Below are 70,421 nucleotides of genomic sequence, written 5' to 3' on the forward strand. Positions count from 1 at the left end.
GACCAGCACAGTGCCATGCCTGTGGAGCCCAGAGCCCCATAGGCTGTGAACAGAAGGGAGCCAGAGTTTAGGGTTCCTGGCCCTCACTCTGTTCCCAGGCTTTCCAGGAAAGATGGGGCAGAGGGCTCTGGGGGCTGCTTTTCCTTTATCTTCTTCAGCCATGAGGGTGAGGAGCCCTCCCCCAGGGCAAGGCCAGAGGGCAGGTTGGGGACCCACACATTTCTCCCTTCAGATGCCCCACACGCTCCTACCCTCTCCCCAGTCTTCTTCCCTGTCCACTGCTTTCTGCCTCTTCCCTCCCCCAGCTCTGGCATGAAATTGGTCACCAAGACCCTTCAGGCTGCTTCCTTAATATCTCTCAGATCTGTCTTCTCCCCTCTACCCCTCCACTGCCATCCTTGTCACAGCTGGGACCATGGTGACGGCCTCCAACTGACCAGTCTGCCTGCCACCAGGCTGGCCCACCCTACAGCCAGCATGAAATGCAAACTAGGTCTTGTCCCTTCCTGCTAAAATTCTCCAGTGGCCCCCCCATGGCCCCCAGGACCCCCTGATTGGACCTGCTGGACCCCAGGGGGTCTAGTAACTCAGTAAGGCCATACTCTGGAACCAGCCTGCTCAGGATTGAATCCTGAGGCCACTCCTTGTTAACTGTGCCTTGGTTTCCCCATCTGTAAAATGGGGATGGTGCTGACAACTGGGCAGTGTTCCGAGTGGTTTGCACATAATCCTATTGATCCATTTAATTCTTCTAACAACTCTGTGGGGTCAGTCACTGTCATTATACCTGCTCTACTGCACCCACAATAGCCACAATAAGAGCAGAAGAATGGGAGTACCTAGTTCATACAGTTGTGGATTAAGTGAGTCAATGCATATGAAAATCTAGAAGAGCTTGAACACAGCCGGTGCTCAGTACATTCTAGCTGTTAGTTCTGACCCAGACCCCCACCAACGCCTTCCCCGTAACCTCCAGTCCCACAGAAGCATAGGCACCTGCCAGTCCCCTTGGCCCAACCACCTCCACCCCCTCCTCCCCTTTCTTCTCTGGGTCGGTCACCTGGCACAGAAGGGGGGCTTTATACATATTTAAGAATGAATGAAGGAGGGTTTGGGGAGGAGGCCTGGCTGAAAGGATTATTCAATGCTCACGCGCCCCCTGGTGGTAATCCTGGGCATTTCAGGCCTGGGCCGAGCCTTTCAAATGGGAGGGCAGAAGACAGTCTCCCGGCCTGGGAAGGTGGGAGGGGGACCCCTGAGGACAGACTCTGCCACCCAGGGGGTTGATGCCAGGGCTTAGGCCCCAGTGTCTATGGGGCTGCAGCGACTTTCAGCCCCCCAGACAGCTCGACCTTTCTTCCCTTCTCTCTGAGAGCTCTATGTATGTGTGTGTGTGTGTGTGTGTGTGTGTGTGTACTTGTCAGTGTGAGCTGGACTCTGTGCCCAAGACTTCGACTGTGTCTGCACAGAACAGATGGCGGCAGCAGGCTCTGTCTTGGGAAGATGTATGTGTGGGGGGGCGTGTGTGATGGAGCCCACATTCATATATGTGTCCCTGCTCGTGTGTGGCTATCACCAGAACCTGTCTGGGTTGAGAACACTGGGCCTCGGCCTGCCAGTGAGCTGAGGGTAGGCTGCAGCATCGCTGGAACCCTCTGGATCTTAGTGCACTCCATGGTGTCCAGGTGCCCACATTCTAGAAGGACCAATACCCAAGTCCAGAGCCTGCCTGCATTCATGGGCAGGTATCAGGACCCCGGCCTGTGTGCATACCTTGGAGGGCCCGCTGGTTTACCTCCCCTTTCTCTCACATGTATGTATACATGTATGTATGTATGTATGTACATATGCATGTATTCACTGTGCTGTGTAACTGACCCGTCGTAGTTCCACCTGCTTCTGCTGAGCACCTGCTGTGTGTGCTCTTGGGGTGGGAAGGAGTTGTCCAGCCTCCCCCATGAGCGTCTCCTGAGTATACTCATGTCTCTCTTAGTTCTCTGCCAGATGATCTTCCCGTGCATAGGCAGACTTGCATAAGAGCAAGGCATTTGGAGTCAGACATGTCTGAGCTCCAATTCAGTCTTCACCTAGCTGTGTGATTTTAGACAAGGGATTTAACTTCACTGAGCCTCAGTTTCCCCATCTGCTCAGTGAGGAAAATAATAATGTCTGTTTCCTAGGTGGTTGTGAGAAGTAAAGGAAACGAAGGAAGGAAAGCCCAGGGCATGGTGACAGACACACAGAAGGCCTGTGGTAAATGGTGGTGATTACTGGTACTGGTGTGTTTTTGGCTTCTAGCTGGGCCTCTGCGCTCTGCTTCCTGTCCCCATGTCTCTGCATCCTGTGACCCACGACACAAGGCAGAGTGTTAGGCCAGGCCCTGCAGATAATCCTCCCCCGGTGTTCAGAATGGCTGCAAGCAATTCCCTACCATCTGGCTAGGAATACTTCACAACACGTGGATCACACACATTGCTGGTTTCATACAGATACCAATACACATACAGGGGACCTGATTTTTCCGAACCCCAAATTGGAACACCTAGTCTTGACCATGCAGACGTATTTACAGGGCTGAAGGGGCAGGATGCTTGAAGCCAGTCCTTGCAGACTCCCCAGCTTCTGGCCTTGGCACATTTGGCCACCTGGGGGAGCCCTCTGTCCCCTTCGGTCGGTCAGAGGGAGTGGAGGGGGATGTGAGAAGGGAGGGGTGCCTGCTGCTCTGGGGACCAAGGAAAGGCAAGGAGTGGAGGGGGCATTGCGTGCCCTAGGAAGCATCCTGTCTAGGAGCCAGGCCAGGAGTTAACCCATCTGTGGCCAGCCGGCACCCCTATGCCCCAGGGGCCTCCAGGCTCTGGATAGAGATGCCCAGAGTAGGGTGGGCTGGGGCGACTCGACCTCCTTGGGAGCAGTGGCAGCAGAGGGGAAAACACAGTATTCCGTGCACATGACTGAACCCCTCGAAATGTCCCCACCCCATGCCCAGGAAGAGCAATGCATGGACTGGCTGAGCGTGCCTGGGGCTTCTAAGATCACTGGCATTCCCAGGTCACCCTCGCTGCCCAAAGCCCGTGGCTACCTGGCCCACTGCTGTCACTGGTGGCCCAGTGCCACGGGCCACCAGGCAGAGCCCAGAACCGGTGCCCCCTCCCGCTGCTCCGAGCAGCAGGCGCTCTGCGCCGGTCCGTGCTAAGGGAGGGCACGTACTTCTGAATCCTCACAGGATCCAAGAGGTCCCTTCCATGCTGTCCCCCCACTTTACAGCTGAGGAGACCGAGGCACCGAGGGTGAAGGGACGTGGTCAAGGCCGCCCAGCTGGCAGGCAGCGAGGCCTCTTTGAACCAGGGTGTCTGGTGCCAGTGCCCTCGTTCCGCCCCATCCCGCTGTCTGCCACTCGCAGAGGGAGAACTCCAGCAGTGTGACCCAGACAGACAGAGGGAGCTTCCAGGGGGACAGGAACTGCGGAAGAGGTGGACGCTCTGGGGGAGCAGGGAAGAGGAGGACAGAGCGGACCTGGCGCAGCAGAGACGAGCTCTGAGCGGTTGCAGGGCAGCCAGGGACTGAGGAATGAGGAAGGGAGGAAGGGAGGAGGAAGCGGAGCCGGGCGTGGACATCTCTCTCTAGAGGGTGGCCGTGAGGAAAGGGGGCCGACAGGGAGGCGAGCTCGGGGCGCTCATGTTAACACGGAGGGTCTTGGTGGCTTCAGCGTTGACGGAAAGGCGCCAGCCTTGAGGATGAATGATGTGGAGTCAGGTGCCCGGAACCAGGGGTGGGGGAGGGGGGAGCCAGCACAGCGGTGGAGTCACCTCTGCTTCCTCATTGGGGACAGGGATCTGAGCGTCGCAGGTGACAGATGCGGGGTGGGGCTCTCTTTTCTCTGGGACCTGGATGGGGGGGAGAGGGACCCAGAGGAGGGCTGGGGGAAGGGGAGGAAGTGGTGCTTTGCAGCTGCTCAGGGCTGGGGGGTGATCAGATGTGCCAGCCCTGGGGGGACAGTGTCCACAGCCTTCCAGGTCTGTAACCCCTCCTCATGCCTCCTCCCTCTGAGGCTCTTCAGGGGGACTCCGAGGACCCTCAAGAATTGAGGCTGACTGATTTTGGTGGAAAACAAGAGTTTCAGTAAAATGGAGACCTCTGTCCTTGTCCAGGGCCTGAAAGGGCTTTGAAACAGCCAGCTGGTCTAGGTCGAAGGTGTTTTTGGTGCCCTCCAGCAGGCAGGGGCAGGGAAGGAGCTGGGGGTGGACCCCCCGTCTTCTCTTGGGGTCTGGCCCTCCTCCCTCGGCCTGGTGCCCCTCCAACACCAAATTCTCAGGGTCCTACTGGGGCTCACTCTGGGCAGGGATCTTGGGACCCATCCCCTCCTCAACCCCTCAGGCCCCCACTAGGACCCCCTGGAGTGGTCCCTGCATGCTGGTGCTGGGAAGCCCCTCCCTCGCCATGGCCCATTCTGCTCCCTGCAGCCTGGGGAACAGATGGCCCCACTCTCCCTCCCAGGCGGCTCCTCAGTAAAACCCAGGGGGCCCCTTGGCTCCTCTGTGTGGCCTCCCCGGGCTCCCCCCTCCCACTTTGGGAAGCAATGAGCTGAAAAGAGACAACATCTGGGTCTCTCCAGGGCCCCAGTGGCCCAGCTGCCTGCCTGGCCGGCAGCCTCAGAAACAGCCCCCCCACCACCCCAGTGCTGGTCACCCTGCCCGGCATCGTTTGAGTGCCTGGCATCCTTGGAGGCAGGGTCCCAAGCTTGGCCCCCTCTCACCTCAAGGTATTTCATGCAAGAAAGAGCCTCGGGGGCCTGGACTCCAGAGACCCCTGCCCACAGCCACAACTGTCCCTGTTATAGTGGGTGGCCAGCCAACTCCTCAAAGGTCTTTGCCGTATCAACCCCCAGACTCACAGACTGAAAAACATTCCACTCTGCTCCTGGGTGGGGACAGATGCCACCCAAAGTGAGTGGGACGACACAGGACACAAGTGACTGCAGAAGGGGCAGAAAGCTGTGTGTTTCACTGAGCAGGGGACCGAGTGCCCTGGGCTCCGGCAGGGGAGGGCTGGCTTCCAGCTGGGCCCCCGTCCCAGCAGGTCAATGCCACTGTGACCCCAGATGCCCAGCCTGCTCCTCTCCGTGAGGACATCAGGGGAAGGTCATGGGCACTCTTTGAGACATCTGCTCGCACTGGGCCTTGTGAGAAGAGAAGGAACAAACATTGGCTGATTTACATATGGGGCTCCCATTTGCATTTCATATGCAGGCTCTGGCCTTGACCTTCTCCTCCCTGCTCCTTCCCACCTCGGGAAAGCTCAGATGGCTCGCTCCCTGAGAATCACAATGACGCAGAGCTGGGATCCGGAACGGAGGACCAATGAGCAGCATGATCTGCCCGAGGTCATCTGCCCAGCTAGGGTCAGAGCTGGACCTCAACCCCGTCCAGAGAACCCGTCTAGGGCTCTTTCAGTACGCACACAGCCTGCCTTAGATGGACCACAAGGGGCTCCAAGGGGCTCTCTCAGGCTCTCGAAGGCCTGCGGCAGGACCCATGGGTCTGGGCCTGAGCGGGTGTGCAAACCCACACCGATGTCAGCGAGCAGAGGCGGCACCTGCCTCCACTCAGAGTCAGCCCAGTTGGGAAGGGGGTGATGGAGCGAAGGTGTGTGTGGGAGCTGGCGGAGGGTAGGGGATGTGAGGCTGGGATCTGGGCATGGGCTCCCGCTCTCCTTGGCACATTTGGGCCCCCCTGTGAGCCCCATGGTGTGGAGGCCAAGCTGCGGTCCTCCCGGAGCTAGCCCGAGCCAGTGGCCCCAGTGCCCTCCGTGCTGAATCATGCTGACCAGAGAGCCTGCGCAGTTCGAGGGCCAGGAGTGCCGCCATCACGGGCCCCCTCCGAGCCTTCCTTCCCTTCTCAGACTCTGGCGACTGTCATCTTCCTTTCGGTTGCCCTGCACTGACCTTGTTGGTTTCTGGCGTTTCCTCCTTGTCACGATGCTCCTGCCCTTCCCTCTGCCCTCACGGCCCTCCCCCGCTGGCCAGGCCCCTGCACCATCAGATGACCTGGAATGATGCCTGCGCCCTCCCTGGCTGCCAGGCCATTCTAGTGGGTGGGCACTCTACGTGGCATAAAGCCCTTTCAGGAGAGAACAACCTCTCTGGGCAGAGGCTCCCAGTCCTTCCTTGGGGCACTTTATGGATTTCACCCTCCATCAGCCTTTGGTCTGTAAGTGCAGGCCAGGCCTGGGCCCAGACCAGACTCCCAGGCCACCTGAGGCAGGCTCAGGGCCAGAGCCTCCTCTCGTCGCCCTTCAGCGGATCCACAAACTGAGGGCAAGATGGGTGAGTGTGCCCTGGCTCCAAACTGCAGAGGGGACAGGGAGAAGCAGATGTCCAAGGTGTGGACGCCAGCCTGGGATTGCTCCTCACCTCCTTGCCATCTAAGAGTCAGTCAACAAACACATATTAACCCATAGCTGTGTGTTCACAGCTATCCCGCGCCTGTTCAGCTATGTGGTAGGGCAAAGCTGAGGCACAGCATCCGGAAGCCCTGGGGCCTCAAGGGGCTCCACCAAGCATGGTCGGGGACATGCTGATTACCCGATTATGGGTCTTAGGGGGTCTTTGGGAGAGCCCCGAAACCAGATTTTGATTGTTGAGCAGAGGGCACCCTCTGGCATCTTCTTTGCCCACAACCAGAATCTTGGCCCCATGAGGAGGTCCCGCCCAGGAGGACTGGGGCTGCCCATTCCCCAGCCCAGCCCCCTGACATGCCAGTGGGCACCAAGAGCCCATCCCAGGGCACGGCACTGCTGTCCCATGCAGCAAGGAGCCCTCCTCTTTGTTAAAACCGTGACGGTTACAGTTACAGCATGCCACACAAAGGACCAGCCTGGGGCTCAGAGAGATGCGACCACAGCAGGCTGCTAAAAATAAGGCCTCGCAGGGTCAGGCTGCGTGGATGGTAGCACAGAGCGCACGGTGAGAGGGCACGCCCCACGCCACTTGTGTGCCGTTTGAGGCACACCTGGAGAAGTGAGCTCACTTCAGGCGTCCACGGCTTAGAAGAAACACTGCAACCTGGATGTTGTAGCAGGTGGGAAAGATAAAGAGTGTCCTGGAAACCACATCCTATATGGGATGGTGGGAAAAGCTGGTGTGGTTTAGCCCAGAGTGGATGGCTTTGAGGTGGCACTTTGGCGAACATTTGATATTGCCGCATCCTTCATTCGAACACGTTCTTTGAGCACCACTATGCTCCAGCACTGTGGGAGGCAGTGAGAGTCACCGGGACTCTGCCTTCACAGAACACTAGATCGGACAGACGAGCGGCATGAAGATGGACATTAAAGAAGGCAGATTTTAATTTTATATGAGATAGAACACACCGAAGTAGTGAGTTCCCTGCCACTGGAAGCAATCAAGGAATTTGGTAGATGAGGTTTCTGCTTTAGGTAGTTGGGGTGAATGAGATGACTGCTAAGATCCCTTCTGACCCTAAGACTTGGCCATTTTATCAGTGAATGGGTTACAGAGTGTCTCATGCTTTTGAGTGTCCATTTCCCCATCTTCCTTCTTCAGATTCCTTGGGGACCTCTCCCCAGTGTGAAAAGAGAATCTTAAAACTGGACAGTCTATCCACGGATGTACCGTTGCAGTGCAATGGGCAAGGACGGCCATTGCCATCTGACTGGCCCGATTCTTTACTTCAGCTCCCAGAACCTGGTGTCCCACAGAAGAGTGGTTCCCAAGTAGGGGACCTGAACCCTGCCCGTTCCCACAAACCAGGACAGGGCGTGGGCTGGGGCTGAGGGGAACTCTGAGGCTGGAGATGTTTTCCCAGTTTTGAGTAGCAGGGGCAGTGGCAGGGGAAGGCAACTTGAGTATGAGTGCCCAGGGACCCAAGGGAGCCAGGGATCAAGGGGCTGCAAGAGGAGGGAAACGAGGCACCGAGAAGCTGGTGGGAAGGGCCGGCGGCCAGGCACAGAGTTTCTTCCCGAGCAGCCTGGTGGGGGTGTTGCTGCATGCAACGGCCTCCGGCTGGGATTCTCTCTCAGATGCAGCCTCAAATTATACTCCCTGAAATTAGACCAATTAGAGATTCACTGGGGTGAGCACACGTCCTGCTAAAAGCCCCACTTAAAAAATATCCCACGGGAACCTGCCCTATCAGATAGTAAAGTCTGCTCCAAGGCTCTAATACTGGAGAAGAGAGATACCGGCCCAAGAATCTAGAACAGTCCTGGTGTCAGAGCCAGGGGTCCACTAATCAGGGTCTGGGAAGCTCTGCACGTGTCCAGGCCACTGTCCTGCCCCCCCACCAACCCAGCAGAGCAGGGCCCCTGGAGACGGGCCCTTGCAGGGAAGGCAGCCCCATCTGCCCCACGTTTTGACGTCAAGCCCTCTTGGGCGGCTGGAACCTGAAGGCCGCCTGGAACAGAAACAAGCAGCATTTCCAGCGATGCAGCTCGTCCACTGCCCATTCGCGGGCTGTTCCGCCCATGAGTCACCCTGTTATCCCTCCACGGCTAAATATAGTTCTCAAGGCCGACGAGGGGGCTGCATTGTGCAGATGGCCGGGGCGGGACCAGGGTGGTGCCGCGGACAAGGGGAGCCACCCGGTCCGCCCCCTCCTCGCCCAGGCCTGAGGTCCCTGAACCTCCGATCTCAGGGTCACTTTCCCACAAATGCAGAGGAAGTCGGGGAGAGAAAGGGTCTGGCCTAGAAGCAGCGGCTACTTCCTCCTGGGGGAAGGTGGGATGGCTCCAGGGGACAAAGAGCAGAGCAGGGGGCCGTTGCTCTTTGTCGAGTCCACGAGATGAGGCTGAGATGCCGTGGGGCGGCGGCCAGGGTCGCCGCGATCGCCCAGGGCGTGTCCGGCCGTCCCCAGCAGCCCCCGGGGCGCCGCCCCGGCCCTCGGAGCCACCACATAAGGAAATGTTTGTGCCTCGGCGGGGCGGCCTCCGGCCAGTGGCTCCACTCGCTCCCTCCTCCCTCCTCCCCCCGGCCGCCTCCCAGACGGACCGAGCTGGGGCGGGCGGACCCGGAGGAACCGCCCCGAGCGCGCGCAGGGGGACCGCCCAGCCCCCGACGCGCCTCGGCGGGCGGGTGGGGCCGCGCTGGTGGCCCTCCGGCCGTGCTGCCCCAGGGGACACCCTGCCTGGCTCGGCGGAAGCCTTCTCCCCGCCCCCACCCCCAGTCCCAGCAAACTGCTTTTGGGCCCAGGGCTGCCCTGCGCTGGGAGGGGAGGGAGGACAGGACGCATCTGGGACCGCCAGGACCCTGGCTTTGCGATCCGGAGGCGCCACACCCAGGAGTCTGTGACCAGGACCGCGGGGCAGCGGAAGGGATGGTTTTCTCGAAGAAATCCCGCTGCCCAGCAGAGACGCGCACAGCCCCGCTGTCTCTCCCCGGGAGCCCAGAGCCGGGTCTCATGGCTCTGGGGTCCGACTGCATCATCCTTGACCCCCAGCCACTGCTTAAAGGGGAACATTTTATAACCTGCCTGCTGGCCCGCAAGGTCAGGCTCATGTGGGCTGCCTCCCTTCTGGAGTTTTCCATTAAATTATTTACACAAGCCCGGAACAGGCCCACAGACCTCTGCAGGAAGTCGGCAGGCACAAGGTGGCATTTATTCTTCTGCAGACAGTCTCATTTCTCAAGGGACCCCTCCTCTCTTACTGTGAGCAAGGGTAGCACCTTCTAGGTCCCTGTGGTTTACTCTTGGGAGCCAGAGAAATTGCCCACGATGCCCAGTGCGTCAGTCAGACGGGGCTGCTCAGGGTCTAGGGGGCGGGGAGCTCACTTCTGGAACCCAACTCCAGGAAAGGGCCCTTGAGGGAGGATGACATCACCCAGATCCTTGGGCCTTTGGGAAAAGTGTGAAATGCAGAGCAGTGATCCAGTACAACCTGCCTGTTCAGCAGGAGAGGAGGTGAGACCACCTCACTCACCTATTTCCAGCTTACACAGACTTTATTTACATCAGATCTCAGGCTTGGTTTCCTAGGAGGCTCCAGCCTGTGGCCCTGCTGGCTGGTTAAAGTGGTAGAAAAACTTGCCCCAACGCCTGAGCCACAGAGAAACAACAGCTGCTTATCCCCAAGGCCCCACCTCCCAGGCAGGCAGGGCTGCCCTGAAGTGGCTGCTGAGAGGGCTCAGCAGGATGGCCCCACCCCTCAGGACAGCCAAGTGTCTTCCATGCCCACATCCATCTTTCTGCGGAGGATCCTAGCTGGTTCTTTCTGCGTAATGTCGCTGGTGCTGCTGAGCCGGCGGTCAGCTCCCCCTACTCCCAGTAGCATGGACTATGGACCATGACCAGGCCTGAAGCGAGCACCGGAGGGACGTGGGAGAGGGAGGCTGTGCCTGACAAGGTCGCTCCCCATGAGGGGAGGGGGCATGCGCCCATCCAATTCCCACCCCCGCAGCCCCCTACAGTTTTAATTCAAGATGCAGGAGGGCAGGCCCAGGGTGCTGTAATCACACTGCACAGACTTCCAGTCTCATTGTATCCAGTATGAAGAGGCTATTTGTCTGCTCTCCGATCCTGACGTCCTGCAATTTAGGGTCTGTTAGCTCCTAGAGGCAGGCACTGTATCTGGCTGCTATACCCCTAGCCTGGACACAGGCCTAACACACAGGGTGTGCTCAGAAAGTATCTTTTGGGTGACAGACAAAAAGCCTTCATTTCAGATCCCAAAGATCTGGGCCTCATAAAGGTAGACTTTACATGCTACAGAAGAAACTCTGTCCTGTGAAGTGGCCTGTTGTCCATCATGACTCATGTTCAAACCGGGGCTCAATGACAACATACTGGGGATTGTGTAGAGGAGTTCTCAATGGGAATGTAAAGGACTCCCGTGCCCTTAATATGTACCTAGGAACAGCAAGCATATCAAGAGAATATCCACAACCATATTAAAGGTACCCTCCCCCCAACAGGGTGGTTCTCTGTTGGAAGGGCAAGGAGGGCCAGACACGGGAACTTCTAAAGTGAGTCCAGCTCAGTGCTAACATCCCACGCTCACTGCACACTTCCTCCGTGCCTCCACTGTTCTCCTGCAGGCAGAGCTCCCTCCACCCCACTGACATAGGCGCTTGCCCAGCTGATAAAGGGCAGCGCTGGGGCAGAGTCTCTGTCCTTCTAGAGAGAGCACTATGCTCCACACAGAAGAACAAGAAGCAGCAGCAGGCCTACAGCTGGTGAGCAGTCCCGAACCTGCTTTTCCTCCCCATTCCCTCCTTCGGGAGGCCAGTTGCCTGCTAAGCCTAGTCCCAAGCAGGCCTCCTTTGCCCACACACCTCATCTCCATCACCTGCTCCCTCTGCTTCCACCCCCGTCCTCTCTCAAACGCCAAATGTGGTGGCATGTCCTGTTTAAATGCCTCCCAGAACAAAGTTCTCAGGCCTGAGCCTGAACCTGGGGCTTCCTTCATTCCTTCTGCCACCAGGCCCTGGCTGGCTAGACTGCCCTTGGGTCGACTGGCCTCAGCTCATGGCTTCCTCCAGGAAGCTCTTGACCCTGGTGGGCCAGGCACCTCCTTCACAGCTGCATCATGATGCCTCTAACTGCCCGTTTCTCGGTCTGTTTCCCTCCCCGGTCGCGCATCACTGTCACCAGTGACCCCCAGTGCACAGTTGGGTCCACAGCAGGAGCCCAGTGAACGGGGGAGGAAAGAATAAATGAAAGGTTAAGAATAGCAGAGAATACATTACGGTAAGCGGACAGGTGGTTATGCTTTGCATGTAAACTCAGCAACAGGGAATGAGTCCAAAACAGGCCAGAAACCGGATAGTTTTCATGGGGGTGGGGGTGGGGCAGACTGTAGGGGGTGGTGCTTACACTCGTGGATCTGCCCACAAACCCGGGGCCACGAAATAGAGATTCGTGCATACACCAGATTCGTGTATGCACGCGTCCGTGCATATCCCGGGGTCGTGCGAACATGAATCCATGGACACCAGGCCTCTGTCGGTAGCCGCGTGGTGCGAACAAAAGTGCGGGCATAGTCCACTGCGAGCACATCCTCGAGGTCGTGCCACAGGAATACATGGAAGCCTACGGGTTGGTGCGTGCCGGAAGGTGCAAACACGAGTTTGGGCATGTGCACGCTCCCGAGGTGGTGCATACACAGGAAGATGCACACCCCAGGGGTGTGAGCACACGAGGACGTGCAGGCCCCCGCGGTCAGCCCATAGGCCCAGCCGGGGGAAGCAGAAGCGCCCATTTCCCTCCACACTCAGGCCCAGCTGCAGCCTCCGGGCGCCATCTTCGCCCCGCGGACAGCGGAAGGCCCTGCGGCCAGCGCAGCCCCTGCGCTCGGGCCTTTGTTGTCCCGGCTTCCGGGCGTCCATCACGCGGAGACCGCGCGCGCCGGGCCCAGGCGAGGCGCCCGAGCACGAAATGGCGGCAGGGGGCGGGGCGAGGGGCGGGGCGCCCGGGAGCGGCACCCACTCCCGGCAGGGCGCGCCGCCCGCCCCCTTGCGCAGGCGCACGGCGCGGCGCGCGTTCCCGCGTTGCCTCCGACGCGCGCCAGGACACAAAGGGCTGGAGGGAAAGCACGGAGCGCGGCCGGCGCCTACGGAGCGGCTCGCGGTCCGGAGCGGCCTGGAGCGGACTACCGGCGCCGGAGCCGGGCTCGCCGGAACCGCGCGCTCAGACGCGGGGCGGGGCCTTGTGCGGTGCTCCTTCCCCTCCCCTCGGCCTCCCTCAACGGCTGTAACGGCCTCGCGCGCCGGGGCGGGCCGGACGCGCAGGGCGCAGGCGCGGCCGCTGCGGGGAGGCCTGGGTACCTCCATTTTTCGTCGCGCGCCCCGATGGCGGAACTGGGCGCCGTTCCCGGGCGCGGAGGGGAGGGCTGGCCTCCGGGAGAGCCCGAGGCCTTCTCGCCAAGCTCTTTCTTCGGCCCCCGCGTTTCAGCGCGGAAGCAGGGCGATGGAGCTCCTGAGGAAGTTTCTAGAATGTGATGCCCAGAGTTTTTCATAAAGGGCACGCAGATCCCTCCGCAAATTAATACAGTAGTTTGCAACTTGCTGCTTCAAATTGAGAATGTGGATTTGGGGGAGGGGGGAGGACACTGATGCCAAAAGAGTAAATTGTTTCCCATTAAAGAGACGTTCTTTAAAAGCAGTAGTCCAAAAAACATTTTTCAAAATATTTTTCGTCATTATAAGTAACACATGTTCTTGGCAGAAAACTTAGCAAGAAATGACAGGTGGCATTCGCTGAATACTTACATGCCAGGCGCTTTTTTAAGTGCTTTAATCTTCATAGCCAGGTACAGATGGAGAAGCAAGCACAAGGAGGTTAAGTCCACAAAAGTACTTAAAGTACAGGGAAGTAGAAAAAGCAGTAAACCCACTACCAAGACGGCCACTATTTAAGAAGCTGGCGTTCCCGCCAGTGTTTTTCTGTGCGTTAGGAAGTTTGGTTCATGTTATGCATGCAATTTGTGGCGTTTTTTGCTTAATTGGGAGCGCTGTGGTTGAACGGATGGAGAAATCTTGGCAGGCTCTTGGAGGTTCCTCGCTGTCTCTGGGCACCTTGGTCCTGGGCTGTTAGGAGGCTGCACGGGGTGATGCCTCAGCGGCACCCAGCTCTAGAAGGTTGACATCTAGCGATCCTGGAGCACTCCCGTGGCTCATGTGATCATTTCTGGGGATGGGAGGAAAAGCCTCCTTATTCCTTCCTTCCTTTTTTCCCCTACTTGGCAGCTTCTCAGGTCATTATTGCCTTACTTTATAGTTTCCCAAGCTCATTTTAGCCTATAGCAACGGATTTTCACAGATCAGGATAGGGTCAGCTCTCAAGGTGGCAGGAGCCGGGTAGGGAGACTCCTCATTTACAGATGAAGCAGCTGAGATGGAGGGTCTTGCCCAAGCTCATCAGCTAATAGACAGTGGAGCAGAGATCCTTCATCCACGTTGAGGCTATTGCAACCTCAGTCTCCAGGTCCTTGGCTTTCAAAGGATCTGTAATTATGTCCATGCTCATTTGTCTAAACTCTAACAAGATGGAGATCCCAACACCCAGCATTACTGATAAATGGTACCTACTTCTCTTGCTTGGTGAAAGATTGTCTATTCTTTTTTTTTTTTTAAAGACTGGCACCTGAGCCAATCCTGTTGCCAATCTTTTTTTTTAATTTTTATTTTTTTTAATTTTTCTTCTTTTTCTCCCCAAAACCCCCCAGTACATAGTTGTAAATTTTAGTTGTGGGCCCATCTAGTGTGGCATGTGGGATGCTGCCTCAGCATGGCCTGATGAGCAATTCCATGCCCACACCCAGGGTCAGAACTGGTGAAACCCTGGGCTGCCGAAGCAGAGACACCAACTTAACCACTCAGCCACAGAGCCAGCCCCCAAGATTGTCTATTCTTAACCATCAAGGGGTATGCAGCTAGCACATCCCTCACATTCATTAATCCTTTAGTCCACCTGTTTATCAACACCCTTTTTGTCCCTTTTGTTTGTTTACTTGTGTAAAGCAGCTCATCCTTTGATTAGTTTCTTATATTGCAATATGAATTTGGTTTTTCTTTACCAAGTAATATGTCACCTACTTTTATTCATTAATGCGTCATGAATATGAGAAAACCCTAATGTTCTTTTAATTTTAGAACTGGAAAAAATAGGAAATGGAACCAAAATATGATTTCAAGTCTCACACACAGAGATATCCTGTCTTTTTGGTCCCTCTCTTTATTGAATCACGAATTCCTAATAAGCATTTTGAATTGTTCCTAGAAAATCAAAAAGTTCCAGCGACTGTGAAAAGCTTCCTAGATGATTGCCTTTTCTGACATTTTGTAAAAGAAAGTACTTTAACACTTAGTAGCTGGTGGCTTTGCCAAGTTGCTTCTGATTCTGTCTTCTCATCTGTAAAATGTGGATGAGAATACATCCTGGCAGAGTTTAAGGGACAATTGGAGATGTTTGTAAAGTCCCTGGACCGTAGCAGGTGCTCAATAAATAAACGGCAGCACTTGTGTTGAGTTGCTATTCTGTGTTAAGAGTAGCAGAATCCTTTGAGGAAACATTAATATAGCTCCATGCAGATCACAACCGTGTGCCCAGTTCCACCCCAAACAACATCTAAGTCTACAATTAGAATATACTATTGCCAATCTTTTGTTTTTCTTCTTCGTCTCCCCAAAGCCCCCCAGTCATAGTCATATATTGTAGTTGTAGATCCTTCTCGTTTTGCTATGGGGGACGCCGCCTCAGCATGGCTTGATGAGCGGTGCTGGGTCGGTGCCCAGGATCCGAACAGGTGAAACCCTGGGCCACAGAAGCAGAGCACACAAACTTAACTGCTTGGCCCTGGGGCTGGCCCTTGCTCAAGACTTTTGATCAAGGAAGGAGAAGATTTTAAACTCACCGCAGAAATGACTCAGGTTCCTCGATGCATCAGGCACATGCTTTATCTGGAGTAAATAATAAAAGGGCTTACGTGAAATGGTCTCATGTAAGGTCCCCCTCCCATCTTTGAAAGGGTCTGAAGGGTGGGGTTGGATGTCAACTGGAACACTGAGAGGGAAGGACCCTTGCCCTCTCAAAGCAGCAGAGCCATCTGTAAGCCCAGGGCTCAGCCTGTCTGCATCTGGGCCCTGTGTTCTCTGTTCAGTGGATTTGTAAGTGCCACCTCTGTTTGGGTGCTGGTGGCAGAGGATAGAATAGTGAACAAGACAACCCATCCCTGCTCTCATGGAGCCTAGAGTTTACTGAGGAAGCCAAACCCTGAGCAAATTGCCAGGGTGGTGAGTGTAGGATGGTGGGGTGCTACCTAAGGTGGCAGTGGCCCTGACTTGGGTAGAAAACCAAGGAAGCTTCCTGGAGGCAGTGATGCTTCAACTGAGCCCAACATTGTCTTAGAATCTGAAGAGAGAAAGTGCACATCAAAGTTGAGGAACTGAAGTCCAGAAAGCCTGGGCATGTGAGCTGGGGGACAGGAGCGACAGAAGCTGAGGCACAGAAAGGAGCCAGACCGTGGAGATTTCTGTAGGAGTATAGAAGAAAAAACCTTTTTCTTCTCCTCATTTTAGATTCTCTGACTGGAGCCTTGTTAATTAGAGTAACAAAAGACAGATTACCAAATGTGCATCACACATACACAGGGGAGCGCCCAGTGATGACTAACTCAAAGGGGTGGTTAGAACTTGGGCTTATTATAGCATCTTAACAAAAGAACAATAAATTTTTAGAGAAGTGACAAGACAAAAGAAAAGGACTTTGAGTTTCTAGGGTGACAGATTGTGGGAAGGTAAATATGTAGGGGAATTAATGGTAGATACGGGCTAGTTTTAGCAAGGTTTGTTATGTCGGTTCCTCTGGTGCCATCTCCAGGCTGAGGAAGGTGTAGGGTTGTCTCTGGTAATTAACTTCTGTCCTTCCTGGTAGAGAGAGGAGGAGGGACATATCTGCAAATTTATGTCCTGCTTTTAGGCAAATAGGAAGAGGGGAGAAAGCTTTTCTCATATCTGCTTCTTCTCAATTGCCTTCAGCTCAAAATAATCCTTATGCCAAACATTTTTTTTTGAGATATAAATTATATGCCATAAAATTTACCCCTTTAAAAGTATAACTCAGTTAGTTTTTAATATATTCGCAAAGTTGAGCAACCATCACCACAAATTCCAGAACATTTCATTACCCGAAAAAGAAATCCCAGACTCCTTAGCAGTCACTCTTTTTCTGCCCTCCCCTTAGCCCCATCTCTAATCTGCTTTCTATCTCTATGGATTTGCCTATGCTGGACATTTCATATAAATGGAATCCATAGTATGCAGTCATTATGTCTGGCTTCTTTCACTTAGTATAATGTTTTTAAGTTCATCAAGGTTGTAGCATCTATCATACTCCATTCTGTTTGTGGCTGAACAATATTCCATCGTGTGGATATGCCGTAGAAGGCTCTTGAGAGGAAGGCATTCATATCTGTGACCAGAGCGAGTGCCTTGGGGCCCGGGCTCAGTGGGAGAAGCACTGTGCTGTGAACGACAGTGGACTGCCTGGGCACTCCCCTCCCTGGCTGAGTGACCTGGCAAATCACTTTCTTTGTGCTTCATTTTTCTCTCATAAATGGGAATAGTGGTAGTAACTCTCGTAGGGTTGATGAATTAAATAAGTTGATAACATTTAAAGGGCTTAGAAAAGTGCCTGGTGCAAAGGTCCAGTTGTTACTATGGAGAAAAAGGCTGGAAGTTGCAGAACTCCCTGCTGACTACTTAGTGAGCACACTGCCCTTCATTCCAGTGTTAAAAAACAAAATTCAACCGAGTAAACTTGAAGATCTAATTGGCTTTATTCAATGATCCATGAATCGGGCAGCATCGCATCTAGCAAGTAGGGAGATAGTCCAAGGAGTCTTACAAAATGCAAGGTTTTTATAAGCAGGAGGGTGGGGTGAGGAAGTTATTAACAAAAGAAAAGAAAGGATTGTTTCAGGCCAGGACATCTTTTTGGGGGGAAGAGAACACAGGAGTGTTATTGTGCAGATTACCTCTCTAGTCCTAATCAGGAAATTTCAGATTGATTGTTAAAAAGGTCGCGTTCCTGGGATGGGGTGAAGCTGGAGTTAAGTCTTGGTTTGCTGTCTTGAGGGCAGAGGACTCCATTTGAGCCTGTTATTTCTTTTCTAACACTTTTACCCTTTTGATCAAACTCTCAGCCTAAGTGAGAGATGTGATCAAAAATTAATGCATTAGGGGCCGGCCTGGTGGCCTAGCGGTTAAGTTCATGCACTCCGCCTGGTGGCGTGGGGTTCGCAGGATCAGATCCTGGACACAGACCTACACACCGCTCATCAAGCCATGCTGAGGTGGTGTCCCACATAGCAGAACTAGAATGACCTACAACTGGGCTATACAACTGTGTACTGGGGCTTTGGGGAGGAAAACAAAGTGTGATGCCTCAGCTCCACTCTCAGCTAGCGCTCTGTGGTTCTCGCAGCTTTGACTGCTCCCGCGTGTCATATTGATAGGTCATGGCTCTGGGTCCACAGTTTTAAGTTGATCATTCTCTTTGCTTCTTTTTTCTTTCCAGTCTTAAAGAGATCATTTGCTTGGTAGTTAGTGGCTGCAAACACGCATTTAAAGCTTTTGGGAAGATATGACATGCCAGGGAGATTGTAAGCAGGATAATTCCCAGTGTTTGGAGAGTACTTCAGAGCCATGGTGCCCAAGAGCCAAACCAATCAAAATCAAGTCAGTCCAAGACAGGCCCCATTGAAGGAGTCACTTTTTTTTTTTAAATTTCTTTTTAAAATTGAGTTCATAATAGTTTACATCATTGTGAAATTTCAGTTGTACATTATTTCTTGCCCGTCACCACATAAGTGTTCCCCCCCACCCCCTGTGCCCATCCTCCACCCCCCTTCCCCTGGTAACCACTGAACTGTTTTCTTTGTCCATGTGTTTGTTTATAGTCCACATATGAGTGAAATCATCTGGTGTTTGTCTTTCTCAGTCTGGAATATTTCTATTAGCATAATTCCTTTTAGGTCCCTCCATGTTGTTGTAAATGGGATGATTTTGTCTTTTTTATGGCTGAGTAGTCTTCCATTGTATATATATACCACATCTTCTTTATCCAATCATCAGTCGATGGGCACTTGGATGGTTTCCATGTCTTGGCTATTGTGAATAGTACTGCAATGAACATAGGGGTGCATATTTTACTTTGGATTGTTGATTTCAAGTTGTCTGGGTAGATACCCAGTAGTGGGATAGCTGGGTCATATGAAAGAGTCACCTTTTTAAGCCAAATGGCTTGGTGAGTGATCTTAAGTAAGTGAATTTCAACTTTGCCAGGAGTGTTGATCCAGGTACAGCTGGTGGTGTTGGCCACACCATAGACACCTCCTTGCTCAGCTCAAAGATGATCAAGGGCTATCCCATAATCAGGAACAACTTTAGCCAAAGAGCCTAAGGATGTTTGCTAGGCAGATAATGTCTTGGAATCTACATTGTCTCTAAGAGTTAAGGAGAGGTTCCTGATCGTAGCCTCATTTGTATTTACTCCTAACCAGGGAAGTAGGGACCTGCCAAAGGAAGCGAGCCCTAAATCATGGAAGCCTCCTAGTAGGTCTTTTCTAGAGCAGTTAGGGGCACAGTTAGATAACCTAAGAGGCATTGCCCAGCTGTGCACCAGCTGTCTAGGCCTTCATAGGCCAAGGAGAATGATAATCACCACAGATAGAGATATATCCTGTCAGGACACGCACTACTTCCTGTAAGGTGGTACTGTTAATGGATTAATTTGCAGGAATTGTTGCATTTGCCCATTCAAGCCAGGCGTCAGTTAGGTTTTCTCTTAGCCCGAAATAAAAAGTTGTTCTAAATTCCAGGGGTCACCCACCTTAGCGATGGCCTGCGAGATATGGATGACGGCGTTATCCAGGCCAATGCCAGAGTGAAGGACAGAAAGAAAGGAAGAAAAGAAGAACAGGTTTACATTTAAAGTATGAAGTCTTGATCTGTCATGTTAGGCAAAAGCTGTCTACCTTGATGTCAGCTATTTCTCTTCCTCGTCAATTTGATTGAGAGATTTCCAGCGTCTGTGCAGGACCAGATGTCAGGTGGAGCATTCTTTAGCTGTGAGATGTGTATCCAAGGCTCAATGCCTTCTAGTTTTGCAGCAGTGTCAGTGGTCAGGAGCACTTGGTAAAGGCTCTTCCAACAAGGCTCAAGGGCTGTCTTCCTCTGATGACATTTCCAGAATACCTAGTCACCAGGCTCTAGACTGTGATCAAGAGGATCCTCTGAATTGGGATCCAGGAAAGCTTCTTTACCCTGTTGATAACAGGCTTGAACATAAGACATAGAGACTTACAGTAACTGGTCATACTAGCATGAGGCAACAAGGGGTCAGCAGCAGGTTGTATACCAATAGACTTGGCCTACCAGACTATATTGTGTGGAGTGAGTTTATGTCTCCCAAAGTGGGTACTGTGAACAGTCAGCAAGACCAAAGGAAATACTTTAAGCCGAGGGAGTCCAGTAGTTTTGGCAAGTTTAGGAATTTTAATTTTGAGGATCACATCAAGAGGTCAAGTTCTCTTGACCTTGCCTAATGATTGGGTGATAGGGTGATAGGGATAGTGATAATTCTAAGAAGGAATTCATTCCAAGGTTTTCATTAAGGTATGATTTCCCCAGGGAAGTGGGTGCCTCAATCATTTTAGAGATTATGGAAGGTAGACCCCAAGTGGGAAACACATTTTCTAACAGTTTCTTTGCCACTGTAAGGACATCAGCCTTGCAGCAAGGGAAGTCTTCAGCCCATCCAGGAAACCTACATAAAATAACAAGGACATATTGATAACTCAAGTTGCATGAGTCCAGCTACAAGTGTTCAAAGGGTCCAGAGGAGACAAAAAAGCCCATGGGGACAAAAAGTAATTTTTCCAGGATTATGGACCTGGCAGGTCAGACATTGTTGGTAAACTGTTGTTGCAGTTTTATAGAAGTCTTCCCACCAATGTCTATTCCTAATTTGAGTCATCTTAAATGCTCTGTGGCGGGTGAAGGAAAGCAAAAACCAAAAAAATGAGGTTATCCAGGGAGTGGCAAAGAATCAAGCAGCCATCTTGAGTTTCCCATAGCCCTAACTGTTTGTTAAATTTACAGCCATTGTTTGCCCATCCTAACTTCTCTGATTCAGAAGCAGACTATTGCCATGTTGCAAGGACATCAGGATGGCAAAAGTCTGGCAATGGGGGGCCATATTTTGCAAAAGCAAAATGGACTTCATCTACTTGTGCCACGATCTTTATACAGTGGATTCTGTTGCTGCTGCCTTTGCGTGAAAGTCAGCCAGGGCATTTTCCTGATATCCAGATTCAGTTCTTTTAGTGTGAGCCTCAATTTTGATGTCAGTGATTTCAGAAGGTTAGAGAATAGCAATAAGTAGAGTGCTTATGTGTCGCCCAGTTTTGATTGGGGTCTCAGAGAACATAAAAAAACTCCCTTGTTGGGGCCGGCCCATGGCCGAGTGGTTAAGTTTGCGCGCTCTGCTGCAGGAAGCCCAGTGTTTCATCAGTTCGAATCCTGGGCACAGACATGGCACCACTCATTGAGCCACGCTGAGGTGGTGTCCCACATGCCACAACTAGAAGGACCCACAACTAAGAATATACAACTATGCGCCAGGGGGCTTTGGGGAGAAAAAGGAAAAAAATCTTTAAAAAAAACAACAACAAAATTCCCTTGTTTCCAACTGTGTCCTGTTACAAGAAGAACAGATTCTTATTGAATTTATACAAATAACTAACTATATTGCCATGAGAAGAATATGCAAGAGTTTTCAAATTTTGCAGGGATCAGGTAGGGAGAAAAAGTAAATGTTTCCGTCTTTGCTTACAAAGGTATAATTTACCAAACTGCTGTAAGTCATACTTTGGCTAAAGAGAAAAGGTTTCTTTATATCTGGAGGGAAAAAAAAAAGAACCATCAATATTTTAAACACATGGGGGCAGCCCAGTGGCATAGTAGTTAAGTTAGCGCACTCCACTTTGGCGGCCTGAGCTTCAGGGATTTGGATCCCAGGCACAGACCTACATGCCACTCATCAGGCCACACTGTGGTGGCGTCCCACATACAAAATGGAGGAAGATTGGCACAAATGTTAGTTCAGAAACAATCCTCCTCAAGCAAAAAGAGGAAGATTGGCAATGAATGTTAGCTCAGGGCTGATCTCCCCCCACCTCAAATATATATTTTTAACACAAAGTCATAAAAATTATAATCATACACTAACAGACCCAAATATCTTTAGTTCCTCTGTAATAGAGGTCAAAAGTAGGTAAACTTAGGCTTGTTTTGCAATTAATGTTTCAGTATTTTATCTTATTTGGAAATGATCTAGACAATCAATGAATTTCCATCATTTAATTTAACTTAGCAAAACTCTAAGGTCTCAAGTTACCAAAAAAAATTTTGGAAGCTATTTTTAAGTACACATACCATAAAATGTAATTGTTGCTAAAAAGTTTATCTATAAACTCTTATTCCATTTACATCTATCTAAATCATTTGCTCCCAACTATTATGTTTAGATTACCCACAAAAACATCATGAGACATTAGACAAAATCAGCCATCATTCTTTTTTTTTTTTTGGCTGATAAGTTTTGTAAGAGATAGCAGAGCTTATTTGACTAATAAACTCAAGTAGAATAAAAGTGGTTTATCTGCATTACATTTAATGCAATAACTCTGAAGACATGTTTATTTTAATTAAACCAGCAAACTTAAACTAGCTTTTGTTTACTAAAGATGATCTCAGATTATGTGAACTTGAAAAACATTTGGATTAGTTTCTATATTTCTAAGAGTTTTAGAATGGCCGACCCTTACAAGCACTTGACCTTCAACCCAATTAAATAGAGCTCTTTTACCAATCAATTTTCACGATACAATCCAGAGGCAGAAAAATATCTCACATTTACAACATACATATATGACCACAAACACAAATGCACAGACAGATGCAAACAGAGATTATATAGCTTTTGTTTACTAATATTTGCAGAGCGGACATTTAAGGTTTTTCATTAGCCCAATTTCCAAATACACTCCCCTCCTTTTTCTCTTTGGATGAAAACAAAAACTTCTCCCTAAGGTTTGCATTTCAAAGAATGGCTCTTAGGTCCTAGAGAAGGTGAGGATAGAAAATTTACATCACAAAGATTAAGTGCATGACAACTCTGTTTCCAATGTCCTGATATTTTCGAGCATTTTGAGAGGAATGGGCAAGGTTTGGGAGATTGGCAAAAAAGGGAGGTAAACCTAGAACTTCCAGAGCCACGTCTTTGGCCCTGCAGAAATTTGCAAGACAAAGACAGTTTTCAATTCCCCAAAGAACTGGGTTGCCATCTAAATGGTATCAAAAGGCTGGCACACCCATTCGCCTATGCTAGAATGTTTTTCTTTCCCTCTAGATACATTTAGCTTAGAGAAGGCCTAAAAAAAATTCCCATCAGACTCTGAATATCAGCTTCCAATTTGGCCAAATTTCTGATCATAAAGTTATTAAATCCTTTCAAATATTTCATCAAGTTTCAGCTGGGACAAACAGTGGGTATTTTTGGCAGTACTGAGCAACCCCATTAATTGTAATTTTAGTTTGCCCTTGGCTGTTTAAGGGAATTACTGGCAATAGTTTACCAGAGAACCCCTCAGAGCCCCAGCACCTGTAGGAGGGGCCCATATGGAGGCCCTCCTTTGGAGGTAGATATGAGGGCATTTGAGAAGAGTTTGCATAGGGCCTTTGAGGACACCTTTTTTCCCCAGTGTCCCAGTTGATTACAAATTAAGCATTGAGCCTTGTGGGGACTGGAATTGGCCACCCCAAGATATGTCTCTTTGGCATGAGGATTATTTGAGGCTGATTGCTTTTCATAAACTGGGACAGGGAAGGAGGCTCTGAGGAGTAGAACTTGCTTGCCCTTTGTTAGGAGACATTTACATTTGTAAGGTAAATCTCTATCTGTAAAGGTGCCTCCCTCTCTGTACCAGGAAGAAGAAAGGAGATGACCTTGTCTCTAGAAACTCTTAATCAATGGGGAAGGCAAGGACTTAAATCTGCATTTGTTTGTTGTGCTTGTCTGGTAACCTCCTGTAACTGACTTCCCTCCCCTTCCCAACACTGGCATTTCTTTAAGGATTAAGCATCTTTCCTTAGGCTAGGAACTGATTGCTGCGCTCACCTGTGACCGCCCAGCTCCAGACATAGACTTGCCTCCTGCTACGCCCACCAAGATAGCAGACCCACTATCTGCTGTGTCCATCAAGTGCTGTGCCGACAGGACAATCTTGTGACTATTTTGGAAGGGACATTTCAATCATATGCGAAATATCCTGTTTGGGGGTATATAACCACTCTGTGCACCCCACTTCTTCAGTGCCCTTTCTTCCTTCGGGAAGAAAGGCCCCTGGCCATGGTCCTCATAAAGCTTTGTTTAATTTTCTCTTGCTATTCTGTCTCATGTGAATTTAATTTGTTCTCCGGCCAGACGAACCCACATTAGGTAGAGGAAAAGTCTTCCTCCCCTACAGCCTTCAGCCATTGAATGGATAATCAATCTCTAGGAGAATGTAATGGGGGAGGCCGACTTGTTGTTTTAGATAACTTTTGTTTTTAATTTTTTATTAGCCTTTTGCAATGAATCTTTCAATGAAACTATTTTAGAATCTTAAAGGTTTTTGGAAGCTCCTGCATACCAATTAAAGGCGTCCCATTCTGTCTGTTCAACTTGGGATCTTTTGCTCTCTAGTGTATTTCTTGTTTTTTTTTTTTAAAGATTTTATTTTTCCTTTTTCTCCCCAAAGCCTCCTGGTACACAGTTGTATATTTTAGTTGGGGGTCCCTCTAGTTGTGGCATGTGTGACACCGCCTCAACGTGGCCTGATGAGCAGTGCCATGTCTGCGCCCAGGATCTGAATTGGCGAAAGCCTGGGCTGTGGTAGCGGAGCGCGAACTTAACCATTAGGCCACAGGGCTGGCTCCTCTAGTGTATTTCTTAAATGAACCATCTTGTCTAATTGGAACATTCCCCACAATGGCCATTGTAATTCTAGGTTGTTTTCAGTGAAATCTTTGCATCTTATCTGCAATTTACTGGTCTATAGTTGTTAAACATAAAATAAGCAGGTGTGCCAGAAGGTGGTGCCCTCAATTCTTTGAATATAAAGGATCCCATTTCTTTTAGCTATGCCTTTGGGTTTCTCACAGCCAAACTAATACTAAGAAGGACTTGCTGTGAGGTTGGGAGGTGGTGAGTATTTTAGCAGCCTTTAAATGTTTGGACCATGCCCACTAAAGTTTGTTGCTTTTTTTTTTTACTTCTGAGATTCCCATTAGGAGCTGGCCTTTATTTAATATTCACCTGAGGCCTTCCAATGGACCTAGTCTAGCTCAAATCCGAACCAGTCCAATCCCAGACCCTCTCTGGTTCTGGAATCAGACCCAGCCCCATTCTTAAGTTGGACCCAGTCCAACTCTGGTGTTAACCCCCAACAATGCCCACGGGACTCTGGACTCTGGGGAAAGGATTGGACCAGCAGACCTCAAAGAATGAGGACTTCAGAGTGATCCCAAACAAATAGAGAGCTGCAGCTGCCACCAGCAGTTCCCAACATGGAATCTGAGGAGAGAATCAGGGCTGGGGTTTCCACTCAATAATCTGGGAATTGTGGTCTGAAAAGCCAATTAAATAGGGAGCACAATGTAAAAAGAGAGCAGAGCTCAAACCGAGAGGAACTTACCAAAACGCCCCTGGAAATGGTGAAAAAAGACAGCAAACTCAGAAGTGTTCACAGGGCACCACACCTGTGTTTCTCTTTGTCCTCGAAGTCAACAGAAGTCTCCTTTGATCCCACCGCTGCCACCAAATATGTTAAAAAACAAAATTCAACCGAGTAAATTTGAAGATCTAATTGGCTATATTAAACAATTTGAATCAGGCAGCATCCTGTATAGCAAGTAGAGAGATAATCCAAGGAGTTGTACAACTGGAAAGTTTTTATAGGCAGAAGGAGGGTGGGGTAAGGAAGTGATTAACAAAAGAAAAGAAAGAATTGTTTCAGGCCAGGATGGCTTCTTTTAGGGGAAGGGAATGGAAAGGGTTTTCATCATGCAGATTACCTCACTAGGGCTAGTCAGGAAATTTCTGATTGACCGTTGAAAAGATCACATGCCTGGGATAGGTTGAAACTATAATCAAGTCTTGGTTGGCTATCGTGGGGGCAAATGACTCCATTTTGGGCCTATTTCTTTTTTAACACCAGAATCTTCCAAATGGCTACACGGCTACTTTATAAAACTGGAAATTACAGCCAGGTGTGCGTATGAGAGGGAATGAATTGAAGACAGCAATTTCTATACCTTTTTTAGGCATTTAGGATTTTGTAGTTCTGCAGACTTTCACGTGTGTCGTGAGTGATGATAAGCCACGGAACTTTTTCTATATATGTACTTTTAAGGTCATCTACCTTGAGAGCAAACTGCTTTAAATTTTTAAAAATTTACATCAATTTTCAACATACAGAAAAGTAGGAGTATGATTCCCCGTGTACCTTCAACCACATTTATTCCTATTTTAAAATTCTTGATGCATGGGTTTTATTCCACAACTGGATGGGAGAGGCACACCCAATAGGTAGGAACCATCTTGCAAGGACCTGGGTAAACTGGTTTTATGGGTAGGTTGAGAAATGTCTGCTTGTGTAGGCAGCTGAGGCGCTTCCTGGAAGGTAGGGGTGAGGAGAGAGGGCTGTGTTCCCCCTCCCACCCCAGACCCCTCAGAGGGGCCAACACAGGATGAGAAGGCTCACTCTGGGGAGCTAGTGCCAGTGGCATGATGAAGTTGTCTCCAAACACTGCCAGTCGTGGCAGTGGTGACACCAGTGTCCATCGGGAATAAGGGATGCCATGGTCTAGCTCGTACTTATGGCTCAGAAACTGTCTGGCAGTCACATTGTAATGGACATTGACAGGCCGTGGAAATCCACAGGAGCAAGATGAGCAGGGTAGGGGCCTGTGGGTCAAGTGCTCCAGACCTTCCCCACTCAAGTGAGGCCTGGGAACTGATCAGAAATTAGAGTCTCGGGCCCCACCCCAGACCTACTGAACTAGAATCTGCACTTTAACAAGAGCCTACGGCGATTCCTTGCACATTTCACGTTGGCGAAGCGCTGCTCTAAAGGACTGAACGTGAGATGTGTTGGAGAGAAGATTTAGGGTGCTGGAATCCCAGCAATTCCAGGTTGGCAAGCAGCTAGTCCAGCCCTTGCCCAAAGATGCATGAATTCCTTCGACAAGACCCTGGAGAAGGCGTCTCCAGATGAGCCAGCAACACCTCCACTCACAGGCCGGGCAACAGCTCTTTCCGTCTTGGATAATTTCTGTTGGAGGGGCAGGCTGTGGGTTCATACTTCATCCGTGTGGCACTGGGACCCTTCTTAACTAAAGAAAACCCCACTGGGAATGTCCTCTTTCTGTTGCCCTTGTTGTAAATTCCAGGCCTTCAAGTTAAAGTTTGAGGAAAACTCTTCCTGTGTTAATTATAGATCCGTTTTTAGCCCCGTGTTCAATGGTCTGACTAGTATCCAGGAAAAGAAAGTATTTGAAAAAAACACCTTTTCTTATTTTAATAATTTTTTTGAAAGTCCAATGGTAGTGTCACTGACTAATTGCCCCAAGGAACTTGGGGGAAGTTTTGGAAGCATATAATTGTTTCTCCAAATTATTTTTTCTTTTCGTTATGTTCAGAGATGCAATCACCAACCACCCCGAACTGGTCCAAACCCCACCACAAGAGCGATGCCTGTGCAGATGGGCCGAAAGTGCCCAGGAGATGACCTTTGCCTCATTTTTAATGCTAAGATCTCCCCTCTTGGAGGGGCTTAGGCCTTGTTGCCATAACATGTGATGTATGTGGAAGCATGTTTTCCAACTGAGCCTGCGCAAGCGAATACCCACCTCTCTCCTTTGAATATTCATTCCCCATCTGAAATAAACGGCCCCTCCTGTCCTGTGCTCACAGAGAGCCCCGACTTTGGAAATGATTCCCCGAGGTCTCCTATTTGCGGCAAATAAACTTTCCTTTGTGTGACAACTACTTCTGGTGAAGGCTCTGATTTCAGCTCACCAAGAAGCAAACCCACTTTGCTTCGTGACAGTAGCACGTGTTTGTTGTTAATTTTTTTTTAAATGCTGATGCCTATACAAGTAAAATGCAGAAGCCCTTGTCTCGCCTCCCTGCCCCTGCCATCCCCAAGGCAGGCGAGCACCTTGAGCAGTGCGCCATGGATCCTTGCAGACATACTTCTTTGTGTTTAAACAGGTCACACACACATACAGGCTTTCAGAAATTTTTCCACCTTGACCCAACTCTTCTCTTTCACAGCCTTTTGTACTTTCTTAAGAGATAACTACTTGAGTAATCAACCCTCTATTGGGTAAACTCATTGACTAATTTTTAAAAAGTGGGTGAATCCTCAGGGTCAAGTGGCTTTAAGGGAGGGATGCACAGAAAGCAGCATTTTGTGAGAAAGAGCGAATGCCGTCAGAGAATCTCTGTGTGTGTAACTCATGAATACACACAGCCACCCCATGTGGTACCATTATTATGCCCATTTTACAGAGGAGCAAACCGAGGTACAGACACTTGCCCAAAGTCACCCAGCTAGTGATCAGCTAAACTGGAGTTTGAACCCAAGCAGCCTGGTTCCCAAGTCTGTGCTCAGGACGTCCCGTTATATTCATGGAGATTCAGAAATCTGGGACTGTAGCCCACCCTTGTGTCCATTTCAGAGTGGGCTTTTCACTCTCTGGGCTCCCAGGTCCTGGGGCGAGGACGCCTCCCGGGAGCAGCTCTGCCTGCCCCACCCCTTCCTGCGCTGCCTGTGCTGGAAGCTCAGTGCCACCACTCTCTAGCTGGGTGAACTTAGTTAATGTTTTCTAAACTGTGTGGAAGGGGATAATAGTACTTACCTCCTCCAGTTCTTGGGAGGATTAAATGATGAAATGTGCATAAAGTGTCAGCCATTGTTATTGTTATTATACTTCTGAGTTTCAAGGGTAGGAGAAGGGTGCAGGGGGAAGGGGCACACCAGTTGACGCGGAGACATCCAGGAGATTAGAGTAAATATATTAAATTCCAACCCAGAGTTGGATAACAAAAAGGCATGATGGGGGGCCAGCCCGGTGGCGCAGCAGTTAAGTTCGCACGTTCCACTTTGGTGGCCCGGGGTTCGCCGGTTCGGATCCTGGGTGCGGACATGGCACCGCTTGGCACGCCATGCTGTCCACATATAAAGTAGAGGAGGATGGGCATGGATGTTAGCTCAGGGCTGATCTTCCTCCAAAAAAAAAAAAAAGGCACGATGGGGCAGAATGCTTCTACCTAGGAGATCTTTTCTTGGACTGGGGGATTCTCATGGACTCTAGACCCCTTATGAAAAGCCCAGGTGTTGGGTGAGGGCCACGGACAGTCAGCTCTTGTTCTAGTTCATTCCAGTGGACAGTAGCTCCTGTCAATGATGTGCAGAGATGCCCCAGGCAAGAGATTGCTCCAGGCCAATGCACAGCACACAGCCACGTCCTGGCATCCCAGCCTCCGTAACAGGGGAGGATTGTGGAACTCAAGCACTTAAGGGCCTCTGGGGCCAGCACCAGGGGGGGCCAGACCTGGGGCTGCAGAGCTCCCTGCCGTCAGGATGGCCCCTAACACTGCCCACCTGCCCACGAGCCACTTCAGTCATCTTGGCACTGTTGCCCCTACCCCAGGGTTCTGCATGCAGCCATTGCTCAACAAAATGGGCCTGGTTTTATGAATATTCTCTGTAGCCTTTCATACAGATGCAAATGAGGGTGGGGCAGAGAATAAACAGAATTGTGAGACAGAACTCTTTCAGCCTGGAATCTCGGGACTTGCCTCCCAGTTGTTGGCACCCAGGGCAGGCTGCTCCAAAGTGTCCCACAATGGCGTATGGACTATTTTGAATTTAAGTTATTTGTTTTGACTTAAAGTTTTGACTCTCCTCTCTCTGTTCCTCCTGAAGGCAGGAAATAAATCTCCCATGAGAAAAGTACCCTCCTTGCACCAGGAAATAGAGACATCCTTATCACAGAGCTGGGGAGTTCAGGGCTGAGAAGCCTGTATAAACAACTCTTGTTACTTTTACTAATTTACTACCTCAAGCCTAAACTCTGCTTAAATTCCTCACAATTATGTAATTAACATAGCCCAAAGCTAAGTTTCTTTGTCTTGTCAATTACAGATTTTTATTATTTATTTGTATAAAAAGATATATAAACTACCTGATTTGTTCACTCTTAGAGGATCACTTTTATGATCTCCTGTACATACGTATTAAATTGCTTTTTCCCTCCTGTTACTCTGGTCTTGTGTCAGTTTAATTATTAGTCCAGGCATAAGAACTCAAGAGGGGTAGCAGGGGCATTTCCCTCCCCAACACAGTCAAACCCACAGTGGCCATTTTAGATTTCAGATGAATCTTAGGTAGGGTGGCCACATAATTTATTGTCCAGACTAGCACTTCTCATTGGTTTGCTAACATAGGGTTTTTTGTATGTTTTTCTGGAAATAATTCCAAACTTACAGAAAAATTGAAAGAATACAAATAGTATAAGAACACTCCTATATCTTTACTCAGATTCACCAATTTTAGCATTTTTCTTATTTACTTTCAATCTCTTTCTCTCGATATATATACACACACATATGTGTATACACACGTATACACACACATACCTACGTTTACATGTACATATGTGTACATACATGCTTTTTTTCTGAAACATTTGAAAGTTGGTTGCGTGCACCATGGCCCCTTACTCCTATTTATTTCCTAAGAATAAGGAAACTGTCTTACATAACCAAATTTTTTTCAATCAACTTTGGTAAATATAACTTTGATGTAATACTTGTATCTGCTCTACTGTCTATATTCCCATTTTTATCAATTGATCCAAAGATGTCCTTAATAGTACTTTTTCCCTCCAGTGCAAGATCTAGTCTAGGATCAGATATTGCATTTAGTTGTCCAAACTAGGACTTCTGGAGTGAAAGAGGGCACTTCTAATAGTTATACTGGAAAGGGACAAATAAAGCCTGTGTGGCAAAAAATTGGTAACTGTAGACTCTGGGAGAGAGGGTCAATGGGAGTCCCTTTTATTTACTTTTACATATGCTTAAAATGTTTTGATGGGGCTGGCCCCGTGGCCGAGTGGTTAAGTTCGTGCGCTCCGCTGCAGGCGGCCCAGTGTTTCGTTGGTTCAAATCCTGGGCGCGGACATAGCACTGCTCATCGAACCACACTGAGGCAGCGTCCCACATGCCACAACTAGAAGGACCCACAACGAAGAATATACAACTATGTACTGGGGGGCTTCAAGGAGAAAAAGGAAAAAAATAAAATCATAAAAAAAAAAAGTTTTGAAACACAAAATGAAGAAGCAAACCAAATAGACAAACTGAAAGAGAATATGCCATGCCCACAGCCATAACATGGGATTGTCTGGGCCCCCTGTTTTTAGGTTCAGACTCAAAGCATCTGTTCAGGTGGACGCATAAGCAGAGGAGAAAGACTTCCCCTCACTTCCTCGTGGTCAGTGGCCATTATCCACATGAAGGGAACCACCTTCTGCAGGGAGGAGGGGCCCCAGGGCATTTCTTGGCTTCCAGATACTCAAGCATGGGCCCCCCTGCAGTTAAAGGAACTGGGGGGGCCTTGGAGGGGAGATGGAGGAACAAGAAGGGAGGGGAACCCTGACTGGTCCTCCCAGCCAGGGCCTGACTTTCTTGTGTCACTGGAGTGCCCAGAGGCATTGGGAGGAGCATCCGTCGGTGCCAATTCCAGACCCGCTTCCAACCAGGGCAAAGTGTCCCACAGCAGCTGGACCAGGCCCAGGCCTCCTGCACCTCCGCTGCCCCTGCTAGGCCTTTAGGGTCTCTGACACTCACTGTGAATGGCAGAAGGAAACACTGGTTTGGGGAGACAGTCTAGAAACCCATCTTTTCTTCTCCACTTGGTGCCCCTTCCAAGCTGCACTCCTCAGATTCTCAGACAGCAGTTAAGGTTTTGGAAGTCGGTGAACTTGGGAAGGAAAAATCTGCATGTCTATTTTTGCTAATCTTGAATTGAAATCTAGCATCTCCTTCCATTGTGCACGCAGACATTGTACCACAGTAGTAAAGGCGGCCCCTGGGACTTCGTCACCAACAGGAGTCACAGCTATTTTCATATCACACCACTGTGGTGGCAGATACTTTGAATATTATCTATGCTCGTCATGACTTCAAAATCATGGTAGTTATCAGGCCTACCACTGGATCCAATCCTGATTTAATACATTAACAAAGAATTATTAATCACTCATGGCAATCGTATTTCAATATAATTTGCTTCCTTTGTAATCCTGGGTATTTTACTTTATGCGTTTAAAAACCTCACTCTGAGAAGGTTGCCAGACTCCAAGGGGCCTGTGGCACAGAGAAGATGGGGAAGCCCACCTAGCCTTGGCCAGGGTCCTCCTGCCCTCATGGTCACCCTGCCAGCCCTCTCTCGCGGTGTCCAGTCCCCACTCCTGTGTGGCTGGCACCCTTCCCTGGCAGCTGGCCACACGCTGCCATCTGCTGGGGTTGGCCCACACAGCACCCTGGTGGCTTTGCTTAGGTGCTTGTGGTTCTTCTATTCCTTTAGGGCATTATGAGCCACAAACTCTTGCCAGAGGTCCCCAGGTACTGCCCCTGCTTGGCACCTGTTCCCTTGCCAGGGTTCCTGGGTCCCTGGGCTGAGGATGTAGGGTGCTACCTGGCCGGTGATGAGGACCTGGGAGCAGGTTAGTGGCAGAGCACAGAACTGCGTCTTGGAGCTAGAGGCAGGAGCATCTGCAGTTACATATCAGGCCAAACAAATTTTTTTTCTTTTTCTTTTGCTGAGGAAAATTTGCCCTGAGCTAACATCTGTGCCAGTCTTCCTCTATTTTGTATGTGGGTTGCCACCACAGCATGGTCATTGATGAGTGGTATAGATCCATGCCCGGGAACCAAACCTGGGCTACCAAAGCAGAGCATGCTGAACTTGACCAGTCGGCCACAGGGCCAGCCCCAAAACGAATTTTTACTTACTTACTTATTTATTTATTTATTAAAGATTGGCACCTGAGCTAACATCTGTTGCCAATCTTCTTTTTTTTCTTCTTCTTCTTCTCCCCAAAGCCCCCCGGTACATAGCTGTATATTTCAGTTGTGGGTCCTTCTAGTTGTAGCATGTGAGACGCCGCCTCAGCATGGCCTGATGAGCGGTGCCAGGTCCATGCCCAGGATCCAAACCGGCGAAACCCTGGGCTGCCGAATCGGAGTGCAAGAACTTAACCACTCGGCCATGGGGCCGGCCCCCGAAATGAATTTTTAAAAACAAACTGTTCTTTGAATTAATACACAAGCACATGGGACGATCAAAAGTTGAAAAGAGAACATGGTACAAGTTTCTCTCCCACCCCTCGCTTGGCCTCCGACTTGACCAGCTTCTCTCCCCTTCCAGGGCTGCTCACCACATTTACAGCCAAAGGTGAAGGTGTGCAGGCACCCTGCCTTTTCTTACTTAAACGCTAAGATGTTAGGTACCTGGTCTGCACCTGGCTTCCTTATTTAACAATATTGTCTTGGAAATTGCTCTTTATCTACATAGAAATAGCTTCCTCCTATTCCTCTCCTTTTATTTCTCTGGTCATTTACAAGCAGTGTGCTGAAAAAGCTTGCCTTTGCTTAGAAGCAGGCGTACCCAGAAATAGCCAGAAATTTCAGGATGGTTCTAGGAGTCACTTACTCACCTCAAAAATTTCAGGAATACTCGGTTATTCCTCTTTAGGTGGATCTGCATTTCCAAAGGGGCCTTATAGGACCATAGTACCGAAATCTAAAAAATGACTACACAGTAGAATTTTGGGCAGGGGGTGGTCAGAGGTAAGTTGGCCTTTGGGTAGCAGACTTCATCTGTGATGTCCCCTATCCAGGTGTTAGGGTACCAGGATCTCTGGCTATCCAGAGATTAACCACACCCTCCCCAGCTGACCTCGGGCCCTTTATAAGAAATGCCACCCTCCTCATACTGAACGCTCCTGCAACAAGCAGCTCTCCGGCCCAGCTTCCCTCCCCAGAAGTGTCAGGCAGGCCAGCTGCCATTGGCCAGGGACACCTCAGAAAGTTGCTAAGAGGCCAGAAGTGTTCCAGCTGCTCCCTGGAGCTCCCTGGGGGTGGGCTTCCCTCTCCCCCGACTCAGAGCAGTTCCAAGTTTATCAGTGTTTACATGTCATGCTCTGAAATAAGCTTTAAGTTGAAGAATACGTACTTTCTCCTAATAACCTACACGTCCAGCAGAGCCTTCTTCTCATGGACATCTGACCCCTTCATCGCTTTGGGCCACTGAGATACACCAACAGATCCCAGCCCACCCAGCAACCTCTCACTGTAGTTGTTTCCTGCCAGACTCCCACACCAGGAGAGAGAGGACTGTCCAGACCTGCCTGTGTGAGCATCTTGTCTCGCACACAGGCTTCTCTGCAAAATAGGAAGATAGCATTCCAGTTTTTACGTCAGTGCTTGGTGAGTTTGATTAATGTGAGTCAGTCCTGCCAAAAGGGATCTTCTCTGCCCCAAAGCTAAGGGCTGCACTGCAGACCATGGCGAATTCCCCAGACTAAGTGCCCACTTGCCCTCTCAGGCCAGCCAACCTACTGCCTGGGGCAGTGGCCTTGCTGGTGTCTCCTTTCCTTCAGCCGGAAGCATGTTGAGAAGGCTGAGGGAGCAGCTTCCAGTATATGTTCGCTTTGTGTGAAAGAAACTCAGTTGCAGAGATTGTAGTGTCCTAGGATGCACAGTGATGGGCAGAAGAAAAATGAGCACAAATCCATCCTGGCCACCAACAACCGGTCAGGGGTCAGCAGGTCCCCTCCCCTCTGAAGGATGGTACACCAGCGTTTCTCCCTCCAGATCGAACTTGGCATTGTCTAGGAGGAAAACCTTTTCTCCACCCCCTTAGGTTCACTACTTGGGAGCCTGCAAATTAAACTGGCAAAATACAGATCAATAAGAGAAAAGATGGATTTTTAGTTCACATACGTGCATAGGGGTTCACGGAAAAGTGTGACTCAAGGAGGTAGTTAGAATTTGGAGCTTACAGCCCATCTTCATAGGGGAAGGGGAGGGGAGAGCAGAACTTACAGAAAAACAAACGATTTTTGGAAAGATAAATGGGCCCTTAGGAGAAGAGATGGGCGATCTCATAGCTTTCTTATCGCAGTGCAGATTTCTCTCTGGTGACAGGAGTCAACCTTCTCTGGTTGCAAAACTCCTGGGGAGGGGACTTACGACAGTCGAATTCTTTTGGGAGGCCCTGATTTCAGATAAAGGGCGTTCAAGAGAAAAACAACCCTCTTCACAGTGGGATATTCTGGATCCCCCAAGCATGAGTGCACCTCCACGCCCCCTCCAAAGGCCAGGGTGGTAGGGGTGGGGCGGCAGGGGTTCAGCATCCCTGAGGCTGGCACAGGGAGCTCAGCAAGCAAGGGCCGAAAAAGGGGGGTGTTCCCCAGCAGAGGATGTGCAGGGCCGGTGGAAAGGGCACATTCTCACGGCCAAGTCGGTATGGCAGTTAAGAGTACGTGCAGACGTGCAGACTGCGAGGGTCAAATTATATGTCCTTGGGCAAGATTCTCAGCTTCTCCGAGCATCATTCTCCTACTTGGGTCAAAATCCTTGTAGGACTATGGTGAGGATCAGATCCGATGATGCGTTTAAAGCATTTAAGACAGTGCCTGGCACAAAGCGGGTGGTCAGTTAATGAAGCCTGTTTCTCTAGGCACTGGATGCAGCGTGAGCCAGACCAGGTCCCTGCCGTCCTGGACCGTCCATTCGGGAAAGGCACCTGTTGGACACAGGAATACCCGCATTATCAGACGACCGCTCGCACTGGGAGAACGCGAAGCGGGGAAGGGGCGGGGAGGGGGCTGAGCTGGACAGCGGGGAAGGAGCGTCCCAGCAGAGGCCAGACGAAGTGGTGTCCTTAGGGATTAGGATGGTTACGCTGCCTCCTCTCCTGCGTGTTCCTGGAACACTCCCCCCCCCACACACCCCCGCCCCGAACAGGGCCTGCGTCGGTTCCCATCTCAGCTTCTCACGTGGCCGACTCTCCACAAATGGCTGCGGGACAAACACTTTGCCATTGGTGGTTAGTGGGGCGTGTGGATTTGGGGGCCCAGGTTCTGAAATGTGAGTTAGGAGGTGATTTTTCCGCCTTTGTTCTTTCTTCCATTCTTCTCTACATAAATCCCAGTTCCGCCAAACAGTTATGAGGACACGGTTTGCCTCTGGGAGAGTTTCCTACACTCTGCACCCCTCCGTCCTGGAGAAGCAGTGTGCCTGGGGACACTGGCCAGCTGTGTGGCTGCAGGGTGAGGCCGAGCTGCCAGGACAGAATAGAAGGTCTAAATTTAAACTGTGTCTGGAGGCTCGGGGAGCCAGGGGCCTGTGGGCCCTGAGGCAGCTCCCTTCCAGGCAGGCCTCGGGGAGGACCTCTCCCCTCCCTCCCCTCCGCCCTCCCCCACCTCCCCATCCCCCTCCCGGAGTGGAAACTGTTTCTTTTCTGGCTGCTGAGAGCTGGTTTCCTCCCAAGGAAATAATGCCTCACCGCAGCTGAGGCAGGATCTGCCTCCTGGAAATTCCCTGCAGTGGAGAAACGCTTTGCTGGCCGAGCTGCTTGGAGACGGGGACACACCTAGAGCCCGCTTGTGCACAGCCCAGAGGGGGACACGCCCAGAGACACACAGCTGTAAACAGAAACACAAACACGCTGGGAAGAGCCTGGGGGACCTTCAGGAGCCGGGTTTAGTCCCAGCTCTTGTCTCCACCTCTCTGTGCAGTGTGAGCAAATCATCTCCTTTTCTGAACCCATTTTCTCACCTCGACGATAGTAAAGTAGAGCTCTTCAAGACCAAAAGAGAAGAGAACGCTAAAGGAATCACCCTAGAAGGTTCTCTATTTCCAAGATGTTGTTTTCATTGTTGAAAATATTTTTAAAGTCTTTTTTTCTTTCTCTGAAAATTTTCTTTCTAAGCAATTTTAGGCACTCACACATCTGCCTTGTTAGGTTTGCTTTCTGCCTAGAAGGATGGCTGCCCGTGGCGCAGTGACTGTGGGCTGGTTCCAAATAGTGAATTCAGAAGGTTCCTGCGAGGATGATGAGAAGCGTCTGGCAGGAGTCATCACTCCTGCAAGATTCTGCGATGCCCAAGGCCAGCCCCCAAAGAGGGACAGCCGGGCCTGGAGATGCCAGCTCCACTACAGACCCTCAGGCACGAGCACGTCCTGCTGGCGCCTTGACAGTCCACTGCCCAGACCCAGAGGGGTCTGCACACACGCGACCAGATGGAAACTTCCAGTTTCAGCCACAACCTCCCAAGGGAGCACTTGGGAGAACCCCAGGCATACACCGCTTGGGTACTTTTGTGCCTGTCATCATTGAGCCCAGAGAACAGGGGCTGTCACAGACCTGATCACGTGGGGACGGTCACGCCTGCCGTTCAGGCTGTGCCCATGGACTAGCAGGAGAGAGAGTGCTAAGGGGACACACCCGTACACACTGAGTTGCCCAGCAACATGGGATGTGAGGCCCAGGGACACACACCCTCGCTGGCATGACCCACTCAGACTGTTTCCACAGAGGCGGACTCGCACAGAGCAGCTGCCCCAGGCGACTCTCTGGCCCTGCTGGGAAAAGCCTTCGTTCAGAGCCAGCTGTGCCAATAAAGATCCTGGGCATCCATACCCCAGAATGATGACCAGTTAGACAGGGCCGAGGCGAGCCCCCCAAACTGCCAGTCACTCCTCGGTGACACACACACACTCCTCTGAGTGGCCAGTCTAGACTCCTCACCTCCTTTTGTTCCCTCTCGGAAAACCTTTGGCTTTTCCATTTTAATCAGCCAGTGACCACACAATCTATTTCTGTAACTTCTCGGCATTCGCCAGATTGTTCTTTTGAAATGTCTACAGTAAGTTATAAAGAATGCCTCTGACCTTTGTTTTCAAATTTGTCGACGCGAACAGTCAACACACAATGTGAAACTTAGAGGACGATTTTTAATTTTCACAGACAAACCAGGCTTGAGTTTCTTTCAACTTTTGGATGGAGAAGAAAGGCAGCTTTTCAGTGATTCTTAAAATTCCGACTCGGTAAACAGGAAAACAGCAACAACTCTGCCGTCTTTGAAAGTGCAGCGTGAACGCCAGGAGCAAGACCCCTCTGAGCAGCACCTCTCACGGCTTAGGGACGGGTAAACTGAGGACTCAACCTCGGAATGGTTTCCCACTCGGACCCTATCTGTGATTAGGCCAAACTTCTGGCATGGTGTTTAGACTGCTGTCTATTGCACAGCCGTGCCTCACTGGGGTCCAAGGACAGCCCCCTTGGGTGGGTTCTGTCCCCTTCTCAGATGGTTCAGACTCTGTGTTGGTTTCCGGATGAGATAATCTGGTCCCCTGGCCGTGGCAGGCCTCTCTTTCGTCCCGTCACCACACAGGACCAACTTGGAGTCATCCTCCCACCTACACACTGCGTGTGGCCAGGCGCCCCCTGCCATGCAGATCCTCCCTCCCTGCCTCTCCCTTCCCACCCTCTGACAGGAATTCCAGTGTGAATGTGGAATGGCCACCTTTATCTCCCCAACCCCCCCTGTACATAGTTGTAAATCTTAGTTGCAGGTCCTTCTAGTTGTGGGATGTGGGACGCCGCTTCAACGTCGTGGCCTGAAGAGCGGTGCCATGTCCGCGCCCGGGATCCGAACCCTGGGCCACCGCAGCGGAGCACGCAAACTTAACCACTGGGCCACCGAGCCGGCCCCCCTTTCTATTCTTACTGTTTGTACCTCAGAACCTCACTCAAGACAGAAATAAGCCAAAAAACCCTACTGGATTTCATTTTTTTAATAAAAAATTTCTATATGTCAAAAACCACAAACAAATTTAAAGACAAACTTGGAAAATAAATTTTCCAGACAAAGGTGGCAACAGAGGCAAATATCCTTAATGTACAAAGAGCTTGTAAAGTATAGGGCACCAAAGAGAGAGACGGAGGATGTCAGCAGGTAGATTAATCAAAATAATGACCAAATGGTTAATAAGAGAAGAAAATCCTCAACCTCCTTAATACTCAAAGCAAAGCAAAATAAAACCATTTGAGATAACATTTCACCTTATTACCTAACAGACTAGCAAATGAATACCCACTGCTGGGCACAGGCCTTCTCGCGAATTACTTCTAGGAATGCACAATAACTGGAAAAGCCTTTTTTGGAGGAAAATTAAGCCTTAAAATTCCCAGTACCCTATGACCTATCTATTCCACCTCTGGAAGTGATCTGGAAGGAATCTTGAAGGTGTCCAAAATGTATAGCTACAAAAATGCTTGTGGCAGCACTGTTGCTAAAACAGAAAGAAAAAAATGCATTTATAATTTTTTCCTCTATCTTTTTTTTTGTTTTGAGGAAGCTTAGTCCTGAGCTAAGTGCTGCCAATCCTCCTCTTTTTTTGCTGAGGAAGACTGGCCCTGAGCTAACATCCGTGCCCATCTTCCTCTACCTTATATGTGGGATGCCTGCACAGCATGGCTTGACAAGCGGTGCCACATCCGCACCCGGGATCCGAACCGGCGAACCCTGGGCCACCTAAGCAGAAAGCGTGCACAAAACCGCTGCACCACCAGGCTGGCCGCATCCTCTTTCTTGATTGTATACCCAATTCTCCTGGGCCTGTCTTATGTTATATTTATTTAAATTCTGAACACACTGTGCCAGAACGTTATCTTGTGTTTTGGTACCTTAATAAAAAATGCAGTTGATAAGTAATAGTCTGAGCTGGGGTGCGTCTGAGGGTTGACTCAGCCCCTCCTGGGTCCTGTCACCCGTGGAAAGGGCCTCCCGCTCTGTCTTCTGCTCTGAGGTGTAGGGACCTCGGATTGAGTGGGGCCAGGAGACCGGCGGACACCGTGTGGAGAGAAGCTGTCAGAGGAGCAGGAGCCAGGCCCTTGGGAAGTAACTCGGACGTCGGGTTCCAGGTAATGGAGCGGTGATGCTGGGGCCAGATTGTCTGTGGTGAGAAGTCCTTTGTAGGGGGATAGGGTCAGCAGATTGCAACAGGGCCTCACTGGCTCTGCCTCCCCCATCCCCCACCTTGCTGTCACCATGGCGCTGGGCTGTCCCAGGCCTTCCCAGGGAGACGGTCTCTCGGAAAGGAGAGGTGACCGGGAGAATACTCTTTTATGGGAAATTTGCCACATCACCTGAGCGTTCCCCTGTGAGTTCCCTGAGTCCTCTCCTCCTGCTGTCCTCCTGGAGCTCCCTAGTGTGGCCCAGGGCGCCCCAGCCATCCTCTCTCCTGCAGGACAGCCGCATCCTCAAGGTGGCCGTGAAAGCAAATTTACCCTGGCCGAGGGTTCCACCTGCCATTTCCCGTCATACCCTAACTCAGAACCTTCCCTGAAATACGGCTGCCCCAGGACCCTCTGGTGACAACTCCCCCTCTGGGTCAAGGGCTTATCTTTCTCATCACCCTTTGTGCATCCCCATTTCCTCTGATTCTTCTCCTAAAATGTCTCTTGGCCGTGCCATTTCTTTTCCACTCTCGTCCCACTCCTCCTGCCCTTCTCCCCTGGGGCCCACGCTGTCTCAACAGTTGCGTGGCCGGTCAGAACTATGGTCGTGCTGAGTACAACCCAGTTTCCTTCAAAGTGACATAGCCACTTCTGTTCTGCCCTGGAGGTGTTCACACTTTATTTTTAGCCATAGATGCAGGATTTTGGCTGCCCCCATGCAAAACATAAGTGCTGAGCAGCCCTGGTTGGAGGGGGTGTGAGGCCTGGAGCCCTGCTCACATGGCAATCCCCCCATCCCCAGCAGAATCCTGGTGACCCATCAGAATCATCCGGGAAACTTAAACAAATGGGAATTCCAGAGCCTGGGGCAGGCCTCCTGACTCAGAATCTGTGTGTGTGGCGTCGGGGTGGGGGTGGAGTCTGAGCTTTGAAACAAGCTTCCCAGAGGCCCTGAAGCAGCTGGTCAGCATCTCCTCAGCTGCCAGTTCCTCTCCAACAGGGGCCTCACTCTGGCCATGGGGGTCCTGCCACCTTCAAGACCTGCCAGGCCTTCCCTTCACCCCCTCAGCTCTTCCCCCTAGGTACCCCCATCACCTGGTCAAATCGCACCCCAGCCCACCCCTTCGGTGAGTCCTACACCTGCCTGACCCGTCTCTGGACAACTCTAGTGCCTACTGTCTGTGCTGCTCATGGGGTCTAGTGTGTTTATTTATTTGTTTTTTGCAGGGAAGGATTCGCCCTGAGCTAACATCTGTTGCCAGGCTTCCTCTTTTTTTTTTCCCCCCAAAGCCCCCCAGTGCACAGTTGTATATCCTAGCTGTGAGTCCGTCTAGTTCTTCGGTGTGAGCCACCGCCTCAGCATGGCTACTGACAGACGAGTGGTGTGGTTCTGCCACCCGGCAGCTTCCTAATGTGTTTATTTTCAATTTCTCAAGTAGTGTAGGAATACGTCGTTATTGGAAAACAGCTCAGGTGATGCAGACAGAGTGAAGGCCCTGGACCCTCCCGTCGTCCACTCCCATACTGCAGCAACGTGGGGCCGGCGGATGTCCTCCCAGACCCTTGTCCATGTCTTTCCCACCCAGTGTCCAGATCTGGAAAGAGAACTGTCTTTTGTCCCGCCCGAGGCTGCTCTTCTGCCCGTGCCGTGTTCTGGGCCCTGCAGCCTCCCCCACAGCCACCCGCCTCTCTCCAGCTTCTCTCCCCTCCACAGCCCCCTCCCTGGGGCCTCTGTGTGTGCCTATGTGCACACACACACACACATCTACACAGGTGTTTCTTTTCTTGAAAATCTCTCTTTCTGGATCCTTCCATGCCTTTTAATCCCCTCTCCTGTCAGTCTCCTTCCTTTTAAGTCCAACTTCTTTGACAAATGGGCTCGCTTGGCTGAGTACTTCGCACCTGCAACAGCTCAGGTCTCAGCTGCCTCCCTCCTGCCCAGTCCCCCGGGGAGGGCATGGACCCAAGTCCGGGGGGGAGGGGGGAGGCTCCTGTTAGCACAGCGCTGTTGTCTCCCCCACCAACTCTGTGGCAGAAGTGCTCTGGCCTTGAGGAGGCCTAGCCATCTAACATCTGGAGCCAACGTTGTCTCCACTCCCAGGCAAAGCTCCTTGCCAGTGGCTGGCCCCAAGAAGTCCACGCGGCCCCTTCAGGAGGCGCATGAGGGTCCGGGAGCATGGAAGGGGAGCTCCTGGTGCAGTGTCTCAAGGTCATTTCTGCAGTCACCCTCAGATTTCTGTGAGCTCCTGGCAGCTTGACCTACCAGGGAGGGAGGGACCAGCTCCAGAGGTTCTCCTGGGGTGCACCTCACCTACCCCAACAGCCTGGATATCTTCTGACAACCAGGGCTTCCAGAACCCCAGGGCCCACCTGAGATGGGCACACAGCTCGGCCTCTTCAGTACAGGGGCTAGTTGAGAGAAGCGTTGCCAAACAGCCTCCTCTGAAGGATGAGGAACCAGAGACGGAACTTAGGCCTTGCCACTGTTCTCCTAACAATATCATAAAATAAAAGGAAAAAAATTTTAAATTTTGAAACATTCCAACAAAGTACTGTATTAGTTTCCTCTTGCTGCTATCCCAAGTTACCACGAATTTAGTGAGTTAACACCACACAGATTTGTTCTCTTACGCTTCTGGAGGTGAGAAGTCTAAAGGCATGGTGTTGGTAGGGCTGTTCCTTCTGGAATCTTCAAGGGAGAATCTGTTTTCTTGCCTTTTCCAGCTTCTAGGAACCGTCTGCATTCCTTGGCTTGTGGCCCCTTCTTCCATCTTCAAAGCTCATCCCTCCAACCTCACTTCCATTGTCACATGTTCTTTCTCTGACTCTGACCCTCCCGGCTCCTTATCTTCTAAGGACCCTTGTGATTACATTGAGCCCACTGGGATAATTCAAGATAATCTCCCGTTTCAGGATCCTTAACTTAATCCCACCTGCAAAGTCCCTTTTACCACAGAAGGTAGCATGTTCATAGGTTCTAGGGATTAGGACATGGGGGGACATCTTTGGGGGCTGTTATTCAGCCAACCATGAGTATAAAATGTAAGATGGGTAGACGTCTGTATCTGCCACCAAGATTAAACAGATGCTAATATTTTGCCTTATTTTCTTCAGGTTTTTTACCCCAGAAATAAAGCTTTATAGAAATAGCTAATGCCCTATATCGCTTTTCCCTCTCTTTCTCCTCCGAAGTAACCACTTCCCGAGGTTGGTGAAAATAACCCCCACGTGTTTCTGTTTGCTCCAGATTATAAATGCATTTCTAAACAGAACAGTACTATTTCTTTATGTTTTGAACCTTGATGTAAAAGGAATCACTATGCGTACCACTTTGCAACCTGCTTTTTTAACTCAATATGGTTTTGAGATTATACATGTTGATACATGAAGATCTAGTTCATTCATTTTAACTGCAAGATACAGTACTTCCGATGAGCAAGCCAGAGTTCACTTTGTCCTTTTGCTGAAGACAGATTGTTTTCACTTTTTTTTTGCTATTACAGACAGTGCTTCAATAAATATCTTTGTACTTGTTTTCTCGAACACCTGTGCCAAAGACCTCAGTGGGAGCCGCCCAGGAGCCGCCCTGCTGGGTGTGGGATGTGCACACCTTCAGAATTATTAGGTGTTGCCTACTGGTCCAAGAGGACTTCCCAACTACAATGTTTAAAAGCATCCATTTCCCCACATCCTCACCAGCATCTGGTATTTTCAGATTTGCTGTTTTTTCAAAATGATTTTCCTTACATGTTTTCCAGTCAATCTGTTCTGCTCCCAATTTTTTCTTGAACGTTTATACAGCTGGGACCCTTCCTCCATCTTGACCCAGAGTTTGTCAATCCACCCTGGACCTTCCGTGTTCTGCATGGTACCCTCACCTGATTCCCTCCCTAGGGAGCTCCCCACTCCAGATGGCCCTCTGCCCATGCTGAGTTCCATTTGTGCCAGCCCTAGAAGAGCTGCCCCCTGTAGGGTTCGGAGGCTCTCTGCCCTCCCCACAGAAGCTGTGGGACGTGCAGCGATTCTCCCGCTGGGAAGCGAAGACTTCTGCATTACAACCCTCCAGCCTAGATGAACGAGGCACGTCCAACTCTGACGATGAGAGTAAATCCACCCTAGAATTATTTACAATAAATGGTTGTGTTTCTCCTGTCCCCAAGGGTGTTCTGGAACATACACCTGCCAATGAACTAAAAACCGTATCCAGAACGTGGCAGATGGAGGACTAAGTCCAGAGACTGTGTGTGACCTTTCTTCCCAGGGCAAGCCTCCTTTTTTTAACAGCCTTTAGACACCAAACCTTCTTCTCTTCTAGGTTTTTAAACCCCACTTTAAGGTCCAATTAAAGTGGTGGGTTCACTCTCTTGAGTTCTCCCAGCACAGGGGGTCCTCTCTGAGTTATCTGGCCCTTATAATGATCGTTTCTCCTCCTGTTGGCCCTTCAACAAATGGAAGCGGCATTGTCCTCACGTGTCTGTGTTAAGCTGAACAGATTGCTCAGCTATCTGGTTCCGACCTGATGGCCTTTTGAACTTTGTATATGCCTGGCAGCTGTCCCCGCCCATTTTGTATATTCCCATGTGCGCACCAGCCAGGGCTCTGCCCAGGGGTGCTGCTGGCAGAGTCATGCTTAACCTCCTGCTGCGATAAACTATTGGTTTGTGGTTCTGATGCTCAACATTGTGCCCCGTTGTCTGACCCATCCTGGGATTAAGACAGGGAGAGGTGGGGCCGGCCTGGTGGCACAGCAGTTAAGTTTACACGTTCTGCTTCTCGGTGGCCAGGGGTTCGCCAGTTCGGATCATGCTGTGGCAGGCATCCCACGTATAAAGTAGAGGAAGATGGGCATGGATGTTAGCTTAGGGCCAGTCTTCCTCAGCAAAAAGAGGAGGATTGGCAGTAGTTAGCTCAGGGCTAATCTTCCTCAAAAAAAAAAAAAAAAAAAAAAAGACAGGGAGAGGAGGGGTTCACAGTGGCCAGCATGGCATGAGGCTCCTTTGGGCCCTATGTGTCACCTTCTGTCATCTAAAGGATATGCAAAACTCCCTTTCAACTGAATTCCCTTTCCAGAGAATAACCCAGACCACCAGAGCCCAGGGGACACCAGCCCTGACTGTCCTCCTCCTCACAGGCTACTGGAAGCTCAAAATGCCTGAGGTGCCAGGAGGCAGAGGGACAAGGAAACCACAGAATAAGTCACCCAGAAACCCAGGGAGTTGAAATCCTCTTCTCAAGCGCTTGTTTGCTAAAAACAAATGTTTCCTAATGGAACTCACACGGAGGCCTGGGCAGCCACCAAGGCGAATAATTTGGCGGATGTCGGGGCTGGGGTGTCCACGACTTCTGAAGAGGACCGACGAAGCTCACAGCCACATGCCTGCACGTGACATCTCTCACTGGGCTCCTCTCTCCAGGCTTTGTGGATTCCTGAATTCTCTCTGGCCGGGAAATCTGATGAATCATCTGAAAAGTTTTAAAAGGAGCTAGGTGAAGATTTTTTCCCCCTGGCAGAACAGTTTAAATCCTGCCGTAAATTAAGGGTTCGCTTAACTCCTAATTACTGCATTAGAAATTAAGATATTGTTTCTGTAAGACTTCTCAAACCAAAGTTCTTATTCTTCAAAAATGACATCCTGCTTATTAGCTTCTTAAAAATCACTCACCACGGGGTTTACTGATGGCTCTTGACAGTTTGCTGCCATACACTTCTCAGCGACTGGAGGACACTCTCCTAATCTATAGTCTTACATGAGGAGCAGATGGGTTGATACATCCGTTCCATGGTCGTGCTTGGCTTCATCTTACTGAGAAGTTGGTTAAGTACAATGTAAGAGGCAAGGTGTGGGTGTCACGTGATGCCATCTGTGTGTGTCTGACTGTGTGTCTAATGATGGACACGTAATTGTACCGTGGTGAGCTGGAGCGGGCTCTCATCACAAGCTCCTTGTGTGCATTTCTTCTCGACTCCGCATTCACTGACATCAAGTCAGCAGCGTGAAATCAGCCACACTAGGAGTATTTACACCACAAAAATTGGCAAACGCTACCAACCAGGGTGGGGTGGGGCGAGTGCTTAGAAAACGTCTGGAAGAAACAAGAAACACCAAAAATAATTACCCATGCAGAGTGAAACTGGACAGCAAGGGGATTGGAGAGAAGTTTTTTTTTGCTTTTTGAATTTTTTAAAATCACGTTTGTAACTGTTTTTTAAAAAGAGAACTTTCTTTCTTTTTTAGGAACAAAGACTTCCAGCAGCCTTTGTTAATCCCACGCCAACTGTTAGCTGGAAACTGCCTGCGGCCCACCTGCCTGACTGGCCCACCTGCCTGACGAGGAGGAGATCAGAGGCTGGAGAGGTGTCCTGAAGCCCCAGTGGGGCAACATCCTGGGACGGGAGCTGGAGGCTGGGCAGAGGTGGGGCCCCGAGGACACACTGAGGGCAGCAGCAGGCAGTCCTTCTAGAACTTCCTGCCAAGTGGGAGAGGGGAGCCAAAGTAACGCCAGGCCCCCAGCCAAGATGTCAGGCCAAAATTCGGGTCACCAAATCCAAAGAATCAAACAGAAAAATGGGTATGAAGGTAGAATACCAAAAATGGAGCAGCCCTGGGGAGGGCGGGGGAGGTGGAGACCTGGAGCTTAAATTAAAGGGGGACATCAGTTCTGCCCAGGAGGGAAGGGGGGCAGACCGGGGCAGTGAGGACACAAGCAGAAACAGGTTCCTCGGCACTGGGGAAAAGCCGCCCCATGACTCCCCAGGGAGGCCGTAGTCCGCAGTAAACAACTACCGAGGAATGAAGCAGAACTCCAGACGGATTCCAGGAAGGAACCTCGTCATGCTCTCGAAAGGACTCCTAGAGGCCCCGGTCAGTGTCTGTGGGAGCAGGGTGGGGACTGCCACTGGAGAAATTTGGAGTGGCTTGGAAATGCTGGGCAGAGATAATGGAGGTCCCAGGTGCAGAGATGGGCCCCAGCCAGGAAAACCCATCCAAGATGCGGCAAGAGGCAGGATCTGGAGGGCAGCCCTGGGAAAGGCTGGCAGGACCCCACTGCTGGGGAACCTGGGCAGCATTCCATCTCTCCCTTGAGGGATGCTTGGGCAGGAGGCTCTCCAGGAAACTGAACACAGCAGGCCATGTGTTGGCCAGGGACGGCCAGGAAGTTGGGGGGGCAGTGGGAGGATGGAGCGGGCTGCTCCCCATGGCAACAGCCAAGCGCCACAGTCTGTGCCCTCCACGGCCCTCAGACACTTCCTAACACCACCTGATAGGCGGGCAGCACTCTGCCATCTCGTCAAGTGGAGCTGCCACTAGTTACAAGGGAATTGAATATTTCCTCTTAGGAACACCTAGGGGTGGTGCCAAGCAACAAGGACTAATAGGACCACATCTTGGCTGCCTTTCTTTTTAACTTGCTGCTGAAGTCCTTTCATTTTTAGATAAATGAGATGCATAATTCTCCTATCACTGGCACAGGATGTTCCCTATCTCCTTCTGTACTGTTGACACCTGATCAACCTTAAAATGCTGCCGAACCTATTGATGAATTCCAGTCCTCCCCAAAAACCCCATATCAATTTCAGGTAAACTAAGTCAGTTTCTACTGACATTTGCTGTCAACATGATGCATGTTAAGTTCCTGTGGACATCACTAAATCATCACATCCAATAGACTCAGCTACCTGGGGGCATATTTTACAGCTATCTCATCCCCAAGAGCCTGTGGAGAGGCCAGCAGCCCATCGTGAGATAATCAGACGGGGGCCTGCCCATCCTCAGTCTTTCACTTTGTCAACACTGAGACTTGTGGCTCCTGTGTGCTGTGCTGAGCTCCAAGGACGCAGAGAACGCTGGTCCCATGTGGAGGAGAGCATGGGTCCAAGACTGTGGCACCACCACCAGGCTGTAGGTCCCAAGGAAGCCCTGTGTTGTATTTGTAACTGTATCTCTTACACCTAACAGGAGGCCCACACCTAGTAGGTGCTCAATAAAAAATTAGAAATAAATAATACAACACGCTCCCTTTGATAACAAAGAGTTGGGAGATGGGGAGGAAATGGTTAATTCTGCTAGGGAATTAAAGAAACCTTCATCAAAGAGGCCACAGGTCCAAGCTGGTCCATGAAATTGTAGGAGTCAACGGGCAGAGAAGGGAGAAGAGCAGTCCAGGAGGAGCGAATGGGAGGGTGTGATGTGGCAAGAGGTCAAGCAGGAAGAAAGGCAGGATGAGGAGGGACCTTGAACTGCAGGCAGGTCCAGGCCCCACAGATGCTAACTCTGTTCATAGATTCTACTGTCCACGTGACAAATTCTTCTTAGAATCATGAGCCAAACTGCCTCTTTAGAAACATTAATTTCCTTTTGTCAAGTGGTGAAGCCATGCTGTGTTTCCTTTCTCACTTTGACTGCCAGGAAGCTCCTGAAGTACTGGGTTCCTTATAATTTTTTGTATCCCCTAACAGTCCCACGCAGGACTTTCCACCCAATAGATCCTGTTTTAGTTCTCTGTTGCTGCATAAAAATATACCAACGAATGTAGAAGCTTCAAATAATACTCATTTATTAGCTCACAGAAGTGTGGGCAAGGCTTGACTGGGTCTTCTGCAAGCCTTCAATCAAGATGTCAGCCAGGGCTGGGGTCTCATCTGAGGCTTGACTGGGGAAAGAGCTGCTTGCAAGCTGTGTGGTTGTTGGCAGAATTCAGTCCCTTGCAGATGCCAGGCAGAGGCCTCAGTTTCTTACTTGGTGTCAGCTGACCCTTAGTATCTTACCCTTTTAACAGGCAGCCCACAGCATGACAGCTTGCTGCTTCAAAGGTGCAAGGGAGGAGGTGTCCTTGCAAGACTGCCTTTGCAGTCTCGTGTAGGGGTAATCATGGCCACACAGTCGCATACATCTGTCACCTGTGCCTATTCTATTGGTTAGAACAAGTCCCACCCACGCTCAGGGAGGGGTTTACACAGGGCGTGAAGACCAGCCGAAGGATCATGGGGCCACCTCCGAGTCTGTCAGCCCCAGGTCCTCATCAGATATTAACCATTAGTTAACTGAACTACTCTTTTTGGCAATTAAGGGCATCACTGTTATGTAGACACACATATTATCTCCCCAAGAAGACAGGGAAGTGAGCTCTCTTCCTGCTCAGAACGCCCCTCCCGCCCCCACAGCATCCACCACAATGCTGGGCACAGACCAGCTGATAAATATGAAACGAAGAAATGTCAGAGGATTCACAGTACTGCTGGAAGGACCTGGGGCTTTCTATCATCAAGGTGAATCTCTGATTGTCATAAATTTCTGGTTTGACACATGTAATTAAAAAAAAAACCCATAAAACAATCCTAACAGCCACGAAGTGGGACCTACATCAGACAAGACCATTACACATGTGGCCCTTCTCTAGCAAAATGTCTCCTGACTCCCAGCCCCTATTGTTTCCTCCCACGTTACAGATGAGCTATGCACATTAATAGTTTCCCGATTCTGCCAGTGCAGCATTTCACTAGCACAGTCTGAGAACCTGGGCTCTGGAGCCAGGCAGCCTGGGTTGGCATCAAGCTTAGCCACTTACTGTGTGATCTCAGACAAGCTGCTTAACTTCTAATAATGATAGCAAATGCTTGGTTAGTATTTGCCATGTGCCAGGCTCTTGACATATATTAAATTCATATAAATTCATTTAACCCATCTAACCACCCTGGGAGGTAGGCAGCATTATTAGCCCCATTTTACAGAAGAGAAAACTGAGGGATAATGGTCAAGACTGGGCTTAAGGCTCTCAGCCTGAGCAAGAACATGGAGATAGAAGGGTAAATGGTGGACAAGACAACTGAGGACAGAGGAACAGCAAACAGGAAGCTAGTGCCAGTGGGTTCTCGTTCTAACCTGCTGTCCCCACGGCCGACCCTGGCCAAGGCGGACAGGTAGAAACCGTGCGCTTTACCATTTGAACTGCTTGTCTGGACTAAGAGCTTAAATGTGACTTGCAGGTCTGTGCAGGGTGTGGGGAGCAGAAAGGAGAAGCCAGAATGCTATCACTTTGGGAACTAGATTTCGTCCTGCTTACAGCCACCTCACCCTGATCTTTTTAGGTGGGTCTGGGGACCCTGCTTGTCTGACCTGCCAGTCAATATTCAGTGGTGGTACTGGGTGAGTCGCTGTACACACTGAGGGTCTGTTGCCATGGTGTGGTGGGGACTGGTGTTGGAGGACAGTCGGTATGTCAGCGAAAGTTCCCCTTATGTGAGGGGCTGTTGAGGGGCCAGAGGTTCTATCTCAGCTTCTGGAACCTTCCACCAACTCCACAAGGGCAAAGAGCATCGGAGTTAGCCCGTGAGCACGCTGAACACAGGGAACAAGGTTTCCTCTACTGGGATGGCTGTGGAGGTGGTGGTGGTGGTGATGGGAGGTGTTCAGCCTCTGAGACCAGAGAGGAGGGTTGAGAGACGAGGGGGGCCGCGACACAGGGACAAAGCGGGCACAGCCGACAAAGACTCGCCTGCAGGAAGGGCCCTTTCAGAACAGTTGGGCTTAGGGAACAAGATAATGCACCACGGAGAGGGGAGAGGAGCTGGCACTCAAAGAGCTCTAGGGACGGTCCCTTCCTCCTCCCCAGCCGGACAGCTCTGGGCCTCCGTGGATCTGGGCGTCCCTTACCCTGCACCCTCCTCCCACCCTCACCTCCTGACCATTAGCCCTCTGAGGCCACCTCCTGACCAGCTGTGGGGAGGGGACCCGCCCGAGATTCCAAAAACCCCTCAGAGCCAGACACCCTCTTAATCCACGACCCCTTCCTCTGCCCAGACGCCCCCTTCACCCTTGTAACCCAGCCTGGGGGCCCCCCTGCGAGTCTGGCTTCTCTGGTAAGACTCAGCAAGCCTCACGGAGCAAACCAGCGCTTCCGACACTTTTCCCGCCAACATGGCCGGGTAATAGCTGGGAGGCTCCGCTGGTGCGCAGAGACACACGCAAACTGAACCCAGCGGCGGACACACAGTCCCCGAGAGGCACACAGGGAATCCTGTGTCTGCCCGGGGGGTGACTTGGGGCTCCGGCCCTGCCATCACTCCCTCGAATTTTCCGCGCCCCACCCCCCATCCCGCCACGACCCTGCATCTCCCCACTGCCCTTTTCTGCCTGCCTATCTCCCCTTCCTTCCTGACAGCGGGAAGGGGGTTCCACGAGGACAGAGGAGCCCCCCGCGCTCTGGCGCTGACTGTCCGCAAGTGCGCCCACTTTCGCATGGGGACGAGAGCGTTTCTGCCCGGGAACTGCCTGCGCGCGGAGAACACACGGTGATCTCCAGGCTGTGCCGGGCGGTGCGCGCGCGCCTGGCTTCCCCTCTGCGGTGGGGACCAGGCTTCACACTGCCTGGACTGCGCCACCTGCCCTTTGGGAGAAACGTGAGGCCCTTCCACACCCTGGAAGCGGAGGCGGCCCAGCACCCGGCCCCTAACGTGAAGCCCCGGGAGGGAATCAGGGCGCCAAAAGCGCCCCACGAAGCGCGGAGGCGCACCGACCGGGTGTCGGTCAACTTTGCGCACATATGTGGGACTCAGGGGCCGTAGGCCTTGGCAGCGGGGGCAGGAGGGACGGAGCGGTGCGACTGGAGAGGGCCCGGCTCGCCAAAGGGGATCTCGGAGTCCTGCGGGGGGCGCCACCCGGGCCCAGACGCAGGAGGCCGGGGGCGGGGAGGCGGATCCGTCAAGCTCCAGTTGAGCCCTGGAAAAACCCCGGCGCGCAGGGGAGAGGCGGGCCAGCTCGCAGGCACTGCCGGGGACGGCGGGAACAAAGGCGGCCCGCGGCCGGATGCAGTCATGGAAAAACCCGTTGGGGCGCCGCGGCGGGGGCGGCAGGGGAGGGGCGGCGCGCGCCCGGCAGCCATGCCACCCTCACCGGCCGGCCTGGGCGGGGCTGCTCCGTCCCTAGCCCCGGAGCGCTCCTCGCCGGCGAAGGGGGAGGCCCAGGAAAACAGAAAATGCCGGGCGGGGCGGGGAGGCCTGGGGACCGAGAACCGGTAACCCCCTTGCTCCGATGCTGCGCGCCAGCCTGCCCGCCGTGCACATCCCATGCTCTCGGCTGCGAGGGGGAGGGTGGCCCCGGCTGGTACACGCCAGACACACGCGGCGCTGCACACGGCCACTTGGCAGCTACAGCAGCCAGTGGTGACCAGCCCGGAGGGGGCGCGCACAGACGCAGGCAATGGCGCGGACGCGTGTGCGGCGGCGCACACGCTCCTGCACACACATGATCACTTACGTGCACGTGCACCCAGTCACGCGAGCTGCCCATAGCTCCCAGGGCTAGATACAGAAGCTAGGGGCGGGGGCCTTAGAAGAAGCTGCGGTTAGGGTGCCCCCCTCCCCATTTTACAGGTGCGGAGACTGGGCCTCCTGGGACCTAACGTGCCAGGTCCCGCCCCAGGGCTGGAGTTTCCCTCCCATGCAGGACGCTGCCCGCCCTGTCCTGGTCTTATGAACTGCCTGGAGACGGGGAGGCGTCACCACGGAATTTTTTTTTTTCTGTGGAAAAGGAAAGTGTTGGCGCAAGTTGGACCCAGTGACTCCTTACGCCTTTTCCAGTTCTGACTTATTATGAAGAAGGAACTGTACCCAGATCCCATAAAAGGACTTGGTGGGAGCTGAGAACAAGCCTTGGTCCCTGGTTTAGCCCCAACCACAGGCTCTTCCTGGTTCAAATGTCCCCTTGTTTATTTGTGCTGCTGCCTGCCCGTGGGCGGTCAGGAGGCAAAGCCTGAAGCCGTGGTGTCCCTGGGGTGAAGAAGGGATGTAGAGTAGGACATGACTCCGCGGACCCAGAGCCAGCCTCTGGGAGCAGAGGGGACCCCAGGCTCTGCCCTAAGGGGGAGCTGCTGGGTTGGGGTGGCAGGTCTGGCTTCCTAAGCAGGAGCCCACGACTTCAAGAAGCTTCAAGTTCGAGAAGAGGCCTTTTTGTGAGGCCTGGCTGTTGGAATTGTTGTGGAAATACAGTTGTGATAGAGGGACTGGTCACCAATCAGAATAAAGATTCAAGAGAAGCAGGGGCGCCAGCGACACGACAGGGTCCAATGAGCTGGCATTTACTCCTGGTCCCCTTGGGAACTGAGTTTGGAATCAAATTACCCAGCCCTGCTTCTCCCTCGCTTCCTGGTTTGGGGATCTTATCCATCATCTTTGGGCCTCAAATTCCTCATCTGTAAAATGGGAACAAGAGCTCCTCCACAGGGGTGTTTTGGGGATTGAAAGTGGGTATAAATCCCCCCTTCCATCCTGCCGCCCCTCCTTTTCCTCTTCTCGAAGTCCCCGGTGCTTGCGCGTTAGGAGTCCTTCCAAGTGCTGGTTTCGCTGTGAGCAGGTGGGAGGTCCAGTGGGACGAAGGCTAGGGAGCAGCGCCCCCTGGTGGTCTGTATCAGGAGGCTCGCTCCTCCGTGAAGACCCGCCCCGGTTAACCTGGTTAGCGCCTGCTGGCGTCTGGCAAGTTCGAGTCTCCAGGGGCCGATCGTGGGGCTCTACTCAGGACGGCCTTTCCTTCTGACTCAGTTTCCCCCTCGAGCAAGCAGAGAGAATGCTGCTCCCCCACAGCAGCTTCTCCTCTGCTCTCTCACGGCCCAGCTTTAACCAGCTTCTCTCATTTCTGCCCCGGAGGAATCCGCGCACTTGGCGTTTACACTGTGCTTTATAGCTTGCAAATCACTTTGACACACATTACTGGTCCCTGAGGTGTGCTGTTTCTGGGTGGTGACGGCGCTCGATGGATAGAGGATCGTGTTTTAGAGCGTGGCTCCAGCACGGTGCGCTGGCTTGGATCCTGCCGCCTTCATCCAGCGTGTAACCAGGGCGACATTCAAAACATTGAATAACCAGTAGGACAGGCAGCGACCAATCCGAACAGACCCTGCCCTAAATGTCAGGTACAGCCAAATGCCTGTATACTTGCTGAACATTCTGGAATAACCTCAACCTCACTGGGCCTTGGTTTCTCTGTCTGCAGGACAGGAATGGTGAGCCCAATAGTACCACCATATAGGGCTGTCCTGAAGACCAAATTAGTTAATGCACAGAAAAGACTGGGAAATCAGTCTAGCCCATAGAAAGCACCAGATGAGTTAGCTTTATTACTGGTCCTGCCTCCTCTCAGACTCAGTGACTCACGATGATTGCCACTTTTAAGAGAAACTCTCCAAGTGAGCCCACTGTATGTACCTGGGCTGCCTCCTGCCTCCACGCCTCCTTGTCTGGCCCTCCAGTTATCTTACTCTCTAGGACTGCTTCTCAAACTTTACCATGCGCCCAGATTTCTGGGGGATCTTGTTAAATTGCAGATTCTGATTAAGGCGTTCTGCATGGGGCTTGGGATTCTACAATCCCTCCAAGCTCCCAGGCAGGGCTGATGCCGGTCTGAGAAGCAAGACTCCAGATCAGTGCAGAAGCAGAAGTGGCAGCTGATGGATCTGTGAATGTTTATTGAGCACCCACTCAGTGCAGGGCAGTCCGAGGATCCAGCCAGTCTGAGGGCTGGCCTCCAGCCTCGAGCAGCAGACAGGCCATTGCACAAACACAAGTTAACACTAGCAGTCAGGTCAAGGACAAACATGTGCTAGACAGTAGGTGGTCCATTCTCTGCCCAGTAGCCAGAGTGAGGCTCTAAACAGTAAAGATCCCAGAACCGCCCTGCTTAAAGCCATCCAATGGCTCCCACCTCACTCAGAAGAGAAGCCGAATTCTTCTGGATTCTTCTTCAAGACCCTGAACCATCTGGCCCTGCCTCTGACCTCATCTCCCATCACTCAGCTTCATTCTAGGCTCACCTTTTGTTCCCTTGAACCAACACCCCAACTTCTATCCTACCTGACAGCCTTTGAACTTAGCTGGTTCATGCTTGTCCTTCAAACTGGCGAATGCCTGGCTTCGTATTCAGCCTCTCACTTCTTCCTGGAGACCGTCCTTGACCTAAAGGGAGTTTGCTCTAAAGTAGCTGACCTCAGCCCAGATCAGATATTCTCTATTGTATCATTCTGTTTTTAAGACTTTTTAATAGAACTTCTAAGTTCAATGTTATGGCATTATATTTTTGGTTGCTTTATGCCTGCTCTGTGAGGCCTGAGGTGTCTGCCTACCTTAGTCTGCTTTACCCCCAGCACCTAGAATAGTATCCGGTGCATAGTAGGCCTTCAGTGAGGATCTGTTGAATGAATGAAAGAATGACTCTTACAGGGCTTTTCAAGAGGTGAGAGGTGCCCGTGGTGCCCCAGGTGGGTGAGAGGAGGCTTCACAGGAGGAGACTGATGCACAGGAGGGTAGTCAGGGATGAGCTTCCTGGGGTCAGCATTCATGGAAGGGTTGGGACGGCCACAGGAGCAGGCAGAGGGAGAAGTCGGGCTGCAGTGCAGGCTCAGGGAAGGCTCCCTGACCCCATAGGGAGCTCCTGAGCAGGGATGGCCTTTTATCATTGCCCTAAGTTCAGCCAAGGGGGTGGACCTTCCTACACCTGCGTTCATCAGTCATGGGCCAGGCATCTTAATTTCTTTAATGGAGATGGTCACCAGAGAGGGCTGTCAGCTGAGGGACCTTGTGTCTGCTGCCAGCACTCCCAGCACTGGCCTTCGGGCCTGCAGGGGATCTGGATGGCACAGCACGGAGCCCACACAGGGAGGGGCTCACTGATAGGAGGGCAGGATTCAGATAAGCTGGCAGAGGGAGCGGGGCCATGCAGGCAGCCCAGCAGAAACCCTGGCAGGGGACTTCACAGGGCCAGATCCCAGGGTGGAGAGGCAGAAGTTCACTCTCCCATTCCCTGAGGGCAGGGTAAGATGAATCACAGGCGTGATACAGACCTTAGGAGGCTGCAAACACGTCCTTGACTTTGTTCTTATACGTTGTTTTAGCGTTGATCAGTGCCAAATTCTCATCAACCAGCTGCTACACTTCATTTGTTTTTTTTGTGTGTGGAAGATTCGCCCTGAGCTAACATCTGTGCCAATCTTCTTCTGTTTTGTATGTGGGTCACCACCACAACATGGCTGTCGACAAGCAGTGTGTGTCCACACCTGGAAACCGAATGCTGGCTGCTGAAGCAGAGCACGCTGAAGTTAACCACTAGGCCATGGGGCCAGCCCTACACTTCATATTTTATTGTCTTATGTAGGTCCCCCTCATATATTTTCTCCAAGAGCAAGTCTTCTTCAGCTCAAAAATGGAGAATCAAACATCCAGCATTTGCTGAAATGAGCATTTCTGGCAGTGTTCTGTGGTTGTGGACTTCGATGGGAAAGCATCAGGCACATCCCCCCAGGTGACTGATGTCTGCTGGGCCTCTCTGTGGACCCCTTGGACTCCCAGACTGAGTTGAATGAATGGTTAGGACAGTGGCCTAGGAATTGACCAGCAGCAGCGAGGGTAGAGGCCAACAGATGGCCCCTGAGAGAGGGAGCAGGTGGACTGTGCCCAGGAAGGAGGCTTGCCCGGGTTCGAGGACTGGCCAGTTGGGCTAACTTCGTGAGTGTGCACACTGTGTGGTCGCACAGGGTGCCATGGCTGCTTCAATGCTTTGCTGTCACTGTCTTGACATTCTCAATACTTTTTGAACAAGGGGCCTCGCATTTTCACTTTGCACTGGACCCCACAAATCGTGTAGCTGGTTCTGCTTACCAGCTCTGGTTGTTGGGCCCAGGGCGGTTCCCGAGGGATCATCTAGGAGAGACTGGGGAACGTGGGTGGGAGGAGGGCCCAGGTGCCTCCTTGAACAGGTCCTGTGTGTGAAACTGGGATCATGGAGCCTGCTTCACCTGGAGGGGAGGAGAGGACGAGGGCCAGAGGCTTTTCTCAACTGAGAATTGGGCTATGGGGATTCACTGCCCAAGAAAACCAGCCCCAAGGCTGCTCCTGCAGAGCCGCCAGATGCTCCCACCCTCAGAGCCTCCGGTCAGCGGTCAGACTATTGACAGGAGAGGTGAAGGTTTACAGGGAAGGGGCAGTCGTCTCTCTTGGGTGGACAGACAGAGCGTGCCCTGGTTCCTGAGCAAAGAGCTGGTCTGGATGTCCATGCTCAGCCTGTCCTCTGAGGCCAGGGCCTCGATATCCATGTCCCTGGGTGGCCTGGCCTGGCCTATCAGGCTGGGGGAGGTGGTGGTGGCTCCCTGGAGACAGATTATGAGATGCTTGGAGGGAGGGGCCTGGGAGACCCAGGTAGACTGCATCCATCGCCTAAGTCCTGAGACCAATGACAGTGCCCGGAATCCTGAGGGGCCCCCGAGGCGGGCCCAGGCCAACTCTCAGGCCCAAATTCAGGTCGCTGCTTTGCATTTGTACACTCGATGGTCTTTCTGCTTGCCCCTCACCTTCTCCCACTCCAGGTTCCAACCTTATCCTCTCTCCTCTGGGACTAGTGCCACTTGCCTCAGTTTACCCATGTACTTGTCACTTTTGCTCTCTTGCAGTTTACCCTCAGTGGGCAAGACTGGGGCCTGTTTTCTACACTGTCCCTCCATCATTTTTGAACAAGCGGCCTCTCATTTTACTTTTTTGCATTCTGGCCCCCAAATTATGGACCCAGTCTGCTGATCTGCTCACCCTGGCACGGTGGATAGGTCTGCGGCGCTCCAGATCAGAATCTGACCAGGGCGGGGGGAGGTGGGGGAGGAGGAGGGTTCTGAGAGCTGGAGACGTCTGGCAACTCAGAAAGGGCGGTGACTGTCCACAGTCCCATGGGAATGCCAGGCTGAGCGCCTACTGTGTGCCAGTGAGGGTGGCGGCGCGGGCTGGGCTGCTACAAACAGAAGCCCCTTTCTTCCAGGATTTCCCCAGGAGAGTGTTTATAAGTAGGACAAAGCCTGGCGGCCCAGCGGCCTCGCGGGCAGGAGTGGAGAGAAAACCGGGGCGGCGGCGAGCGGAGGAGGGGCGTCCTCCTGGAGGGCGCAGACCCTGCCCGGCCTGGGTCGCCGGCCTCCGAGAGCTGAAAGGGCCTCTGTGTTCTGTCCCCCGCCTGCCCGCGGGCCAGGAGCGCATTTCCTCGGCTGCTCCAGACCCCGGAGGCTCCGCAGCCCCTCTGGGGACAGACACAAATAGTTCCCGGCCCAGCTGCCGGCCAGTTGCCTTGGGAACCAAACTCAATCGCCTGACGTCACCTGGCCGTTGCGTAGCAACCGGCATAGACTCTCCCTCTGGTCCCCCCCCGCCCCCGCCCCGGTGCTGAGGTCGCCGTCGCCATGGAGACGGCGGGGCGGGGCTGGGAGGTGGATGCCCCCGCCCGGCCGCGCTGTCCTCGCCGCCTCGGAGCTGCGGCCCGGATCCGAGGCTGCTCCTGCCCGCGAGGGAAGAGGATCACCCCCAGCGGAGGAGACGGCGTCGCCTGGCCTCGGGCCGGCCGGCGAGGGCCCCGCTGTGGCCCGAGGGCGCCCCACAGCCAGCCGGAATTTCTCTCCCAGAGAGAGGCCCTTGTTCTCTGTCACCCATCCAACTACCCGGTTTTCTCTTGCAGTCTCGTTTCTCACCAGGCCGCAACCTGGGCTCCTGCTCTGCTAACAAGGAGCAGGTGGCAGCAGGGGCGTCTTCCTTCCCCTCCCCTCCGGTGGCCCAGGAAATCTCTGCTTGGCCACCTGCCTTGGGGGAGGAGACTGCGCCCTGCTCACGCCACTCTGCTCCGATCCCGGGTTCCCCCTCCATGGTTCCCTCCCCGACTCCTGTGCCTTCCCCTGGAGTCTGTGCTGTGACGTTCACCTCCTTGCCTCCTTGCCTGGGTGCAGTCTGACCAGGTCACCCCTAGGAGGGGCCTGCCTAACCACCTAGTGGAGTTTCTGGTGTGGCCTTCGTCTTAGGCGGCTCCATCTCCCTCCATCTCTGTTTCACCCCGTACGTAGTAGATTCTAAAGTGCTGAATCCCAAGCGCAGGCTGGGAGACAAGGCTCAGAACCACGCAGGGGCCAGCAGGAACCTGCCAACATACCCTACCCTGCTCTGCCTCTACTTACCCATCTTTGGCCAGAGGTAATTAGGATTACCACCTCCTATTGCTAGAGGGCCTTGCTTGTCTTGTTCAAGTTCAATGTGGCAGAGGTCATCTGTGGGAGGTGCTTTTCCTCACCAAAAACTGTATTTTGATGAGTACTAATAAAATACAGGCAGTCAGAAGCAAAACCAGGTGTTGGGTGAATCCTATTTCCCATTGGTTGATACTTAAAATTCAGACATGCTAAGGAATAGTTTTTAATTCATGGAGTTGGATTACCTCAGATCTTTCCAAAGCACATGGTTAAAGGAGAGTTCTGACTGTGGGCAGAACATCCACAGACAGGCTCCCGGGTAGTGGGTGGGCACAGCCCACGGCTCAGAGCCTAGGACAGGGCTCTTTGAGACTCTGGCAAACATCTGGCCTCATCTGGTGTCCTGGCCTGCTTTTGTGGGAAAAGCAACTTTTACGTGTTGGGAGCCTTTAGATGCAGGAGGAGGGAGGCTGGGGGAGTGCCACCTGCAGTGCAGACCTACGGGAGCCAGGAGGGGACAGGCTGCCTCCTTCCCCTCTCTGGGGGGGACGCTCTCAGGATGTGTAGAGCCACTGCTCAGAAAGGCTCCAAGAGCGCTGGATGAGGAGGCCTTTCCAGCCTGTGATCCAGGCTGGGCCAACCAGAGTCCTTCCCCTGGGGATTGATCAGATGCCAGCAGGGAAACAGACCTTTCCTCTTGGTCTTGGAAGTGCAAGCCTGTGGGCCTGGAGCCTCCAGGAGCCACATTCTTTGCAAGGAGCAGAAGCCTGAGGAGAGGCAGAGTTGCCATGGAAGGTTGAGGACACTCGTGATGGAGACAGGGTCCTGACAGCTTTGAGTCCCTGACACTAGGCATCTCCAAAGCCAGTTCCTTCTTAGCCCTTCTCTGCCCAGCCCATCAATCTGTTTGTGCCTGAGTAAGCTGCTTCACGTCGGGTTTCTGTCACTTCCAGTTAATAGACTCTTGACCAATGCCCAGACAGTACAGAAAACCCCAAAGAAGGAAGAAAAGTGACATGTGTCACATGCCCACTGTTAAATGCTGTTTTTTTTTTTTTTAAAGGAAGATTAGCCCTGAGCTAACATCCATGCCCATCTTCCTCTACTTTATATGTGGGATGCCTACCACGGCATGGCTTGCCACATGGTGCCATGTCCGCACCCAGGATCCGAACCGGTGAACCTGGGGCCGCTGAAATGGAATGTGTGCACTTAACTGCTGCGCCACCAGGCCAGCCCCTAAGTGCTATTTGTAAAAAAAATACTCATTATTGATCACAGCATCCCTGTGAGGCAAATGGAAGACCCATTTTATAGATGAGCAAACTGAGGTTTGGAAACAGGAGGGCCTTCGTCTAGGACCTCAGTGTCCACTTGAGGCCTCTACAGGGTGGGCCAGCTTGCTTCCAGACACAAGTTCAGGGGGTACTGCCCATCCAGAGACCCCTCAGCCAGACCTCCTTGAAGGCCTTTGCTGTGGCTGTGTCTTTCCTGGAGGGCTCTGGGCCTTCTGTGGGCCAAGTCTTGGAGCTCTGTTACGCAAACATTGCTGTGATGTTGGGTTCTGGCAGCAACTCCACTTGGAGGGTCTGTGCTCCTCCGCCCTCCTGCCCTCGTTCCTAAGAGCTTCCTGGGAACATGTTTCCAGCCTGAGTCAGCTCAACTGCTGATAACTCAGGGTATGTTCTGAACTGCTGTGACATAATAAAAAATATATATTTAGTCTCTGTCCCTGGTTCCTGGCACAAGGCTTCTAAAACTCTTGGAATTTCCTGAGTGGTAGGATGAGAGGAGCATCTTTTGTTATTCATAATAAGTCCCTTTCAAGCAGACCTGAGTTTACGTTAATGACGTGATTCTTGGAGGATAGGGGCTGGTTGCCAGACGAATTAGCTGGTGATGAGAGGGTTAGAACTTTCAGCCCCGCCCCCTACCTCTGGGGAGGGGCTGGAGATTGAGTGAATCACCAATGGCCAATGATGTAATCAGTCATGCCAACATAATGGAACTGCCATAAAAACCCCTACACGACAGGGTTCAGATTACTTCTGGGTTGGTGAGCACATCCACGTGCCAGGAGGGTGGTACACCCCAACTCCACAGAGACAGAAGCTGCTGTGCTGGGGACCCTTCCGGACCTTGCCCTCTACCTCTTCACCTGTATCCTTTTTAACAAACTGAATAGTAAGTAAAGTGTTTCCCTGAGTTCTGTGAGCTATTAAAGCAAACTATCCTGAGGATGGAGTTGTGGGAACCCCCGATTTGTAGCTGAGCTGGACAGAAGTGTGGGTAACCTGGGGACCCACTACTTGTGTGGCATCTGAAGTGGGGGACAGTCTCTGGGACTGAGCCCTTAACTTGTGGGGTCTCTGCTAACTCCAAGTAGTTAGTGTGAGAAGTGAACTGAATTGTAGGACACCCAGGTGGTGTCCACAGAGAACTGGACAATTGCTTGGTGTGGAAAACCCACACATTTGGTGTCAGAAATGTTGTGAGTAAAGAAACGGTTTTCTTTTACCCGCTGCTTTTCTCAGAGGCATACCTCAATCCCCAAGTGGACGTCCTATGGTAGGGCGTTGGTCTTGGACCCCCCTAGTGCAGGCAGTGATGTCTTACCTCCAGCAGAGGGCGTGTTCCCCATTCTTAGGGAGTCCAAGCTCCGGATCCAGGCTGCCTAAGAAATAGGGCTTCGGCTTAGCCCACAGAGGGTCCAGTCTTTCATTTAAAGATTTAAACATGTACTTAAGACCTTAGTTACCTTTCCACATCCCTCTGGGGAGACTGCCCTTGTCTGATCACTTTCTTTTGGAAACACTCTTTCCTGGATGGACTCAGGTTCCTGCAGCCAAAACTATAAACTTGACTTCGGTCACATGATGACTTTAACTAATGAGCCAAGGGACCATAGACGAAACACGAATACTGTCCTTACAAAACAAATGAAAACACCAGCAAAGGTTTATTTATTTATTTTTACAGTTCTCAAAGTGGCCTCAAATTTCTAACTTTTCTTACAACAAAGAGAGATTCTTTTTAAAAAAAATCTTTGAACATTTTCCATCATTCGAATTTGTAGGTCCCTCCCACAAACACACACACACATCTCAGGTGGAAAAAAAAGAGCAGTCTCTTTGGGCTGGCCCGGTGGCGCAGTGGTTAAGTTCGCACGTTCTGCTTCGGCAGCCCAGGGTTCACCTGTTTGGATCCCGGGTGCGCCCATGGCACCGCTCAGCAAGCCATGCTGTGGTAGGCATCCCACATATAAAGTAGAGGAAGATGGACATGGATGTTAGCTTAGGGCCAATCTTCCTCAACAAAAAGAGGAGGATTGGTAGCAGATGTTAGCTCAGGGCTAATCTTCCTCAAAAAAAAAAAAAAAAAAAAAGAGCAGTCTCTGGTCATGGTTGGGTTCTCCAGAACATGGTCTCTAAGTCAAGAGAATGGAGCCAGAGTGGGCAGAGGGAGATTGGAGCCTGCGATGCAGACCCCATGCCACCCTAGCCGGCCCCATGGGCGCTCCGGAGCTGGAGCTGTCCTGAGCTGGGCTGGGAGGGTCAGGCCCCAGACTCCTCCATAGACCAGTCACTGGATCAGGCTGCCCGGAACGGCATGCCCTTGGTGAGGTGGCTTTCTGAAGGAGTTGGCCCTGAAGGCTGTCCGCTGGCCGGTTCGCGGCAGCCGGGGGAACAAGTCCTTCACTGAAGACGGCAATCCAACGGGGGAGTGGAGGCCACAGTGTCCCTTCTGCCGCCTGCCAGGACTCGTTGGATGTCAGGACGCTGTGCCCGCCCTGCTGGCTCTTGGCTCAGCCTAAAGTTTCTTTGAGCAGATCCTCTGCTTACAGGCCTATCTCTCAGTGGCAGAACACACACCCCAAAAGATAGTTGTGGATCCTAGAGAAACGCTGGTGGTTGTCAGGCGTTAACCCTGGCATATAAAGGAGGAGGGGGGAGGAGGCGCCAGCTTTGTAGGGGTGAGTTTATATCTTTGTGTTGCTTCAGTTCTCAACACCAAAGAGCACCCTGCATACACCGCCGCCCCGTGACTCTGACAACTCCTCATTCTTTGTCCCCATTTTCTGTCCCTGTTAAGCCTCTCTTCCCAATACTGCTCCCCTTGTTCAGTTTCCGTCCATCCAACACAGCGGCGCACGTGCCCATGATGGGCTGGATCGCTGCCGTGTGCTGACCGCTCCTGCATCTTAGGAACTGCTTCCCCTCGACTGTGGAATGGGGCCTTTCCCAAGCTGCTCTGTTAGGCTCTTCCTTTCTCGTTCTGGCCGTTTTAACCAGAGCTGGTGTGCACCTTCTCCGGTCCGTCTTGGACTCCTCAGCCCTGAGTGTGTAGCCCCGACCATCTCCCCAGGTGTGCTGGCCTGTGGGTCCCACCTGCAGAGAAGCTGTGCTGCCAGGCAGATTTGCCTACACAACTGTTTATCCCACAGAAAGAGGAAGGCCGGGAGTAGCAAGGAGAGTGGGTCCTTGGCACATAGCTCCATAGAACCCTTCTGTCATAATAATCACAGTGATCGCTAATGCTCATATAGCACTCTGACTATGTGCCGGGCGCCTGACTCATTGACTCATTTATCCTGACAACAGCCGATGCAGTAGGTACTGTTATTATCGTTATTTTACACATGAGGAAACTGAGGCACAGGGAAATGATGGTAACACAGCTAGTAGGAGCTAGAGCCAGGCTTCAAGGCAGCCTAGGCCCCAAGGCCATGCTCTTTCCCATTCTGCCAGCTTTAACACCCAAAATGGTGTTGGCCCAGCAGCCCTCCCTGTGGATATCCCCTAATTCTGGGCTGACCCTGGCCCTAGAGGTAGGCGTGAGGCCAGGACAGGCACCGAGGTATTTCATTTCTGTGGCCTCAGTGATTGGTTCTGGAGAGAGTGGGAACCGAGCCAGGTCCGGCAGTGTCCCCCTCTCAGGGACTCTCCTGCCAGAGCCAGCGAGAACAAGGGCCTCTCTCTTTCCAGGAAGGTGGCTGAGTCTCCTGAGAATGGAGCTAGCACAGCGGCCGAGCTGGAAGGACAGACAGAGCCCTGAGGACAAGGCTGAGCCTGGGTCTGGCCACGCCCACACCCGCTGGCCAGTCAGCTAATCCCTCCCCCGGGTCTGGTCTGAGTTTGGCTTCTGTCCCTTTCCATCTTTGCTTCGTCTTTGCAGTCTCACTGTCTAGCAGTGTGTGGCACTTACCGGGTTCAAAAAATAGTTGAGATCATGAATGAACACCTTTGGGGTCTGCCCTGGCAGCGTGCCCACCTGCTCTCTGCTCTGGGCTCTGTTCAGCTTTAGCTGCTTGTCCGCCCTCCCCAGCAAGCGCCCCTCCCACCTGCCTCAGCTTTTGCGCTTATTGCCTCTGTCGGGGGACACACCTCTCCTCTCTTTTTAGGTCTGATTCAGTCGCTTCTCGGGGAGGCCCTGATTACTGGGATCTGAACTGACAATTTCCCTCCTCTCAATTCTTTTCTTTCACTACGTGGGGACAGTCACGTCTCCCCTACGGGAAGTGGCAGCTCCTCCAGGAAGGGATAGACACCCCTGGTTCTTCTTTGCATCCCCTGGGACCTAGCCTGAGACTTCCTCACATGAGCAGGGGAGTGGTGGCAACCGTGTGCCTCTGGGGGCCAGGCAGGTGACATCAGTCACTGATGCAGGTCAGGAGGTCTCTCGAAAGTGGGCAGCTCAGCTGCCGGTTGCCCTGAAGAAATGACGCCCCTAGGTTTTTCAAGGGAAGCAGAAAACCATATTTTTATGTGAAATCTCCTGGTTTTTAAATGTTAGCAATTAGTTGACAATTTGAGAAACTCTGGGGTGGGCAAACAAGCCCGTCCATGGGCTAGTTTGGCCAAGGGCATCCATTTGGAGACTCTGCTGGGAATGAGGAACAGCATGAACGAATCCACGGGCAGGGCTGCACGTGAAGGCGTGTGGGCGGTGACCTGCAGAAGGCGCCCGGCCAAGGGCAGGAGAGGAGTCGGGGCCGATGTCCAGCCAGAGCTTCACTCACCAAGTCACGTGACTGGTGTGGCATTGCGTCCAGCCAGAGGGTGGGCTGGTGGCTCCCCTTCCAAGGTGGATGGAATCCCAGACAAGAGTAAAAACCGTGCAGAGACCTGCGTCTATAGGGGACCAACTCATCCTGGCTTGCCTTGGGTTTTCCTGGTTTTAAATCTGAAAGTCCTGCATCCCAGGAACCCTCTTCGTCCGAGGCAAACTGGGATGGTTGGTCACCCTCCCTAGATCCCTGTTCCCACCGTGTCTCCAACCCATCAGAGAATAATAATGGCAGCTGAAGTGTGTGAGCTCATTAAGTGCCAGACACCGAGTGCTAGCACCTGCAGTATTTCCTTAGGTCTCATGACCTCTGCTTGGAGCGGAGCCTTGTCTGTCCTACAGATGACAGTAGGAGGTTCAGAGGGCGAAGTGACCGGCCCAGGGCCAGTAGCCGCACTGGGGTTTTAACCCACATTGGTCTGGCTCAGTGCCCTCTCTCCCACTCTCGGAGAGCCCCAGCAGAGCGGCCTGAGCCCACTAGGTCAGTAGGCCCCGGGGAAGGCGCAGGTCTCACGTCCTCAGGAGCGCGCTGACCCGGTTGGAGGTCCAGCCGGGATCAATTTTTGCAGGTGTGAGACCTCCACATCTGGCCCCCCAGCCCTGCCCAGCCTCTTCCCTTTCTGCACTTTGGCCCCCAGCCCCTGAATGGGCCAACCCAAGAAGCCCTCAGAGGACCTCTTTCTGTTTCCAGAACACCCTAGCCCGCTCCTGTCCCTCTGCCCTGTGCCTGCTGCATGGACAGGGGATAAGCTGGCGCTTAGAAAATAAACTCTTGCCGGTGATTTATTGCCTGGTCTGGGGAGAGCCGTCCAGGGTAGGGGTGGGCAAGGGAGCAGGGCCTAAGGGTCCCTGGGGTCTCAGAGGCTGCTGAGCCCGACCCCTCCAGCGCAGGGTCTAGTTGCAGTTGGGGCCGGCCTGGGCCCAGTGTGGGGTGAGGTGGCTGGTCAGGTAGCGCACAGCCGAGTGGATGCCCTCGACCGTCCTTCGCTCCACCCTCTCCAGCATGTGGGTGATGGAGCGAAGGGCTGAGCTGGTCCCCGCCACCAGCCCGGAGGAGAAGGCTGCACTGGCGTTCCCCAGGATGCTGGAGATGGAGCGCAGGCTGGGCCCTGTGCTGTACAGCAGGTCTGTCACAGAGCCACGGCCGGAGGCCAGGAAGCCTGTGGCCATGCCCATGGTGGTCTCAGACCACACCAGGATGTCTGCCAGGGAGCTGATGGATCCCTCGCCCCCGCCCAGCAAGCTGGTCATGGAGCGCATGTAGTTCTCCTCGCTGGCTGTATACAGGCTGCAGTCCAGGGGCCTCCTCCCCAGGGCCACTACATGAGGGGCAGGCAAGGGTGGGGCACTGCCTCCTGGGGAGGGAGGCAACAGCCCAGGCTGCAGGTCTCCTGAGCGGGCCACCAAGTCGTCCTCAGTCACTGTGTGGGACTTGGCTGATGGCAAAGCCTCAGTGTCAGCGTTCAAGGCCTTCGGACCATCAGGTTTCTCCTTGACAGCTTCAGTGACACCAGCGGCCCCAGTGTCAAGCTGGTCAAAGGCGTCTGCAGTGCTCACAGCGGGCTGAGCCTCCACATTTTGGGGGGCCCATACCTGAGCACTTGGGGTCGTTGGAGATAGTTCCTGCTCCCTGTGTGGGATACTTGCCATTTGTGGTGTCTTTTCCTTCCCCAGGGAGTCATGTTGGAAAGCCCTGGAACTCTTAGTCATCCTCAAATTTTGCACCAGCCCACCCCATCCTGCGTTCTGGGGGCTTACAGATATTTGCAGAGCTTCTGGGGCTGGGCGGGCAAGCAGCGCAGTGGCCTCCTTGGGCTCCTGGTCATGCCCTGCAGCAGCTTCATGCTCGTCTTTGTCCCCAGACGCTGATGTGGCCTCAGAGGTGGCTGACTCGATAGGGGCCTGCTCTACATCCTGCTGTTCGGCTGGCGCTGCAGCGCTGCTAGCCACCGGGACGTTTGCAATGAGGGGGACCTGACTTTGGGAACTTCCTGTTGGGCTATCCGTAGATCCGCTGTCGGCCACGTCACCCGGTGTGGGGATGCTGGCGGCTCCGGCCTCTTCCGAGGGCTCAGTGGTCATCTAGGCCCTCTGCCACTTGTGCTGGTTGAGGGAGTGGCCACGGCCTCACTGGGCTGAGTTGTCCAGGTGGTGAGGTCACAGGGGGCTGTGGGCAGCCGGCGATGTCACAGGCATCTGCAGAGCAAGGGTCCTGAGCCTCCTGAGTGACTGCCCTCGTGGGCTGACCCACAGAATGATCTGTAGCCAAGTTTGCAGGTGCATGAGGAGAGAAAGGCAGATGTCCTGGAAAAAGGTGGAGGTGTGTATACAGGTGCAGGTGCCCGCAAGAAATCATGATGGCTGTGTCTCTGATGAAAGAGGATAGGAGGCAGACGTTGATTTATAATCACTGGTGACTCGGGACCCTGATTTGGCCAGTCTGTCTGCAGAGTGAGTGAGTTGGAATCAGTGAGGGCTAAGGGCCTGGGCAGCGCTAGCCCTGCCCGTCTCTGGCTGTGGGGTGCTGTAGACTGAATGCTGAATGTTTGTGTTTCTTCCACCAAATTCACAAGTTGAAAGCTAATCCCTGATGTAACAGTGTTAGGAGGTGGGGCCTTTGGGAGGGGATTAGGTCACGAGCGTGAAGCCTTCGTGCATGGAATTAGTGCCCTTATAGGAGAGAGCCCAGAGAGCCCCCGACCCCTTCCTCCATGTGGGGACACAGCGAGAAGACGGCCTTCTAGAAAGTAGGAAGCGGGCTCTCACCAGACACCGAATCTGCCGGCACCTTGACCTTGGACTTCCAGCCTCCAGAACCGTGAGAGATAAACTGCTGTTGTTTATGAGCCCCCCAGTCTATGGTGTTGTGTTCTCGCAGCCCGAGCGGACGAAGATGGGGTTAACCCTTGTGGCACAGGACAAACAGTCTCCGTCTTCTCCCTGCTGGGCCGGGCCGGGAGAGCAGAGAATAACAAAAGAGCTGGGAGCCCGAGTGTCCTCGGAAAAGTGTGGACCCAGATGAACCTGCCCGCGCTCATGCTCTTCATTAAGAAGCGGTCGGAGCGGAAGGTCCCGGTCTTCGTGTCCGTGCCTCCCCCGGGTCATCAGCTAAAACTTAGTGACTATTTATCACAAGCAGGAGAGGGAGTGAGGCATCTAATCCTTGCAATTACCCCGTCATCTCTAAGGGGGTACGTAGCCTCTATTATACCCATTTCACACCTGGGGAAACAGAGCCTTGGAAGGATTAGGTGACTTATTCAGTCACACGATTAATAAGCACTGAATCTGGGATTTGAACCCTGTCTGGCTTCAGAACTCAAGCTCTCTAGCACTGTCTTATACCCAGGAGGGATACTAAAAATTTTGAGTGACTGGCATGCTAAGGACCCTGGCAAATGCAGACAGAGTCCTCCCATAATCCCATCACACCAGGTGGGACACAGCTGGTGTCACTTCTCCTGAGCACCAGGCTCAACGCTTGCTGAGTATTTCTTCTCCCCATGAATACTCTGCTGCCGTCTCAGAGGTCATAGGGCAAACCAAGTTTGGTGGGGTGGGAGGGACCAGTTGGTACAGCCTTGTACCTTGTGAAGGAATCATGGAGAAGACTGCTGGTTGCTCATCCTAACAGTCCTTCTTCATTAGTATTAGAACCCCAGTTTTATTCATGGTGGCCATGTGCTCAGCCAAAAAATACATTTCCCAGCCTACCTTGCAGCTAGGTAAGATCTTACAGCCATTGAGATGTAAGCAGAGAGTATTAAGTGGAACTTCAGAAAGGAACGCCTTTTTGCTCTTTCCCCTTTATGCCATCCCGCTATCAGGAATGTGAAGGCTGGAGCACAAGCAGCCATATTGGTCCGGGAAGTAACCTTGAGGTTGGAAAGCACACACTAAGATGATGGAGCACAAAGCTAGAAGGAATCTGGGTGCCATAGTTACAGCCACCATAGCAGCCCTCAGACCACACCAGACTGTTGCTGTCCTCCAGAATTCCTATATGTGAGGGAAAATAAACCACATACATACTCAAACTATTGTTATTTTGAGTTTTCTATTACATACAGCTAAACTTGAGCCTCATTCAATTCCCATAGTTATTAGATTCCTGTCAGGTGGTCGTTCCGTGCTTGAGTGAATGTCTTTGTGTCCTAACACTCAAGATCAGCACACTGTGTTGACTTCCTGGCACAGTACAGGTGTTATTTCAGGTGAGGAAACAGAGATTTAGAGAAACTAAGTACACAGCAAGTTACCATCTACCTGACTCCAAAGCTCGCCATACCCCACACTGCTCCCTGCTTCTAGTTAGGAAGTTCTTGATGTCGCGTCATGGACAGCACTATAAGCACTCTTCACAGGCACTGCAGCCAAACTCCTTCTCCTTACCTTCTATTTGGAATTTAATTTTTTTTTTTTTTTGGTGAGGAAGATTAGCCCTGAGCTAACATCTGTTGCCAATCCTCCTCCACTCTGTATGTGGGTCACTGCCACAGCATGGCTTGACAAATGGTGCAGGTCTGTGCCCAGAATCTGAACCTGTGGACCTGGGCCACCAAAGCAGAGTGTGCTGGACTTAACCACTGAGCAATTGAGCTGGCCCCTGGAATTCAATTTTTGATTCTGCATTCTGCACTTTATATGTACCCTTGTTCACATGCCTTAAAAATCTGTGCCAAGTCAAGATAGAGGAGAATCAAGAAGGATTAATGTCAGAGAGCAGAGAGGATTATTAAAATTTGGGGACAAAAATATTGTTTACTTATAAGTAAATATTAAATAACATTGTTGTAGAACTTAATGTATATTTATCCTGTTATTATGTGGAATATAGACACACACACATACAAAAGAAAATTTATCTCAGAGTTTTTTCCCTTAATTTACTTCAAAAGTTTCCTGCCTTTATTAAGCAGGGTTCAGAGGAAGAAATTAGTCTGGAAAAATCTGTTTTTGATTTCTTTTCAACTCCTGTCTCATGGGGACAATGACTGTCCTACACTTTCTGAAGGGGGCAACACTCATGGTCCCTTTTTTTTTTTTCTTTTGTTGAGGCAGATTAGCCCTCTGCTAACATCCACCACCAATCCTCCTCTTTTTTGCTGAGGCAGACTGGCCCTGAACTAAAATCTGTGCCCATCTTCCTCTACTTTATATGTGGGACGCCTGCCACAGCATGGCTTGACAAATGAAGCATAAGTCCACACCTGGGATCTGAACCAGCGAACCCTGGGCCGCTGAAGGAGAATGTGCTAACTTAACCACTGCACCACTGGCCCGGCCCCTCAGGATCCCTTTTGAGAAAGCCCACGCTCCATGATTCCCCAGAGTCCACGCAGCTAGGCAGTTGGTAATGTGGCTACCGTGTGGCCTCTGGCGCTGAGCTTCCTGGGTTTGTAGCCTCCAGCCTTCCAGGACCAGTTCAGCCGACCCCGGCTCTTATCAACAGAGTGATGAAGAATTTTCTTTCAGAAAATCTGCAGAGTCATGCAGCCAGGGTGTGCGCAAAAGAAGAAATCTTGACCTGAAGTGACCGCAGAACCAAAGATCCTCCTTTGCAGGAACCCAAGGACCAGAACACGACCGGAACTTGAAAGTTGGACTCTTATCAGAAGCAAGGGGTCCCTCATTCAGGAAGATCTGATGTTAAAATTCCTTCCCCACCTCATCACAAATGTTTAGAACTCTTGCATAAATGCTTAGAACCTGATCAAAAATGTTTA

At 51.8% G+C, this 70,421-nt stretch overlaps 1 protein-coding gene and 3 long non-coding RNA genes across 4 annotated transcripts; 1 reads left to right on the forward strand and 3 right to left on the reverse strand.

Moving 5' to 3' along the window:
• Window positions 1-18,593: 18,593 nt before the first annotated feature.
• LOC124228435 (uncharacterized) lies at window positions 18,594-25,448 on the reverse strand. The gene is made up of 3 exons (XR_006885713.1): window positions 25,249-25,448; window positions 19,486-20,276; window positions 18,594-18,631 (listed from the first exon to the last, which is right to left on the reverse strand). It is a non-coding gene; the product is annotated as an uncharacterized LOC124228435 (long non-coding RNA).
• Window positions 25,449-34,618: 9,170 nt separating this feature from the next.
• On the reverse strand, window positions 34,619-37,030 carry LOC124229431 (uncharacterized). The gene is made up of 3 exons (XR_006885885.1): window positions 36,471-37,030; window positions 36,199-36,337; window positions 34,619-35,436 (listed from the first exon to the last, which is right to left on the reverse strand). It is a non-coding gene; the product is annotated as an uncharacterized LOC124229431 (long non-coding RNA).
• A 9,376-nt stretch (window positions 37,031-46,406) lies between these two features.
• LOC124229606 (uncharacterized) lies at window positions 46,407-47,598 on the forward strand. The gene is made up of 3 exons (XR_006885905.1): window positions 46,407-46,520; window positions 47,130-47,236; window positions 47,355-47,598. It is a non-coding gene; the product is annotated as an uncharacterized LOC124229606 (long non-coding RNA).
• A 17,991-nt stretch (window positions 47,599-65,589) lies between these two features.
• Window positions 65,590-68,136, reverse strand: TEX44 (testis expressed 44). Its single transcript, XM_046643137.1, has one exon. The coding sequence runs from the start codon at window positions 66,775-66,777 to the stop codon at window positions 65,590-65,592; it is 1,188 nt and encodes a 395-aa protein (XP_046499093.1). The 5' UTR covers window positions 66,778-68,136.
• Window positions 68,137-70,421: the final 2,285 nt, after the last annotated feature.

Source organism: Equus quagga, chromosome 17, assembly GCF_021613505.1.
Source record: "Equus quagga isolate Etosha38 chromosome 17, UCLA_HA_Equagga_1.0, whole genome shotgun sequence".
In the NCBI taxonomy this organism is placed as follows: domain Eukaryota; kingdom Metazoa; phylum Chordata; class Mammalia; order Perissodactyla; family Equidae; genus Equus; species Equus quagga.

What these genes read in the sequence shown, in the direction of transcription:
- TEX44 (XM_046643137.1), bottom strand. Translation starts at nt 66,777, where the DNA reads ATGACCACTGAGCCCTCGGAAGAGGCCGGAGCCGCCAGCATCCCCACA.